Source organism: Triticum urartu, chromosome 2 (genome assembly GCF_003073215.2).
Source record: "Triticum urartu cultivar G1812 chromosome 2, Tu2.1, whole genome shotgun sequence".
NCBI lineage: Eukaryota > Viridiplantae > Streptophyta > Magnoliopsida > Poales > Poaceae > Triticum > Triticum urartu.
In genome coordinates this window covers 453,727,225-453,799,313 of record NC_053023.1, presented here as the reverse complement: position 1 = coordinate 453,799,313, position 72,089 = coordinate 453,727,225, and positions in this window count along the sequence as shown.

The following is a 72,089-nucleotide window of genomic DNA, read 5'->3' as shown; positions in this document are numbered from 1 at the left end:
TGCGAATCATGTCAATATCTTCATCTAGGGTAGGATGCAAAGGATCAATATGAGGTGCACAAGGGCTAGCAATATACTTGTTCAAATGATATTGATTGAAAATTACAAGCATCTCATTTTTCCACTCATGAAAATACTCTCCATCAAGAATAGGCACTCTATGTCTAAGACTCCCTAAGGTAGACACATCCATCTTCCTCCAATAGTGATTAAACCAAGGCAATGGAGACCAAAGCTCTGATACCACTTGTAGGATCTAGAAGTAGATGTGTCTAGAGGGGGGGTGATTAGACACTTAGTGCTAAAGTTGCAATTTTTAGGCCTTTTTGGTTTGAGTGGAGTTTTAGGCACAATTTCAACATACACAATACATATCAAGCAAGCATGCAAAGAGTATATGAGCAGCGGAATGTAAAGCATGCAACTTGCAAGAATGTAAGGGGAAGGGTTTGGAGAATTCAAACGCAATTGGAGACACGGATGTTTTTTCCTGTGGTTTAGATAGGTGGTGCTATCCTACATCCACGTTGATGGAGACTTCAACCCACGAAGGGTAACGGTTGCGCGAGTCCACGGAGGGCTCCACCCACGAAGGGTAATGGTTGCGCGAGTCCACGGAGGGCTCCACCCACGAAGGGTCCACGAAGAAGCAACCACCCACGAAGGGTCCACGAAGAAGCAACCTTGTCTATCCCACCATGGCCATCGCCCACGAAGGACTTGCCTCACTAGCGGTAGATCTTCACGAAGTAGGCGATCTCCTTGCCCTTACAAACTCCTTGGTTCAACTCCACAATCTTGTCAGAGGCTCCCAAGTAACACCTAGCCAATCTAGGAGACACCACTCTCCAAGAAGTAACAAATGGTGTGTTGATGATGAACTCCTTGCTCTTGTGCTTCAAATGATAGTCTCCCCAACACTCAACTCTCTCTCATAGGATTTGGATTTTGTGGAAAGAAGATTTGAGTGGAAAGCAACTTGGGGAAGGCTAGAGATCAAGATTCATATGGTAGGAATGGAATATCTTGGTCTCAACACATGAGTAGGTGGTTCTCTCTCAGAACATATGAGTTGGAATTGTGTATGTGTTCTGATGGCTCTCTCCACGAATGAAGAGGAGGTGGAAGGGTATATATAGCCTCCACACAAAATCCAACCGTTACACACAGTTTTCCAATCTCGGTGGGACCGATTCGCTCTTTCGGTGAGACCGAAAAGTTACGAAAGGGAAACAGAGAGTTTATAATCCCATCTCGGTGAGACCGAGATCCCTATCGGTAGAACCGAATTGCTAGGGTTTGGCAGTGGCTTATGACAAGTGAAACTCGGTGGCGCCGGATAGAAAGAATCGGTAGGACCGAGTTTGGCTTAGGGTTTAGGTCATATGTGGATATGGGAAAGTAGTTGAGGGTTTTGGAGCATATCACTAAGCACATGAAGCAAGAGGCTCATTAAGCAACACCTCATCCCTCCTTGATAGTATTGGCTTTTCCTATGGACTCAATGTGATCTTGGATCACTAAAATGTAAAATGAAGAGTCTTGAGCTTGAAGCTTTAGCCAATCCTTTGTCCTTAGCATCTTGAAGGAGTTCCCACAACCTTTAGTCCATGCCACTCCATTGTTGAACTTATCTGAAACATGCTAGATAGAAATGTTAGTACAACAAGAGATATGTTGTCATCAATTATCAAAACCACCTAGGGAGCACTTGTGCTTTCAGCTTGCGTCGCCATTTTGACTGCTTTTCGAGGGAACAAGCTTTTGGTGCGTCCTTCCGCTCCTCGTCGTCGTCTTTTGGTGCGTCCACCATGTATACGTCATATGACGAGGTGGCATTCCAGGGCCCAATAGGCGCTGGTTCTTCGTCGTCTCCTTCATCGGCGTCCATACCGTCGATGTCTTCGGAGTCGAAGTCGAGCATGTCGGTTAAATCGTCGATAGTGGCTACAAAGTGGGTGGTGGGTGGGGTTTGAATTTCTTCATCGTCCGTATCCCAATCTTGCTGACCGTAGTCCGGCCAGGGCTCTCCTGATAAAGAGAGACTTTAGTGATTTCATAATATCGCCGAAGGGCGAGTGCTGAAAGATGTCCGCGGCAGTAAACTCCATGATCGGCGCCCAATCGGATTTGATCGGTAGAGACGCGAATGGTTCGGAGTCCGGAGTGGAGTCCGGCTCCTTGGAGTCACGAGTCTCGCAGAGTGCGGGGCTGGTGTTCGGCTCGATCGTCGTTGGGATCGCAGCCCCCGAGGCGGCATCCAATCGTCCATCCTCGACTAGCGCAGTTGGCTCCGAATTAAGGGTCGAAGCCGATGCGGGTGCGGCCTCTAGGGCACTGTTCGGCGGCAGAGCTAGATCATGCTCGTCGGGACAGTGCGGCGCGCTCGGCAGTGGCTCGAATCCGTCGAAGATCAAATCCCCGCGGATGCCAGCCGTGTAGTTTAAACTTCCAAATCTGACCTGACGGCCAGGGGCATAGCTTTCGATCTGCTCCAGATGGCCAAGTGAATTGGCCCGCAGTGCGAAGCCGCCGAAGACGAAGATCTGTCCGGGGAGGAAGGTCTCACCCTGGACTGCATCGTTATTGGTGATCTAGGAGCCATCAAGCCTGACGGCGACGACACATAGGAACTCTCAATGAAAGCACCAATGTCGGTGTCAAAATCGGCGGATCTTGGGTAGGGGGTCCCGAACTGTGCGTTTAGGCCGGATGGTAACAGGAGGCAAGGGACACGAAGTTTTACCCAGGTTCGGGCCCTCTCGATGGAGGTAAAACCCTACGTCCTGCTTGATTAATATTGATGATATGGGTAGTACAAGAGTAGATCTACCACGAGATCGGAGAGGCTAAACCCTAGAAGCTAGCCTATGGTATGATTGTTGTCGTGTATGTTGTCCTACGGACTAAAATCCTCCGGTTTATATAGACACCGGAGAGGGTTAGGGTTACACAAAGTCGGTTACAATGGTAGGAGATCTACATATCCGTATCGCCAAGCTTGCCTTCCACGCCAAGGAAAGTCCCTTCCGGACATGGGACGAAGTCTTCAATCTCGTATCTTCATAGTCCAGGAGTCCGACTGAAGATATAGTACGGCTATCCGAACACCCCCTAATCCAAGACTCCCTCAACCATCTTAAGGCATACTTTGCTACCCAAGTCTGGAGATCACAAGATGATTAGAGGACATTCCATCAACTTGCTGCAAATATTTGATGTGCCTCAAAAATTCAAGGTCATGAGTCTGATTATAGAGACAATCAAGAGGACCGTTGCTGATCAGAAGAGATCATGTGGGTATGCTCCACATATTTAGGTGCTCATCAACTCCAAGATGGGCACATGCACTTACTTGTTGGACAAGAGCATCTACCTCTATACCCTGAATTTGAAGACAACACAGTTGTGATGAATGAGGATGAACCTTCATCAGCACAAGCATAAGAATAGAGAACTAAAGCAAAGGCAGAGAAAGCTGCAAGGATGCCAAGTGAGCATCTCAGGTGTTCCTGAAGAGCAAGCAAGATCAACTAGCATATCTGATTCAATCTACTTTGAGGATTTAGAAGGGCTTGGCCACCCTGACTCAGAATCAGGAGAGCTTGGAGAGGATTGTTGAGACAAAATTCTATGATCTTGACCTCAAGGTGACTGAGATACAAACTGCAGTTGAGAAGCTCCAGGAGGAATCTGAGGAGAGGAGAGGGAAGGAAACTACGGATGCTTTTCAGCGAGTGCCACGAGGTCAGAGGTCTGCTGCAGTGCTAGTACCAGATTCTAGAGCTACATCGTCAGCACCAACAGCTACAGCTTTAGTGTCACCTCCAGCACCCACTCCACCAGCTCCAACTACATCAACAGATGCCTTCGTCGTTGGAGTTCTCTCTACACCACCTCCCGAAGACCGAGCCCGAGAGACGCATAACACTATGCATTTTCAATCTTTTTGGTAACTTGTTGCGAAAGGGGGAGAAATTATAGATCATAGGCTTCGAGAGAGAGTGTTTTGCTTCTTTGTCTCTGGTTGAACTTTTTGTGTGCTTGGTTGATACTTTATGTTTGTGTGAGATACTTGTTTGATCATGTGTTTGATCATATGCTACTTTAATGCTTGCCTGGATGATATTATCTCTTATATCCCATATATGATCATTCACTTTGCTTGGTGATGAGTGCATGCTTTTAATTTCTATCATTTTGAGCACTCCACCAAGATGTATGTGACATGGAAGAGTAACCCATGATCCTAATTGATTGTGCATTTGCATTCAAAAGCAAATTCTAAATAATGCACAAATTTAGGGGGAGCTCTTGCTTATCACATACTTCTCAAAGCGACGATGTATTTCAATCTTATGATCATTTGTCGAAGCTTTGACCTATATGTTGTCATCAATTACCAAAAAGGGGGAGATTGAAAGTGCAACTATCCGTGGGTGGTTTTGGTAATTATTAACAACATATAGCTCATTGAGCTAATGCTCTTTCAAGATAAATATTTCAGGAAAGCTCAATGGCATGGCATGGATTAGAAATGTGGACCCTCAAAATGCTAAGGACAAAAGTTTGGCTCAAGGTCTAAAGCTCAAGACTCTACATTTTACTTTTAGTGATCCAAGATCACATTGAGTCCATAGGAAAAGCCAATACTATTAAAAGGGGATGAGGTGTTGCTTGCTCAAAATGCTTAGTGATATGCTCCAAAAAACCCTCAACCACTTTCTCATATCCACATATGTCCCAAACCGAAAGTCAAACTCGGCCCCACCAAAACTTTCTATCCGGTGCCACCGAGTTCATTTGACATAGCCACTGCACAAACCCTAGTCACTTCGGTCTCACCGAGATGGGATTGCAAACTCTCTATTTCCCTTCGTAACGTTTTGGTCCAACCGAGACGAGCGATCGGTCCCACCAATTTCGCAACGCAAACTCTCTGTTTCCCCTTCGTAACGTTTCGGTCTCACCGAGATGAGCGAATCGGTCCAACCGAGTTTGCCTGACCAACTCTTTGGTTAGTTTATTACCAAAATCGGTCCCACCGAGTTTGTGTAATCGGTCTCAGCAAGATTACGTTATGCCCTAACCCTAATGAAATTGATCACACCGAGTTGACATATCGGTCCCACTGAAAATCCTAACGTTCACATTTTGAACTAAATCGGTCTGACCGAGTTTCATTATTCGGTCCCACCGAGTTTGGTGATTTGTGTGTAACGGTTAGATTTTGTGTGGAGGCTATATATACCCCTCAATCCACTCTTCATTTGGAGAGAGAGCCATCATAACATGCCTACACTTCCAACATTCATTTTTTGAGAGAGAACCACCTACTCATGTGTTGAGACGAAGATATTCCATTCCAACCATATGAATCTTGATCTATAGCCTTCTCTAAGTTGCTTTCCACTCAAATCTACTTTCCACCAAATCAAAATCAGTGAGAGAGAGTTGAGTGTTGGGGAGACTATCATTTGAAGCACAAGAGCAAGGAGTTCATCATCAACACACCGTCTATTACCTTTTGGAGAGTGGTGTCTCCTAGATTGGTTAGTTGTCACTTGGGAGCCTCCGACAAGATTGTGGAGTTGAACCAAGGAGTTTGTAAGGTCAAGGAGATCGCCTATTTCGTGAAGATCTACCCTAGTGAGGCAAGTCCTTCGTGGGCGATGGCCATGGTGGGATAGACAAGGTTGCTTCTTCGTGGACCCTTCGTGGGTTGAAGTCTCCACCAACATGGATGTACGATAGCACCACCTACCGAAACCATGCCAAATATCTCCGTGTCTACATTGCGTTTGCTCCCTCCAAACTTCTCCCTTTACCTTCATGTGCAATGTTTTACATTCCGCTGCTATACTCTTAGACTTGCATGTGTAGGTTGATTGCTTGACTTGTGCTAAGTTGTTAAAATCTGCCAAGACTTAAAATTGGGTAAAGGCTAGATTTTTATTTGGCCAAGTAGTCTAATCACCCCCCTCTAGACATACTTTTGATCCTACACTTCGCCCAAGCACTACGACAATATGACCGCGGTGGAAATCTGTGGAGGGGTGGCTGTAGCGACCTGACCTCAGACGGTCAAGTCTCTGTGCTTAAGTGTCATCCCTGGATCGGTATGCTGACACACACAGTACTCGAGGATTTATAACAGAGGTAAATCGCATGTATAAAGTAACGTAAATACTATTACCTCAATCCAAACATAGCGGAAGTAATGACAAGGTGTGGATTCCCATCAACACCAACGGCAAAGTTGAGTGTACTCGTCGTAAGAGTCCTGCATCAGGAGACATTGTAGCCACAAAGGGTCATTGAATGTACTCGCAAATTCACACCATAGGACAAGGATGAAATAGCTATCACTACATGCATATTTGGCTGGTGGAAGATCTATGGTTATAATGTTTTTGCAAAAAGCCATTTTTTCCCTACAATAAAGGAATATATTTTATTTAACTACAAAGTTAGTTGAAAATTATTGAGAAGGTTCCTCCAACTCAATCCCAAAGTAATAATTATAACCCAACAAATTAATTAAGTAAAGTGATGAGATCAACATGATAATCCAAGAACTAGATACTCAAGATGTCCATAACCGGGGACACGGCTAATCATGATTAGTTTGTACACTCTGCAGAGGTTTGCGCACTTTTCCCCACAAGACTCGATCTCCTCCGTTGGATTTCTCGCACTACAGGGTGTTTGAGAAATGGATGACCGAGACACAATCTTTTAGAAGCATTTACTCTCTACTTCGGGCAGACTGGTACACCTACAACCCCCCTACATCTGCTAGTCCACCTCTTCAAGAGATCACGCAACTTACTCAACTATGCCAGAGCCCATAATGGCTTGTGGCTGCACACGGAAGTTTCTAGCATGAATAATCTTATGATCCCTTTGATCCTGGGTGGCATTCCATAGGGTGATCACACGGGTCCTCCGGGATCCCATTGAGCAAGCACTGGGTTCTCCACGTGCCCAGGCAAACCACTGGGTGCTCCAGGGTGCCCCTACCATTCCACCCAGATGTGTTTTAAAGTAGCCACCTTAAGTTAACCATTAATAATAACTCTCACATCTGTCATGAATCACTCAAACCAAACCATGTCTACGAGCATATCATAGCAGTATAAGCATAACGTAGTAACTCCCAGGGGTTGAATGCAAGACAATAGGTTCCTACCTCATCAACTACTTCCCAATACCCACATTATATCAAGTCCTAACCATGCAGTATTTGAGGGTTGAAACTAATGCATAAAAACTGGGTATGAAAGTGATATGATCAAAGTGTGAACTTGCCTTGTACTATTGATGAAGATGATTCACACTCATAATTCCTGATAGTTTTACTCGTCACACTCCGTTTCAATCTATCGTGAGCAAGCAATAGCAATCACACATAAGCAATCATGCAAATGAATCGGAGAAAAGATCTCGGAAAACTCCAAAAACAAGCAATTAACTCTTGCAACAGAAAACAATTTCTAACAGTACCAAAATTGGGTGGATTTGGTCTTATCAGAAAGTTAGGTCAAGAGCTTCGATTTGCAAAAAGAATCAACTAAATCGGAGTTACGAAACTCAAGTTATGATCAGAAGAAGTTTGAATATGAATCTGAACAAATTTTGAAATTTGAAAATTTCAAAAAGTTGATGTGACAGGTTCACTGGATAGGTGAAAACAAGACAAAATTATAAGCGTTGGTTTCATCGAATTTGGATGAACGAGTAAAAAGTTATGGCTATCTGAAAAATCAGGGCCAAGCTGTTTTACGAAACAAAAATAGCTACGGCTAAAAAAAATCTAGGTCTAATGTATAAATACGTAGACTAATTGATAATCTAATTATTCTATCATACTAGTCGTATAAAAAAATATAAAGAAATATACCTTTATAAGATAGAGAAAAAACGACTTCAGAGAGAGGAGACAATTTCTAGAAGTCCCGCAGGAGGGAAGAAAAAAAAAATATTTTTTTAATAAATCTAGTCAAACCAAAATATTGATTTAACCCGAATTAGATGATTTTTGGAGACTCTATGGGTCTATATTTATAAGTGTAAAAGGAGGCTTAGGGGTTAAAGGCTAGGCAATATGAGACTAAACTAGACGAAATAGAAAAGAAACAGAGGAGACGCGTCGCATGGGCCTAAACACGTAAGGCGGTTCGGCCAGCCGCGTAGCTGCAATTTTTTTAACAAAATTCAGCCTAAGAAAAAAAAGAAAAGGCTGGCTGGGCCTGGCCCATATAGGAAAAAAAGATGGGGCGCCCGCTGGTACTATGATGTGCACCTGGGCGGTAGTTAGTGATGGGCCACATGTACAATTTTTTTTAAAAAAATAGAAACAGAAGGAAAACTGAATAAAGAAAATAAAATAAAATTTTATATAGGCATATTATATATCAAAATTTTCATAAAAAGTTTTTCTACAACTTGAACATTTTTCTAGAATCAAGTAAAATCTATAAAAAAATTCAAATAAAGCAAAGAGTGCTACAACTCTAATAAAGTCCAGTAAAAATCATTTTAAAAACACCAAAATGATTTCAAATTTATTTCTCTCCAATTTTTATTTTAAGGAATCATGTTACCCTATTTTCCATATATTTTATTTTTGGAGAAAAATAACTTGAATAAAACCCAAATAACTCCAAATTGAAAATAATTTCAAAGGGGCTTAGAATTTAATTCTTTTAAAACTCCCAACTCATATTTCATATGCTTTGAAGAAGTCATTTTATCTTCTCTCGTGAAAATCACTCAGTTGCTTAAAGTTTCTGAATTTGAAAATATTCCAAATAAAATTCAAATCTTTTCAAAACCCTTTTCATTTATTTAAATGGAAGAAGTCATGTCATCTTCTCTCTAGGATTTTATATTTGAAAAGAATTTGAATCCACGGGGATCATAAATGAAAATGAAAGTTTGGGAAAGTCCTTTTATTCCCTCTCATTTAACTTTTAAAAAGTTTCAAATTTCACTCATTTCCAGTCAATCAATCACACAACAATCAAACAAACAATAAAATCTATCTATTTAATATAACATTCCAAAATTTAGAATTTTGGGATGTTACAGGGGCACCGCACACGGCTAAGAAATCAACTTGTGTGTCTATGGGATGCCCCCTCCCCACTATATAAAGGAGGGGAGGACGAGGAGGACCGGACACAAGGGGCGCGCCCAAGGGAGGATTCCTACACCTAGTAGGAGTAGGTTTCCCCCTTTCCTAGTCCATGTAGGAGAAGAAGGAAGGAGAGGAGAGGGAGAAGGAAAGAGGGGGCCCCTGCCCCCTCCCTAGTCCAATTCGGACCAACTCAAGGGGGGCCTGCAGCCTCCCCTGGTGGCCCTTATCTCCTTTCCACTAAGGCCTATAAAGGCCCAATACTTCCCTCGGCGAATTCCCGTAACTCTCTGGTACTCCGAAAAATACCCGAACCACTCAGAACCTTTACGATGTCCGAATATAGCCTTCCAATATATCGATCTTTACGTCTCGACCATTTCGACCCTCCTCGTCATGCCCTTGATCTCATCCGGGACTCCAAACAAACTTCGGTCACCAAATCACATAAACTCATAATACAAATCGTCATCGAACGTTAAGCGTGCGGACCCTACGGGTTCGAGAACTATGTAGACATGACCGAGACACATCTCCGGTCAATAACCAATAGCGAAACCTGGATGCTCATATTGGCTCCTACATATTCTACAAAGATCTTTATCGGTCAAACCGCATAACAACATACGTTGTTCCCTTTGTCATCGGTATGTTACTTGCCCGAGATTCGATCGTTGGTATCATCATACCTAGTTCAATCTCGTTACCGGCAAGTCTCTTTACTCGTTCCATAATGCATCATCCCGCAACTAACTCATTAGTCACATTGCTTGCAAGGCTTATAGTGATGAGCATTACCGAGAGGGCCCAGAGATACCTCTTTGACAATCGGAGTGACAAATCCTAATCTCGATCTATGCCAACTCAACAAACACCATCGAAGACACCTGTAGAGCATCTTTATAATCATCCTGTTACATTGTTATGTTTGATAGCACACTAAGTGTTCCTCCGGTATTCGGGAGTTGCATAATCTCATAGTCATAGGAACATGTATAAGTCATGAAGAAAGTAATAGCAACAAACTAAACAATCATAGTGCTAAGCTAACGGATGGGTCTTGTCCATCACATCATTCTCTAATGATGTGACCCCGTTCATCAAATGACAACACATGTCTATGGCCTGGAAACTTAACCATCTTTGATTAACGAGCTAGTCAAGTAGAGGCATACTAGGGACACTCTGTTTGTCTATGCATTCACACATGTATCAAGTTTCTGGTTAATACAATTCTAGCATGAATAATAAACATTTATCATGATATAAGGAAATATAAATAACAACTTTATTATTGCCTCTAGGGCATATTTCCTTCAGTCTCCCACTTGCACTAGAGTCAATAATCTAGTTCACATCGGCATGTCATTAAACACCAATAGTTCACATCTTTATGTGATTAGTTCACAGCTCCATGTGACTAATACCCAAAGGGTTTACTAGAGTCAATAATATAGTTCACATCGCTATGTGATTAACACCCAAAGAGTGATCAAGTTTTGCTTGTGAGAGAAATTTAGTCAATGGGTCTGCCACATTCAGAGTCGTATGTATTTTGCAAATTTTTCTATGTCTATAATGCTCTGCACGGAGCTACTCTAGCTAATTTATCCCACTTTAAATATGTATCCAGGTTGAGACTCAGAGTCATCTAGATCGGTGTCAAAACTTGCATCAACGTAACTCTTTACGACGAACTTTTTGTCACCTCCATAACCGAGAAACATATCCTTATTCCAATAAGGATAATTTTGACTTATGTCCAATGATCCACTCCTGGATCACTGTTGTACCATCTTGCCAAACTCTTGGTGACGTACACAATAGGTCTGGTACACAGCGTAGCATTCTTTATAGAACCTGTGGCTGAGGCATAGGGAATGACTTTTCATTCTCTTTCTATTTTCTGCCGTGGTTGGGTTTTGAGTCTTTACTCAACTTCACACCTTGCAACACAGGCAAGAACTCCTTCTTTGACTGCTCCATTTTGAACTATTTCGAAATCTTGTCAAGGTATGTACTCATGGAAAAATATATCAAGCGTCTTGATCTATCTCTATAGATCTTGATGCTCAATATGTAAGTAGCTTCACTGAGGTCTTTCTTTTGAAAAACTCCTTTCAAATACTCCTTTATGCTTTCCAGAAAATTCTACATCATTTCTGATCAACAATATGTCATTCACATATACTTATCAGAAAGGATGTAGTGCTCCCACTCACTTTCTTGTAAATACAGGCTTCACCGCAAGTCTGTATAAAACTATATGCTTTGATCAACTTAGCAAAGCGTATATTCCAACTCCGAGATGTTTGCTCTAGTCCATAGATGGATCGCTGGAGTTTGCACACTTTGTTAGCACCTTTAGGATTGACAAAAAACCTCTTGGTTGTATCATATACAACTCTTCTTTAAAGAATCCTTTAAGGAATGCAGTTTTGTCATCCATTTTCCAGATTTCATAAAATGCGGCAATTGCTAACATGATTCGGATAGACTTAAGCATCGCTACGAGTGAGAAAATCTCATCGTAGTCAACACCTTGAACTTGTTGAAAACCTTTTTGCGACAATTCGAGCTTTGTAGATAGTAACACTACCATCAGCATTTGTCTTCCTCTTGAAGATGCATTTATTCTCATTGGCTTGCCGATCAATGGGCAAGTCCACCAAAGCCCATACTTTGTTCTCATACATGGATCCCATCTCAGATTTCATGGCCTTAAGCCATTTTGTGGAATCTGGGCTCATCATCGCTTCCTCATAGTTCGTAGGTTTATCATGGTCTAGTAACATGACTTCCAGAACAGGATTACCGTACCACTTTGGTGCGGACGGTATTCTGGTTGACCTATGAGGTTCGGTAGTAACTTGATCTGAAGTTTCATGATCATTATCATTAGCTTCCTCACTAATTGGTGTAGGAATCACTGGAACTGATTTCTGTGATGAACTACTTTCCAATTCGAGACAAGGTACAATTACTTCATCAAGTTCTACTTTCCTCCCACTCACTTCTTTCGAGAGAAACTCCTTCTCTAGAAAGGATCCACTCTTAGCAACAAAGATCTTGCCTTCGGATCTGTGATAGAAGGTGTACCCAACAGTTTGTTTTGGGTATCCTATGAAGACACACTTCTCCGATTTGGGTTTGAGCTTATCAGGCTGAAACTATTCACATAAGCATTGCAACCTCAAACTTTAAGAAACGATAGCTTAGGTTTCCTGCTAAACCACATTTCATACGGTGTCGTCTCAACGGATTTTAGACGGTGCCCTATTTAATGTGAATGCAACTGTCTCTAATGCATAACCCCAAAACGATAGTGGTAAATCGGTAAGAGACATCATAGATCGCACCATATCTAATAAAGTACGGTTACGACGTTGGGATACACCATTACTCCGTGGTGTTCCAGGTGGCATGAGTTGTGAAACTTATTCCACATTGTTCTTAAATGAAGGCCAAACTCGTAACTCAAATACGATGATTCTTAACTTCACTCTGAATTTCTTTGAACTTTTCAAATGTTTCATACTTGTGTTTCATTAGGTAGATATACCCATAACTGCTTAAATCATCTGTGAAGGTCAAAAAATAATGATACCCGCCACGATCATCAACACTCATCGGACCGCATACATCAATATGTATTATTTCCAACAAGTCTATTACTTGCTCCATTGTTCCTGGAGAACGAAGTCTTAGTCATCTTGCCGGTGAGACATGGTTCACAAGCATCAAGTGATTCATAATCAAGTGATTCCAAAAGCCCATCAACATGGAGTTTCTTCATGCGCTTTACACCAATATGACCTAAACGGCAGTGCCACAAATAAGTTGCACTATCATTATTAAACTTATATCTTTTGGCATCAATATTATGAATATGTGTATTACTACGATCGAGATTCAATAAACCATTCACCTTGGGTGTATGACCACAAAAGGTTTTATTCATGTAAATAGAATAACAATTATTATTTGATTTAAATGAATATCCGTATTGCAATAAGCATGATCCAATCATATTATGCTCAACGCAAACACCAAATAACATTTATTTTAGGTTCGACACTAATCCCGAAGGTAAAGAGAGTGTGCGATGATGATCTTATCAACCTTGGAATTACTTCCAACACACATCGTCACCTCGCCCTCAACTAGTCTCTATTCATTTTGTAACTCATGTTTTAAGTTACTAATCATAGCAACTGAACCAGTATCAAATACCCAGGGGCTACTATGAACACTAGTAAAGTACACATCAATAACATGTATATCATATATACTTTTGTTCACTTTGCCATCCTTCTTATCCGCCAGGTATTTGGGGCAGTTCCGCTTCCAATGACCATTTCCTTTGCAGTAGAAGCACTCAGTTTCAGCCTTTGGTCTAGCTTTGGGCTTCTTCATGGGAGTGGAAACTTGCTTGCCATTCTTCTTGAAGTTCCCTTTCTTTCCCTTGCCCTTTTACTTGAAACTAGTGGTCTTGTCAACCATCAACACTTGATGTTTTTCTTGATTTCTACCTTCGCCGATTTCTGCATCGCGAAGAGCTCGGGAATCGTTTTACATCATTCCTTGTGAGGGAGTCCTGGATTAGGGGGTGTTCGGGTAGCCGGACTATACCTTCAGCCGGACTCCAGGACTATGAAGATACAAGATTGAAGACTTCGTCCCGTGTCCGGATGGTACTTTCCTTGGCGTGGAAGGCAAGCTTGGCGATGCAGATATTCAAGATCTCCTACCATTGTAACCGACTTTGTGTAACCCTAACCCTCTCTGGTGTCTATATAAACCGGAGGGTTTTAGTCCGTAGGACAACTTCATCATACAACAATCATACCATAGGCTAGCTTCTAGGGTTTAGCCTCCTTGATCTCGTGGTAGATCTACTCTTGTACTACCCATATCATCAATATTAATCAAGCAGGACGTAGGGTTTTACCTCCATCAAGAGGGCCCGAACCTGGGTAAAACACCGTGTTCCTTGCCTCCTGTTACCATCCGGCCTAGACGCACAGTTCGGGACCCCCTTCCCGAGATCCGCCGGTTTTGACACCGACATTGGTGCTTTCATTGAGAGTTCCTCTGTGTCGTCACTTTTAGGCCCGATGGCTCCTTCGATCATCAACAACGATGCAGTCCAGGGTGAGACTTTTCTCCCCGGACAAATCTTCGTCTTCGGCGGCTTCGCACTGCGGGCCAAGTCGCTTGGCCACCTTGAGTAGATCGAAAGCTACGCCCATGGCCATCAGGTCAGGTTTGGAAGCCTAAACTACACGGCTGACATCCGTGGGGACTTGATCTTCGACGGATTCGAGCCACAACCAAGCACGCCGCACTGTCTCTATGGGCATGATATAGCTCTGCCGCCGAACAGCGCCTTGGAGGCCGCACACGCATCGGTTCCGACCATTGATTCGGAGCCTACCGCACCGATCGAGGATCAGCGGTTGGACGCTGCCTCAGGGGCTGTGATCTCAGAGGCGATCGAGCCGAACTCCAGCCCCGCACTCCGCATGGCCCGTGACTCCGAGGAGCCGGATTCCTTTCCGAACTCTGAGCCCCCCGCGCCCCTGCCGATCGAATCCGATTGGGCGCCGATAATGGAGTTCACCACCATAGACATCTTTCAGCACTCGCCCTTCGGCGACATCCTGAATTTGCTAAAGTCTCTCTCTTTATCAGGAGAGCCCTGGCCGGACTACGGTCAGCAAGGATGGGATTCGGATGACGAAGAAATTCAAAACCCACCCACCACCCACTTCGTAGCCACTGTCGACGACTTAACCGACATGCTCGACTTCGACTCCGAAGACATCGACGGTATGGACAACGATGCAGGAGACAACCAAGAACCAATGCCTATAGGGCATTGGACAGCCACCTCATCTCACGATGTGTACATGGTGGATACCCCTAAAGGAAGCAACAACGAGGAAAATGGGGATGGAAAGAGGGATCGATCTCTCGAAAAACAACCAAAGCATCGGCGTAAACGCCGACCCAAGCCCCGCCTCGATAAAGACCCAGCCATAGAGCAGGATGAGCCAGTAGATGACGAGCATGCCTTAGAGCAACGGTCCCAACAGGACAACCCGGATAGAGAAACCGAACATCCCTCCCCCGGTGAAAATGGCATTCCGGACGACCCTACGCCGGACAAGCCCACGAAGCAGAAGAACCTCCACAAACGGCTCGTTGCAACCGCACGCAGCCTGAAAAAGCAGAAGCGGAAGCTAAAAACTGCGGAAGATGCACTCAGGATCAGATGGAGTAAAGTAATCAATACCATAGACAAATACGGCGACAGTCGCTGCACTAAAAGCTATCCGGAGAGAAAGCTACTGCCTGAATTCGACGAGGAGGCCTTAGAGCCCTCGCATTCCAAAAGTGAGAAAGCCACACGGTCGGATAGACGACCCCATGGCCAGCATAAAGCGGCAAGCAGCGCCGCACTTAAGCCGGCATGCGACCCACTTAGGGATTCGCATCATGGCCCAACCAGGTCCATTTACGGGCCAAGAAAGCAAGCTCTCGTAAGCAATGCAATAAAGCCATTATCAAAATCTTGCACACCCAAATACAGGGGTGCCGCACATCCCCTATGTTTCACCGATGAGGTCCTGGATTATGAATTTCCAGCGGGATTCAAACCCGTAAACATAGAGGCATATGATGGAACAACAGACCCTGGAGTCTGGATCGAGGATTATATCCTCCACATACATATGGCTAGAGGAGATGACCTCCACGCCATAAAATACTTACCCCTCAAGCTTAAAGGGCCAGCCCGGCATTGGCTCAAAAAGCCTTCCTGAAAACACAATCGGAAGTTGGGAAGAGCTCGAGGACGCTTTCCGAGCAAATTTTCAAGGGACCTATGTCCGCCCTCCGGATGCAGACGATCTTAGTCACATAACTCAACAGCCCGGAGAGTCAGCTCGGCAATTCTGGAATAGATTTCTTACTAAAAAGAATCAGATAGTCGACTGTCCGGACGCTGAAGCCTTAGCAGCTTTCAGGCATAATGTCCGAGACAAATGGCTCGCCAGACACCTCGGCCAAGAAAAGCCAAGAACAATGGCCGCACTAACAAGCCTCATGACCCGCTTTTGCGTAGGAGAGGACAGCTGGTTGGCAAGATGCAGCACCAGTGACCCAAGTGCATCCGAAACTAGGGATGGAAACGGAAAACCGCGACGCAATAAGGACCGTCGCCGGACTAAGGAAAAAAGTCCGGAGAGCACGGCAGTCAACGCTGGATTCAAAAGCTCACGATAGAATCAGAAAAAGCCGCCCCTCCAAGATAACAGGGACGACCTATCCAACCTAAACAAAATCTTGGATAGGATATGTCAAATACACAGCACTTTCGGAAAACCTGCTAACCATACCCACAGAGATTGTTGGGTTTTCAAACAATCCGGTAGACTCAACGCCGAACACAAGGGGCTCGACACACCAAGCGAAGACGAGGACGAACCCCAAAAGCAGAGCACCAGGAAACAAAAGAATTTCCCACAAGAAGTAAAAACAGTAAACTTACTCCACATAACAAAACGTGCGGCGCCCATAAAGGTACGCGCCCCATGGGCTATCCCAAAGGAATCCCGCCACTGGTTGTCAAAACCAATCATCTTCGATCATCAGGATTATTCTAGAAGTGTCAGGAACCCAGGCTGGACTGCACTGGTACTCGATCCAATAATTGGCGGACTCCAGTTTTCAAATGTCCTTATGGACGGTGGCAGCGGACTCAACCTGATATATCAGGACTCAATTCGCCACATGGGGATCGACCCAAAAAGAATTCGCCACAGCAAAACCTCCTTTCAAGGAGTAACGCCAGGTCCGGACACCCATTGCATGGGTTTTCTCTGGCTTGAGGTTATTTTCGGCTCTGCCGATAACTTCCGTCGTGAAAAGCTGACTTTCCACATCGTCCCATTCTCAAGTCGCTATCAAGCACTACTGGGACGCGAAGCTTTCGCCCGCTTTAACGCAATACCGCATTATGCATCTCTTACGCTTAAGATGCCCGGTCCACGCGGCATCATCTCCTTATAGGGGAAACAGTGAGAACACCTCCCCCAAGCGGAGGATTGTGCGGCCGCTTTAACAACCCAACAATACAATGGCTTCACCAGCCAGAACATCGGAACAGGTCATTAAGACCACGGACACGGATAGACGAGTCCGGCACAAAAGTATCATTGATAAAGGCTTAGTGGCCATATACCCCTGCACTAGGGGCTTCACACGTATAAAATAAGAGACAATAAAGCTCCATTTTTCATATTTTACTTTACACTTTGTTTATTTCATATAACTTTTGTTCGGCACACCCCTTTTTCAACTTAGTTTCTCTCTTTTTACAGATGAACGTCGTGCTACGCCCGTCCAGGATACGGCACAACGGAGACACAGGCGCAGACGTGCAGTAGGGACCCGTTCCAAGGATTCTTTTCAGATTAAGACCCCGCGTAAACCTTTTTTACTGTCTCTTGTTGATACACATCCCCTGGTTCTATGACCAAGGAGGAGGCTGGCGTCTTGGCATGTGGCCACGTCAGAATTCTTGCGCGTACCTGGACACTAGGGGCTTATACCTCAGAGCGTTACCTCGCCCGCTCTCATAAAGACCGAATACCTTAGGGAGTGTTCGGCATCGCGAGTTTGGCCTTATATGCATCAGCTCCAAGTCATGATTTTGGTCAAATGTTGGGTTGCCCGACTCCTGTGTTCGGCCGCCTTACGTTCCGCTCTATCGGCTAAGGCGGCACCAGGAGAACTACTGCGATTGTGCCCTGGTTCGGCCAGGCGAGCACCTCAGTAGAGAAAGCCGAAAACTGACTGTCATGATATGGCATGAGACTGGTCAACCACTCGATGACTCTCCGGAATCTGTAGGATTCCTCCGCATTAACGAAGGGCCGTTTCCCGACCAGGCACATACGCGCCCCGAATTCGGGCAAGCGCAGTCACCACCAGGGGCTAACTAAATAGTCCCATTGTCAAGCTCCTATGGCTAAGTGAAAGTGTTAAAGCATTATAGTCCGGTTGCCTAGCTCGCTGCGCTATCAACTCCTTTGTAGGACCAAGACGTTGGATTAAGTGTGAAAATGCGCCTTCTGTGAGCACCCCCGCACTATGTGCGTGGGGGCTGAAGCCAACGACTGCAATCTTTCAGATTTTGTATATATATATCTTAAAACGGCCGCACAGGAGGTGTTCCAAATACTTGAAGGCAGAAGTATAAAAGGCTACTACAATTCATCAAAATATTGCTTTATAATTACATATGCTATCAGAACATAGCATCCTTCGAGCACTGCGTCTCTATTACACGAGCGCCTTCAAGGACTTCCTGAAAATAGTGCTCGGAGGGTACTCGGCTTTTGTCCGAATCTCGGGACGCAACAACGGTGGTCTCCATCTCTGCCCAGCATGTCTTGACACGGGCAAGAGCCATCCATGCGCCCTCTATGCATGCTGACCTCTTCATCGCATTGATACGTGGCACCGCGTCAAGGAATTGTTGCACCAAGCTGAAATAACTCTTCGGCTCCAATCTCCCCGGCCACAGATGACCCATGATGTACTTCATGGCGAGTCCGGACAATCTATTCAGTTCGGCCCATTGAGCCAGACGATCGTCCACTGCCAGTGGACGCTCTGGATTCTGGAACTGCGACTAGAAAAGCCTTTCCACTTCGCGATCTTCTTGATCTCGAAAGTATTCAGTCGCATCAGCAGCACTCGCTGCCAAATCCAGATAGGTGTCCTCCGCACTCCACATCCGGTCCAACGGAGCAAACTTCAGATCGCAAAACTTCCTCTGCAGCATAAAGGGCTTTCCAGCCGCAATCTGTCCGGCCTGACGCAGCTCCTCCTTCGTAGCTCTAATCGCAGAGCGAGCGTCCTTGGCATCAGCAACGGCCTTCTCTAAGTCCGTCTGTCTCGCCCGGTCTTCCTTCTCAAGAAACTTGCAACGGTCAGCAGCACTTTTTAACTTCACGGCCATCACGGCCATCTCCTTCTTGCTTCGGCAGTGAGCAGCCTGTTCGGCCCTCAGCTCTTCAAGGGCCTTCTCGGCAGCCGCATCACTTTTCCTGGCTTGTTCCTTAGCTCGGGCAAGTTCCGCCCGAAGACTCTCCATGGCGGCCGCACCATCTGCGTCAAGCACACACATTGTAAGATACTGGCATAAAGCTCCTCTTACAAGATGCCGCCCGAGGAATTGCATACCTTGAGCCTCATCAAGCCGCTTGTTGACGAGCGCGATGTCGGCATCTGCCACGTCAAGTTGCCGCTTTAATTCGGCAAAATCATCAGTTCGGCTCGATTCCGGACACTTCGCCACCTGTATACAAAGGCGACATTTTAGACCTGGGATTATGATCCTCTGCGCGCCGTCAATTTTGACAACGCACAGAGTCTCAGGGGCTACCATCTACACAGGGCGCATCTTGTTTATGCGCAACTGACAAAGAAGTACATTATCAAACATACCTCAAAACCCGTTAGTAAACTTCTGACGGCCTCATGCAATCCGCTTTCCGCGGACAAAATCCTTCCAATCACCGTACCCATCAATGCACGGTGCTCCTCTGAGATAGAAGCTCGCCCCATCAGAATCATCAGCTCCTCCGACCGCGCATCGGACGGTGCCGGACTCGTCCTATGACCTCCATCGAAGGCCGGACGCGGAGGACCTTGCGGGGACATATGGCCACCTTCCACCGCTGCCGGATTCGGAGAAATCCTCCACAACGACACCTCAGGGTCGCCCGCCTTGCTAGGCGGTACGGTAGGGGGAGGCGTTCCACTCTCCATCATCTCCGGAAGAAGATCCCCCGAAGACGAGCTCTGCTGAGAAGGGCTGAGGTCCGAGCTACAAAGTAAAATTTCGGTTAATCTTCTCAGATAAAAAGCAAGGATTTCTCTCATCCCTCTAAAGGAAAATCTTTCTCTACTTACGGCTCGCTGGAGGGCTGATCCCTTTGAGGGCGTAGTTCGGCCAAGGATCTCCCCGGCGTCGGACCCTCTGACGAGGACTTTTCCCCCCTCTTTGAGGCCATGGTCTCCGGGTCGTCAGAGGCGGCCCTCTTCTTCCCCTTAGGAGAGGAATTGTCGGTTCTTCCCTTCGGAGCAGCCTCCTTCAAGGAGGCCATAGTTTCCTTGTCCTCCCCCTCACTTCCCTCCAAAGGCACGATCTTCGACATCCTGACTAGCACGGGATCCGGCCTGGTCTCAGGAAGGGGAGCCGGACACCTGATCAGCTTTGCCTTCGCTATCCACTCCTGTTTAAAAGGACAACTCTTTTAGGGGCGAATTTATGACAATTTTATGGATAGCGAGTCCGGGCACAAGGTTACTTACTTGAGTATCCGGGCGATTGCAGCTTAAACCTGCGTCCTCGGACAAATCCGGACACATTGCTTGTGATCCGAAGAACATTTTATACATCTCCACGGGCGTTGCGCCCATAAAATGCCGGAGAGCTCGTGGTCCCTCCGGATTAAACTCCCACAGACGAAGGTAGCGACGTTTGCCGGGCAGTGTTCGGTGAATCAGCATGACCTGTGTCACCTTGACCAGGTTGAGGTCTCTTTCTAAGAGGTCCCTAATGCGGCCCTGCAACAAGGGCACGTCTTTGGATAACCCCCAATCTAATCCTTTGTTGACCCATGACGCTAGCCGTGGTGGGGGACCCGAGCGAAAGGCAGGAGGCGCCACCCACTTGGCGCTCCTGGGAGCGGTGATATATAACCACTCTCGTTGCCACAAGCCGAGCTCCTCTTGAAAGGAGCCCTCGGGCCATGGAGCATCAGCATTCTTACTTATGACAGCGCCTCCGCACTCTGCGTGCCGTCCCTCGATCATCTTCGGCTCCACTCCAAAAGTCTTGAGCCATAATCCGAAGTGAGGAGTAACACGGAGGAACACTTCACACACAACGATGAATGAGGAAATGTGGAGGATGGACTCCGGAGCTAAGTCATGAAATTCCAGCCCATAATAGAACATCAGCCCCCTCACGAAGGGATCCATCAGGAAGCCTAACCCCCGAAGGAAGTGAGACATGAACACTATGCTCTCACCAGGTTGGGGACTGGGAATAGCCTGCCTTTGAGCAGGCAACCTATGCAAAATTTCGGCGGTCAAGAACTTAGCCTCTCTCAACTTTAGCACGTCCTCCTCCGTGACAGAGGAGGGCATCCATCGGCCTTGAAGGTCGGAACCGGACATTGTCGAAGGTCCGAAGCGCCTGGAATCTGGAGCCTAGGGTGTTGGAACTCGAGGCGACAGGCGAACTTGTTTTGAGATTGGAGAAAAGGAGTAAGGCCTTGGTCTCTTTATAAGAGGTTGAATACCAGGAGCCCTCCCTGTAACCGTTTGGGACTCTCCTTTAATCGAGAAGACATGCTAACGGGCACGATTGGGTTACCCACGTCCGTATTGATGAGAATCCCGTAAATAAAGGGGACACGATCTCTGCTTTGACAAGACGTGCCAAGGAAACTGCCTCGCAAAACACGCTAAGGTGGAAAAGTGAAAACGATTCGAATAAAGGCTTGTCCGTAGTGTGATGTCACGCTGCGGAATACGTCAGCAGATTAGATTTGTGTTAATATTATTCTCTCTGTGGCAATACATGGAAACTTATTTTGCAGAGCCGGACACTACTCTTGGTGTTTACAAACTTTTATGAAGAATTTGGAGGAGGAACCCGCCTTGCAATGCCGAAGACAATCTACGCGCCGAACTCGTCGTCATTGAAGCCTGGTTCAGGGGCTACTGAGGGAGTCCTGGATTAGGGGGTGTTCGGGTAGCCGGACTATACCTTCAGCCGGACTCCAGGACTATGAAGATACAAGATTGAAGACTTCGTCCCGTGTCCGGATGGGACTTTCCTTGGCGTGGAAGGCAAGCTTGGCGATGCGGATATTCAAGATCTCCTACCATTGTAACCGACTTTGTGTAACCCTAACCCTCTCCGGTGTCTATATAAACCGGAGGGTTTTAGTCCGTAGGACAACTTCATCATACAACAATCATACCATAGGCTAGCTTCTAGGGTTTAGCCTCCTTGATCTCGTGGTAGATCTACTCTTGTACTACCCATATCATCAATATTAATCAAGCAGGACGTAGGGTTTTACCTCCATCAAGAGGGCCCGAACCTGGGTAAAACATCGTGTTCCTTGCCTCCTGTTACCATCCGGCCTAGACGCACAGTTCGGGACCCCCTACCCGAGATCCACCGGTTTTGACACCGACACCTTGCATATTATAGTTCATCACTAAGTTCCAGTAACTTGGTGATAGTGACTAGAGAACTCTGTCAATCACTATTTTATCTGGAAGATTAACTCCCACTTGATTCAAGTGATTGCAGTACCCAGACATTCTGAGAACATGCTCACTAGCCGAGCTATTCTCCTCCATCTTGTAGGCAAAGTACTTTGTCAGAGGTCTTATACCTCTTGACACGGGCATGAGTCTGAAATACCAATTTCAGCTCTTGGAACATCTCATATCCTCCGTGGCATTTAAAAACGTTTTTGAAATCCCGGTTCTAAGCCGTAAAGCATGGTGCACTAAACTATCAAGCAGTCATCATACCGAGCTTGTCAAACGTTCATAACGTCTGCATCTACTCCTGCAATAGGTTCGTCACCTAGCGGTGCATCAAGGACATAATTCTTCTGTGCAGCAATGAGGATAATCCTCAGATCACGGAGCTAGTCCGCATTATTGCTACTAACATCTTTCAACATAGTTTTCTCTAGGAACATATCATAAATAAAACGAGGAAGCTATACGCGAGCAATTGATCTACAACATAGATATGCAAATACTATAAGGACTAAGTTCATGATAAATTTAAGTTCAATTAATCATATTACTTAAGAACTCCCACTTAGACAGACATCCCTCTAATCATCTAAGTGATCACGTGATCCATATCAACTAAACCATGTTCGATCATCATGTGAGATGGAGTAGCTTTCAATGGTGAACATCACTATGTTGATCATATCTACTATATGATTCACGTTCGACCTTTCGGTCTCAGTGTTCCAAGGCCATATCTGCATATGCTAGGCTTATCAAGTTTAACCCGAGTATTCTGTGCATGCAAAACTGGCTTGCACCCGTTGTATGTGAATGTAGAGCTTATCACACCCGATCATCACATGGTGTCTCAGCACGAAGAACTATCGCAACAGTGCATACTCAGGGAGAACACTTATACCTTGAAATTTTAGTAAGGGATCATCTCATAATGCTACCATCGCACTAAGATAAATAAGATGCATAAAAGATAAACATCACATACAATCAAAATATGTGACATGATATGGCCATCATCATCTTGTGCCTTTGATCTCCATCTCCAAAGTACCGTCATGATCTCCATCATCACATGAATGACACCATGATCTCCATCATCTTGATATTTATCAACGTGTCATTACATGGTCATCTCGCCAACTATTGCTTTTGCAACTATTGCTATCGCATAGCGATAAAGTAAAGCAATTATATGGCGCTTGCATCTTATGCAATAAAGAGACAACCATAAGGCTTCTGCCAGATGCCGATAACTTTAACAAAAATGATCATCTCATACAACAATTTATATCTCATCACGTCTTGACCATATCACATCACAACATGCCATGCAAAAACAAGTTAGACGTCCTCTACTTTGTTGTTGCAAGTTTTACGTGGCTGCTACGGGCTTAGCAAGAACTGTTCTTACCTACGCATCAAAAACCACAACGATTTTTTGTCAAGTGTGCTGTTTTAACCTTCAACAAGGACCCGGCGTAGTCAAACTCAATTCAACTAAAGTTGGAGAAACAAACACCCGCTAGCCAACTATGTGCGAAGCACGTCAGTAGAACCAGTCTCATGAACGTGGTCATGTAATGTCGGTCTGGGCCGCTTCATCCAACATATACCGCCGAATCAAAGTAAGACCTGGCTCAGATGCCACTGTTGGGGAATGAAGTATTTCAAAAATTTCCTACGATCACGCAAGATCTATCTAGGAGATGCATAGCAACGAGAGAGGAGAGTGTGTCTACGTACCCTCATAGACAAAAAGCGAAAGCGTTGAGTAACGCGGTTGATGTACTCGAATGTCTTCGCGATCCAACCGATCAAGTACCGAATGCACGACACCTCCGCGATCTGCACGCGTTCATCTCGGTGATGTCCCTCGAACTCTAGATCCAGCTGAGGCCGAGGGAGAGTTTCGTCAGCACAACGGCGTGTTGACGGTGATGATGAAGTTACCAACGCACAGATTCGCCTAAGCACTACGACAATATGACCAAGGTGGAAATCTGTGGAGGGGGCACCGCACATAGCTAAGAAATCAACTTGTGTGTCTATGGGGTGCCCCCCCTCATATATAAAGGAGGGGAGGAGGAGGGCGCGCCCAAGGGGGGGATTCCTACTCCTAGAAGGAGTAGGTTTCCCCCTTTCCTAGTCCATGTAGGAGAAGTAGGAAGGAGAGGCGAGGGAGAAGGAAACAAGGGGGCGCCACCCCCTCCCTAGTCCAATTCGGACCAGCCCATGGGGGGGGGGGCAGCCTCCCCTTGTGGCCCTTCTGTCCTTTCCACTAAGGCCCATGAAGGCCCAATACTTCCCCCGGTGAATTCCCGTAACTCTCTGGTACTCCGAAAAATACCCGAACCACTCAGAACCTTTCCGATGTCCGAATATAGCCTTTCAATATATCAATATTTACCTCTCGACCAATTTGAGAGTGCTTGTCATGTCCGTGATCTCATCCGGGACTCTGAACAAACTTCGGTCATCAAATCACATAAACTCATAATACAAATCGTCATCGAACGTTAAGCGTGCAGACCCTACGGGTTCGAGAACTATGTAGACATGACCAAGACACATCTCCAGTCAATAACCAATAGCGAAACCTGGATGCTCATATTGGCTCCTACATTTCTACGAAGATCTTTATCGGTCAAACCGCATAACAACATACGTTGTTCCCTTTGTCATCGGTATGTTACTTGCTCGAGATTCGATCGTTGGTATCATCATACCTAGTTCAATCTCATTACCGGCAAGTCTCTTTACTCATTCCGTAATGCATCATCCTGCAACTAACTCATTAGTCACATTGCTTGCAAGGCTTATAGTGATGAGCATTACTGAGAGGGCCCAGATATACCTCTACGACAATCGGAGTGACAAATCCTAATCTCGATCTATGCCAACTCAACAAACACCATCGGGGACACCTGTAGAGCATCTTTATAATCACCCAGTTACGTTGTGATGTTTGATAGCACACTAAGTGTTCCTCCGGTATTCGGGAGTTGCATAATCTCATAGTCATAGGAAAATGTATAAGTCATGAAGACAACAATAATAACAAACTAAACGATCATAGTGCTAAGCTAATGGATGGGTCTTGTCCATCACATCATTCTCCAATTATGTGATCCCATTCATCAAATGACAACCCATGTCTATGGCTAGGGAACTTAACCATCTTTTATTAACGAGCTAGTCAAGTAGAGGCATACTAGGGACACTCTGTTTGTCTATGTATTCACACATGTATCAAGTTTCCGGTTAATACAATTCTAGCATGAATAATAAACATTTATCATGATATAAGGAAATATAATTAACAACTTTATTATTGCCTCTAGGGCATATTTCCTTCAAGCAGTAGTATTCATAGGCATTGGATCGATGACTTGTTGGATGATATTCATCATGAGACAGTTATAACCTAGGGCGATACGACACCAGCTCCAGTTCATCTATATAATGTAGGCATGTATTCCGTAAATAGTCATACATGCTTTATTAAAAGAACTTGCATGACATCTTTTGTCCTACCCTCCCATGGCAGCGGGGTCCATATTGGAAACTAATGGATATTAAGACCTCCTTTAAATAGAGAACCGGAACAAAGCATTGACACATAATGAATACATGAACTCCTCAAACTACGATCATCACCGGGAGTGGGCCCGGTTGTTGTCACTCCGGGGTTGCCGCATCATAACACGTAGTAGGTGACTATAGCTTGCAAGATCAGATCTAGAACATGGATATAATGATGAATTCATAAACGGTTCAGATCTGAAATCATGGCACCCATGCCCAAAGTGACAAGCATTAAGCATGGCAAAGTCATAGCAACATCAATCTAAGAACATAGTGGATACTAGGGATCAAGCCCTAACAAAACTAACTCGATTAGATGATGAATCTCATCCAAGTCCTCACCGACCAGCGTGCCTACGAAGGAATTACTCACTCCTGGTGGGGAGCATCCTGGAATTGGCGATGGAGAAGGGTTGGTGATGACGAAGAACGAAGATCCCCCTCTCTGGAGCCCCAAACGAACTCCAGATCTGCCGTCCCGAGGAAGAACAGTACTTGGCGGCGGCTCCGTCTCGTGGATCATGATAATTCTTTCTCCCTATTTTTTTCTGGAAATATGTGAATTTATAGTATCAGGGGGGTCGTCAGCGGGGCCACCAGGTGGGTACAACCTACCTGGGCGCGCCAAGAGAGGGGGGCGCGCCCTGGTGGGTTGTGCCCACCCAGGGGCCCGTCTCTGGTGGGTCTTGGCTCCAGAAATTCTTGTTATTGATATAAAAAATCCTCGCAACGTTTCGTTCCATTCCGAGAACTTTTATTTCTGCACAAAAACAACACCATGGTAGTTCTGCTGAAAACAGCGTCAGTCCAGGGTTAGTTTCATTCAAATCATGCAAATTAGAGTCTAAAACAAGAGGAAAAGCATGAGAAAAAGTAGATACGTTGGAGACGTATCAGAGGCATTCTTGGGAGTGATGCCGTCCATGGCGCTCTTCCGAACTTTCTATAACCTGCGGGTCTTCTCCTCGGGGAACCACCGCTCCGGGGGCGCCTCCTTCTGTGTTGACAAACGAGATGCGCAAGATCTTCATCGACATGAAGATCTCGAAGAAGGTGGAGAACTTCAGGTCGCGCTGGGTTTGTGTCGACACCCTATGGAGCAGCCCCCTCCTGGCGGTCCCGACCAAGCTGGACGAGAAGATCCCCTGTTGGGAACAGAAGAAATTCGGCGGTGCTGCCCTGAGGCCGATCTTGACGAGGCTGGCGGAGTTGTGTGAGGTCGAGCTTACAGTGGGCATGGTCGCCCAGGAGTTCCTCAGCCACCGCATCGCGCCCCTGTAGAAATGCTCACACCCGTTATGGGAGATCACGGGAGCCAAAGATCAAACCCGACTAGCACAGGAGCACCTATCGGCCAAAGTAGTGGCCAGAGGTTGGGAAGTTTTATTTTCAACGGAGGCGGAGGAGGTGCCCTATGGTGTGCGTCCGGTGCATCGCCTGTCCAACATGGTTGAGCTCGTCGCGGCGATGCCCAGTTCGATCAGTGGGGCTAATCCGGATGGATCACAAGGGGCCCGAGGAGCTCCTCGTGGATTCTTCAGAGACGGAGTCTGCCTCCGGCGACCACGAGGCCTCCCGCTACGAGGAGGAGAGCAGCGAGGAATCATCCCCGCCTCCCCCTCCGTCCGTGCCGGTCCGTCGCCGGCTCCGGCTGGGCGAGGACGATGGCGATGATGGGAGTGCATTCTGTGTCGTGCCGGCCAAGCCCATGTTGACGAAGGGCGGATGAGACGACGCCGCGAAGCCGAGGAACCACTCGAGGCGTGGACGGTAGAGGACACCACACCCATTGGCACTTATGAGGCCCGCGGTGTGCCCTCTGGCAGCAGCTCTAGTGCGTTTCACGAAGGAGGCTGTAGCAACAGTGGTGTCGTCAGGGAACGGAAGAGGAGCTGTTGGAACCCCAAGGACGAGTAAGTTCCTCCGCCCCTCCTGTCGACCCCTGCTCCTCGGCTGCTATGGCCCTAATGAGTTTTTTGCCTGCGTAGGTGCCCCGAGCTGGCCGCCGAGGAGAAGGAGAAGGCCAAGAATAAGAAGGCTAAGGTCAAGGGGCCCTCCCCTCCTCTAAAGCCTGTCGTGCCCGTTGCGCCGGCGGACCTAGCGGCGAAACCAGCAGGGGGTAGCGAGGAGGTCGAGCCGCGACTTGAGCGTGAGGGTGAAGCCGCCGAAGGTTGGGAGACGCTCCCCCAGGGGCGCGTGGAGGTGAGCCCTCGGAGCAAGGCGATGCCTCCCGGGCCTGCTGCGGTGGCACCTCATGAGACTGCCCCCGCCGTGGGAGTCAAGATGGCAGAAAAGAGAGGCGAAACGCCTACCCCCTCCCTGTTGGGGAACGTAGCATGCAATTTCAAAAAATTTCCTATGACCACGCAAGATCTATCTAGGAGATGCATAGCAACGAGAGGGTGTGAGAGTGTGTCCACGTACCCTCGTAGACCGAAAGCGGAAGCATTAGGTTAACGCGATTGATGTAGTCGAACGTCTTCACGATCCAACCGATCCAAGTACCGAACGTACGACACCTCTGCGTTTAGCACACATTCAGCTCAATGACGTCCCTCGAACTCTTGATCCAGTAGAGGGTCGAGCGAGAGTTCCGTCCAACGGAGGCGCGCCAAGGGGGGGGGGGTCCTACTTCCTTCCAGGGGGGGGGGGGAAAGGGGAAAGAGGGGAGAGGGAGAAGGAAAGGGGGGCGCGCCCCTGATACGTCTCCAATGTATCTATAATTTTTTTATTGTTCCATGCTATTATATTATCAACCTTGGATGTTTTATATGCATTTATATGCTATTTTATATGATTTTTGGGACTAACCTATTAACCTAGAGCCCAGTGCCAGGTTATGTTTTTCCTTGTTTTTGAGTATCGCAGAAAAGGAAAACCAAACGGAGTGCAATTGACCTGAAATTTCACGGAGATCATTTTTGGACCAGAAGAAGCCCACGGAGTACCGGAGATGGGCCAGAAGAGTCCCGAGGCCACCACGAGGGTGGGGGGCGCGCCCTACCCCCTGGGCGCGCCCCCTACCTCATGGCCGCCTTGGGGACCCCCCTGACTTGTTCCCGACTCCAACACCTCTTATATAACCCCAAACTTCTAGAAAGAAACCTAGATCGGGAGTTCTGCCGCCGCAAGCCTCTGTAGCCATCGAAAACCAATCTAGACCTGTTTCAGCACCCTGCCGGAGGGGGGAATCCCTCTCTGGTGGCCATCTTCATCATCCCGGCGCTCTCCATGACGAGGAGGGAGTAGTTCACCCTCGGGGCTGAGGGTATGTACCAGTAGCTATGTGTTTGATCTCTCTCTCTCTCTCTCGTGTTCTTGATTCGACACGATCTTGATGTATCGCGAGCTTTGCTATTATAGTTGGATCTTATGATGTTTCTCCCCCTCTACTATCTTGTGATGAATTGAGTTTTCCCTTTGAAGTTATCTTATCGGATTGAGTCTTTAAGGATTTGAGAACACTTGATGTATGTCTTGCATGTGCTTATCTGTGGTGACAATGGGATATCACGTGATCTACTTGATGTATGTTTTGTGATCAACTTGCGAGTTCCATGACCTCGTGAACTTATGCATAGGGGTTGGCACATGTTTTCGTCTTGACTCTCCGATAGAAACTTTGGGGCACTCTTTGAAGTTCTTTGTGTTGGTTGAATAGATGAATCTAAGATTGTGTGATGCATATCGTATAATCATACCCACAGATACTTGAGGTGACATTGGAGTATCTAGGTGACATTAGGGTTTTGGTTGATTTGTGTCTTAAGGTCTTATTCTAGTATGAACTCTTGAATAGATCGATCAGAAAGAATAACTTTGAGGTGGTTTCGTACCCTACCATAATCTCTTCGTTTGTTCTCCTCTATTAGTGACTTTGGAGTGACTCTTTGTTACATGTTGAGGGATAGTTATATGATCCAATTATGTTATTATTGTTGAGAGAACTTGCACTGGTGAAAGTATGAACCCTAGGCCTTGTTTCAACGCATTGTAATACCGTTTTCGCTCACTTTTATCATTAGTTACCTTGCCGTTTTTATATATTCAGATTACAAAAACCTATATCTACCATCCATATTGCACTTGTATCACCATCTCTTCGCCGAACTAGTGCACCTATACAATTTACCATTGTATTGGGTGTGTTGGGGACACAAGAGACTCTTTGCTATTTGGTTGCAGGGTTGTTTGAGAGAGACCATCTTCATCCTACGCCTCCCATGGATTAATAAACTATAGGTCATCCACTTGAGGGAAATTTGCTACTGTCCTACAAACCTCTGCACTTGGAGGCCCAACAACGTCTACAAGAAGAAGGTTGTGTAGTAGACATCAAGCTCTTTTCTAGCGCCATTCCCGGGGAGGTTAGCGCTTGAAGGTATATCTTTAGATCTTGCAATCGAATCTTTTAGTTTCTTGTTTTATCACTAGTTTAGTTTATAAAAGAAAATTATAAAAAAATTGGAATTGAGGATACCTCATATGCTTCATCTTTTTAATGTCTTTCATGAAAATAAGGATTCCGATAATTGTGCCAAAGTGTTAGAAGAGAATGCGTTAAAATGTTTGGCACTAAATCTTTGGATGATGAGCATGATTGCAATGGTGTTAGTATGAATTCGTTGAATACCCATGATGCTAATGATATGCAAAGCCACAATCTTGGGGAAGCTATGTTTGATGAAGATGATATTTTTTGTCTCCCAAGTTTTGATGAGAAAATTTATTATGATGATAGCATGCCTCCTATTTATGATGATTATACTGATGAAAGTGGGTTTGGAAGAGTGTCAACTTTAGGAAGTGATGATCCCACTACTTTGGAGGATATTGAATCTTATTGTGATAATTATAAAAGTGGATTTGGAGAGGTCATGACTTTATTTAGTAATGATTCCACTATTTCGGAAGAGGTTCCAATTGATTATGGGAACAAAGTTGCTATCTATGATGATTATTGTGATGACTTGTATGCTATTAATATTAATAATAACCATGAAACTTGTCATCATGATTTTAGTTTTCAGTTGGATTATGCCTCACATGATAGTTATTTTGTTGAGTTTACTCCCACTATTCTGAATGAGATTTTTTTTGCTTATGTGGAGAGTAATAAAAATCCTATGCTTGTGGCTCATGAAAAGAAGGCTTTATGTGATAGCTATATTGTTGAATTCATTCATGATGCTACTGAAAATTATTATGAGGGATGAATATATGCTTGTAGGAATTGGAATAATACCAAGTTTCCTCTCTATGTGTTGAAAATCTTGAAGTTATCCTTGTTTTACTTTGCTATGCAAGTTGATTCTTGTTCCCACAAGTTGTTTGCTCACAAAATACCTATGCATAGGAAGTTGGTTAGGCTTAAATGTGCTATTTATATTCTTCATTATGCTCTCTTTATGTTTCAATTCTGATCTTTTATGTGAGCATCATTGAAATCATCATGCCTAGCTAGGGGCGTTAAACGTAAGCGCTTGTTGGAAGACAACCCAATTTTATTTTTGTTCTTTGATTTTTGCTCCTGTTTAGTAATAAATAATTCATCTAGACTCTGTTTAGATGTGGTTTTATGTTTTAATTAGTGTTTGTGCCAAGTAGAACCTTTGGGAAGACTTGGGTGAAGTCTTTGCGATCTTGCTGTAAAAAACAGAAACTTTTGCGCTCACGAGATTAGCTGCCATTTTTTACTGGAGAGTGTGTTTAGGTTGATTATTTTTTAAGATGATTAATAGACAAATTCCTCAGGTCCACCAATTTATTTCAGAATTTTTGGAGTGACAGAACTATCCGAAACCTCCAGATTTCTACAGACTGTTCTGTTTTTGACTGATTCTGTTTTCATTGTGTTGTTTGCTTATTTTGATGAATCTATGAGTAGTATCGGAGGGTATGAACCATAGAGAAGTTGGAATAAAGTACATATTACACCAATATGAATTTATAATGAGTTCACAACAGTACCTAAGTGGTGATTTATTTTCTTATACTAACGGAGATCATGAGATTTTCTGTTGAGTTTTGTGTTGTGAAGTTTTCAAGTTTTGGGTAAAGATTTGATAGATTTTGGAATAAGGAGTGGCAAGAGCCTAAGCTTGGGGATTCCCATGGCACCCCAAGGTAAAATTCAAGGACAACCAAAATCCTAAGCTTGGGGATGCCCCGGAAGGCATCCCCTCTTTCGTCTTCATTCATCGGTAACTTTACTTGGAGCTATATTTTTAGTCACCACATGATATGTGTTTTGCTTGGAGCTTCATTTTATTTTATTTTATTTTTCTTGCTGTTTGAATAAAATAACAAGATCTGAAATTCTTAAATGTTAGAGAGTCTTCACATAGTTGCATAATTATTCGACTACTCATCGATCTTCACTTATATCTTTCGGAGTAGTTTGTCATTTGCTCTGGTGCTTCACTTATATCTTTTTAGAGCATGGCGATGGTTTTATTTTGAAGAAATAGATGAACTCTCGTGCTTCACTTATATTATTTTGAGAGTCTCTAGAATAGCATGGTAATTTGTTTGGGTTATAAAATTAGTCCTAATATGATAGGCATCCAAGATGGGTATAATAAAAACTTTCATATAAGTGCATTGAATACTATGAGAAGTTTGATACTTGAAAATTGTTTTGAGATATGAAGATGGTAATATTAGAGTCATGCTAGTTGAGTAATTGTGAATTTGATAAATACTTGTGTTGAGGTTTGCAAGTCCCGTAGCATGCACGTATGGTAATCGTTGTGTGACAAATTTGAAGCATGAGGTGTTCTTTGATTGCCTTCGTTATGAGTGGCGGTCGGGGATGAGCGGTGGTCTTTTCCTACCAATCTATCCCCTAGGAGCATGCGCGTAATGCTTGGTTTTTGATGACTTATAGATTTTTGCAATAAGTATGTGAGTTCTTTATGAATAATGTTGAGTCCATGGATTATACACACTCTCACCCTTCCATCATTGCTGGCCTCTTCGGTACCGTGCATTGCCCTTTCTCACCTTGAGAGTCGGTGCAAACTTCGCTGGTGCATCCAAACCCCGTGATATGATACGCTCTATCACACATAAGCCTCCTTATATCTTCCTCACAACAGCCACCGTACCTACCTATTATGGAATTTCCATAGCCATTCCGAGATATATTGCCATGCAACTTTCCACCGTTCCGTTTATTATGACACGCTCCATCATTGTCATATTGCCTTGCATGATCATATAGTTGACATTGTATTTGTGGCAAAGCCACCGCTCATCATTTTTGTACATGTCACTCTTGAATCATTGCACGTCCCGGTACACCGCCGGAGGCATTCATATAGAGTCATATTTTGTTCTAAGTAATTCTTGAGTTGTAAGTAAATAAAAGTGTGATGATCATAATTATTAGAGCATTATCCCGTGTGAGGAAAAAAAGAGAAAAAATAAGAAAAAAGAGAAAGGCCAAAAAAAGAGAAGGCCCCAAAAAACAAAACAAAAAAGAGAGAAAAAGAGAGAAGGGGCAATGCTACTATCCTTTTACCACACTCACTTTTGCTTCAAAGTAGCACCATGGTTCTCATGATATAGAGTCTCTTATTCTGTCACTTTCATATACCAGTGGGAATTTTCATTATAGAACTTGGCTTGTATATTCCAACAATGGGCTTCCTCAAATGCCCTAGGTCTTCGTGAGCAAGCAAGTTGGATGCACACCCACTTAGTTTCTTTTGTTGAGCTTTCATACATTTATAGCTCTAGTGCATCCGTTGCATGGAAATCCCTACTCCTCACATTGACATCAATTGATGGGCATCTCCATAGCCCGTTGATTAGCCACGCCGATGTGAGACTTTCTCCTTTTTTGTCTTTTCCACACAACCTCCATCATCATATTCTATTCCACCCATACTGCCATGTCCATGGCTCACGCTCATGTATTGTGTGAAGATTGAAAAAGTTTGAGAACATCAAAAGTATGAAACAATTGCTTGGCTTGTCATCGGGGTTGTGCATGATTTAAATATTTTGTGTGATGAAGATAGAGCATAGCCAGACTATATGATTTTGTAGGGATAGCTTTCTTTGGCCATGTTATTTTGAGAAGACATGATTACTTTGTTAGTATGCTTGAAGTATTACTATTTTTATGTCAATATTAAACTTTTGTCTTGAATCTTATGGATCTGAATATTCATGCCCCAATAAAGAGAATTACATTGAAAAATATGTTAGGTAGCATTCCACATCAAAAATTCTATTTTTATCATTTACCTACTCGAGGAGGAGTAGGAATTAAGCATGGGGATGCTTGATACGTCTCCAACATATCTATAATTTTTGATTGCACCATGCTATTATATTATCAACCTTGGATGTTTTATATGAATTTATATGCTATTTTATATGATTTTTGGGACTAACCTATTAACCTAGAGCCCAGTGCCAGTTTCTGTTTTTCCTTGTTTTTGAGTATCACAGAAAAGGAAAACCAAACGGAGTCCAATTGACCTGAAATTTCACGAAGATCATTTTTGGACCAGAAGAAACCCACGGAGTACCGGAGATGGGCCAGAAGAGTCCCGAGGCCACCACGAGGGTGGGGGGCGCGCCCTACCCCTTGGGCGCGCCCCCTACCTCGTGGCCGTCTCGGGGACCCCCTGACTTGTTCCCGACTCCAACACCTCTTATATTACCCCAAACTTTCGGAAAGAAACCTAGATCGGGAGTTCCGCCGCCGTAAGCCTCTGCAGCCACCGAAAACCAATCTAGACCCGTTCCCGCACCCTGCCGGAGGGGGGAATCCCTCTCCGGTGGCCATCTTCATCATCCCGGCGCTCTCCATGACGAGGAGGGAGTAGTTCACCCTCGGGGCTGAGGGTATGTACCAGTAGCTATGTGTTTGATCTCTCTCTCTCTCTCTCGTGTTCTTGATTCGGCATGATCTTGATGTATCGCGAGCTTTGCTATTATAGTTGGATGTTATGATGTTTCTACCCCTCTACTCTCTTGTGATGAATTGAGTTTTCCCTTGAAGTTATCTTATCGGATTGAGTCTTTAAGGATTTGAGAACACTTGATGTATGTTTTACATGTGCTTATCTATGGTGACAATGGGATATCACGTGATCTACTTGATGTATGTTTTGGTGATCAACTTGCGAGTTCCGTGACCTCATGAACTTATGCATAGGGGTTGGCACACATTTTTTCTTGACTCTCCGGTAGAAACTTTGGGGCACTCTTTGAAGTTCTTTGTGTTGGTTGAATAGATGAATCTGAGATTGTGTGATGCATATCGTATAATCATACCCACGGATACTTGAGGTGACATTGGAGTATCTAGGTGACATTAGGGTTTTGGTTGATTTGTGTCTTAAGGTGTTATTCTAGTATGAACTCTTGAATAGATCGATCAGAAAGAATAACTTTGAGGTGGTTTCGTACCCTAACATAATCTCTTCGCTTGTTCTCCACTTTAGTGACTTTGGAGTGACTCTTTGTTGCATGTTGAGGGATAGTTATATGATCCAATTATGTTATTATTGTTGAGAGAACTTGCACTAGTGAAAGTATGAACCCTAGGCCTTGTTTCAACGCATTGCAATACCGTTTTCGCTCACTTTTATCATTAGTTACCTTGCTGTTTTTATATTTTCAGATTACAAAAACCTATATCTACCATCCATATTGCACTTGTATCACCATCTCTTCGCCGAACTAGTGCACCTATACAATTTACCATTGTATTGGGTGTGTTGGGGACACAAGAGACTCTTTGCTATTTGGTTGCAAGGTTGTTTGAGAGAGACCATCTTCATCCTACGCCTCCGACGGATTGATAAACCATAGGTCATCCACTTGAGGGAAATTTGCTACTGTCCTACAAACCTCTGCACTTGGAGGCCCAACAACGTCTACAAGAAGAAGGTTGTGTAGTAGACATCACCCCCACCCCTTGTCCAATTAGGATTGGGCAGGGGGAGGTGCGCGCCACCTCTTGTGTCCTGCCTCCCTCTCTCCACTATGGCCCATGAGGCCCATTAACTTTCCCGGGGGGTTCCGGTAACCTCCCGGTACTCCGAAAAATCCCCGAACCTCTTTAGAACCATTCCGGTGTCCGTATATAACCTTCCAATATACCAATCTTTACCTCTCGACCATTTCGAGACTCCTCGTCATGTCCGTGATCTCATCCGAGACTCCGAACAAACTTCAGTCACCAAAACACACAACTCATAACAAAAATCATCATCGAACGTTAAGCGTGCGGACCCTATGGGTTCGAGAACTATGTAGACATGACCGAGACACATCTCCGGTCAATAACCAATAGCAGAACCTAGATGCTCATATTGGTTCCTACATATTCTACGAAGATCTTTATCAGTCAAACCGCATAACAACTGCCGGGGTTTCTGATCCGCGGACACCTATGGGACCGGCGGACCGGGTCCCTTTTGGTTCGGCGGGGGGCGGAGGTCGCGCAAAGAGCAGATCGAGGCGAAACACGCGGGCGGTTGGTCGTGCGAAGGGCAAATCGAGGCGAAGCACGCGAGCCATTTACCCAGGTTCGGGCCGCACGGATGCGTAAAACCCTACTCCTGCTTTGTGGTTTGGTATTGATTTCTAGCTCGGGAGCGCGGAGTGCTACAGTACACTCCAGCAGCTGGCGAGACCGAGCGTGAGTGTTTGAAGTGGCTCTCCAAAATGGCGGACCCTCCCTACGTTGCACACGGGCCTCCTTTTATATGCTCAAGGGGTTACCGACATAGGGCAACGGAGGGCAAAGGTGGGAGAATGGTGGTAGGCACAGCTAGGTGCTATAGTAGGCACACCTAGCTGCTACAGTGTTATCATACCTAACCCTGACGGCAGGGGACAAGAGCATTAAATGCCCGTCTGTGTCGCCTAAACAGTGCCGAAAGGGGCTTGCTAGAGAAGCCACCGTTAGCCACGGTGGTTGTCTTGCCAGCGCCTGCTTGCCACCTCGCACCTCAGCTGCGCAGCCTTCCGCCACGTGTGCTTGGGAGGGCCCCAGAGCGACGCGTGGGTGGATGTGCTGGAGCGCGGGCACGAAGTGGGGGCTTCCCGCGGCAAGCTCTTTGCCGCGGTCGTCGTCTTACCGTGTAGGTCCGGGAGCTTGTCGCTCACCAGGCCTTGCCGGGGCGCGTGGGGTGCCGTGGCAAGTTTCCTTGGTACGCCTTGGTTGGCCTTCCCGGCAAGCGCCTCTTGCCGGGGCCTTGGGACGCTTCTGATAGCCTTCCCGGCAAGCTCTTCTTGCCGGGGTCTTGTCTTGAGTACTTTGTTCTTGAATGGTCTTCAAGGGGACCACGGAGGATCTTGGCGGCCGCCTGGCAAGCCTTGCCGCGGGATGCTGCGACTGCCCGTGCACAAGTTCGGGGTACTAAGGGTACCCCTACTTTAGTACACCGACAGGAGCCCCCGGGCCAGGGCCATACACGGTGCCGAGCGCTGTTGGGCCAGGCCCAAAACAGTGCACGGGCACGCGCGGCCTGGGTCACGTCGTATATCTCTCCGCTTCCCCCGCGCACGCCTCGAATGGCATGCGTCAAACGCGGAGCCGTGGGTGACGCGGGCGGCGTGCGCGGGGTTAAGCCCCGCGAGCATGCGTCAGGCCATGATGAAGGGGACGGCCCACGCCCTCCTCTCTAAACGGAGGTAGGCGTGGGGGCGTGGTGCATTTACTGGACGGGGCGGGTGCGCGGTTTCTGAGGCGCCCACTCCCCGGGATCACGGGGTAGGGCGAGGCCGCCTCATTCGTCGCCTTGGTTCTGCACCTTCGCCACGCGGCTCCCATGCGCTTGGGGTCGCGGACGGTGGAGGTGGGAATCTGGGCCGTTGCGAGCAGAGGTAGCGGGTCGGCCCGCCTCCCTGCTCTTCCCGTGCCTTGATTCGCTGAGCTGGGCGGCCGGGCTCCCACTTCGCTCCTTTATAAGGAGCGGGAAGGGAGCACCGAAGCCTGCACCTTCTCATCTCCTCCTTTCTTCAGCTTTGGCTTCCTTTTCTCTCATTCGCCATGGAGAAAGGGAACCCTGGGCCTTCATCGGTGGCGGCGAGGGTCGCCGCCAGACAGCGCACCCTTCCCTCTTCCGCGCTCGTGGTGGCAGAGCCAGCCATAAGGGGAAGAGGGAGGGGGCGAGGTCGTGGATGAGGTCGAGGACGAGGTCGAGGCGCTCGGGGAGGAGGCGGACGGGGCGGCGCGCCAGCTTCGCCTCCGCCGGCGACTCCTCCCCCCGCGGCGGTCCATATAGGGGACAACCCTTGCGAGTTCTTCGTCAAGCTGCGCCGGGCGCCTCATCGCCACCTTCGGCTTCCAGCTCCGTTCGCGAGCGCGATGGAGTTGGACCCGCCCGAGACGCTGAGACTGCACATGAGGGGCTGTGGGATCAGCGGCACGCGAGTCCGCGTTGTGTTCCCAGCCCCTGGTGTGATGTATCTTGACCGAGGGTGGAAGACGTTCGCCCGCATCCACAGCCTGATGGAGGGGTTCACCCTCCATTTTAAGCTGGTAGAGGTCGATCTCCTCTCCGTCAAGGTCTTCGGGTGCTTCGGCACCCGGGCGAAGTGCTGCGTGGACAGCTCCTCCGATAGCGAAGGCTCCTCCTCGAGCGAGAGTGACGAGGAGGAGAGCGGCAGTGATGGTGAGGGTGGCGGGCGGCAGGATGGCGGCTCCGACTAGGTGTCGGGCGCCGTCTCGTGCGGCACCGGCGACCCTATCATCCGCGCCGCCGGCTTCTTGAACTCCCCGGGGGCGTCTCCTTGGGCGGCTGGCGTAGGGAGGCCGCGGAAGGGGAAGAGGGCTGGCGACAAGGCCGTCAGGTCGGAGTACGAGGGCGTGGTGCCCTCGATAGCGTGCTGACATCCTGCCGCCCCTCCTTCGCACCCTTCTCCCGGCGTCGCCATCACCGTCCGGTCCCCGGGATGTTCTCTTGGTGTCTTCTGGCACCTGTAGCTTGCCTTGGCGCCCCTTTCCCTTTTTCGTCTCCTTGACCTACCTCCTGAAGAGAGGGACGGGAAAGGGATTACGGGCACCTTATCTTTTTAATTGTAAGCCTTCGGGCCTTAGCTGTATCTAAAACTTGTAATCCTCTCTTTCATGTTTTTCATCCTCTATGGACTGTACCTGTATGGGATGTTTTTTAATGAAAAGGGGATGCTTGCCGGGGTATTTGTCTCGCGGGTTGAAACCACGCCAAGGAGCAAATCCTTGGTGTCTCTCGGACAGACATTCCATTTCCCGGCAACAGGCCCTGCCGCCTTCCCACGTCGCTCGACCTTTCTCACGCCTTTGACGGAGACGGGAACGAGGTGGGTGCGGCCCTCCCGTTTCATCCCTTTGCTGCCGCGACTACGCCCGAACTTGGCCCCGGGAACGCGCTCCAGGGCCTAGAGTTGAGGGAGCATGGCAGTTTTCGGGAAGAAACGCGGTTTCGCATTCCCCAGTCCATTAGAGGATACATGAAGAGGGACGAAAGACTTATCTGATATCGCAGCCCCCGGCAATTCTGGCTTGCCGGGGATGAAACTTGGCACCTGCAGCCCCCAGCGACACTGGCTCGCCGGGGCCTAGGTGCTGGCGCGCCCTTCTTCTCCTTTCCGTCCTTCAAGCAGTCTGGCCAGGATATGCGAGCCCTGCGAACGAAAGAAGAGCAGAAGGACAGACACTCGACCCCTAAGTTAGGGGTTAGCCGCTGTTAGGGACTATCAACCCTAACCAAGGACGAGACTCAACCTAGCATGCATGCTATAACCCCGGGGTATGCCAGCGCTTCAATCTCTGGTGCTCAGGGTCTGCGCCTGGCTCTGTACAAAGGATTACATGCAACAGCGGCAAGACTTGTACAGAAAGGTGGTTGCCGGGCAGGACCCGACAACCGCGCCTTACGGGTAAAACTTACGAAGATGCTCGATGTTCCAGGAGTTGCTCACCGGAATGCCATCTTCGGTCTCAAGGCGGACAGCGCCAGGCCTAGTGACTCGTTTCACCCGGTAAGGGCCTTCCCACTTCGGCGTCAACTTGTTGTGATTCTTGGCCGACTGAACGCGCCGAAGAACAAGGTCGCCTTCCTCGAGACTTCTGGCATTAACTTTGCGGCTATGGTAGCGACGCAAAGCTTGCTGGTAGCGAGCAGCTCGCACAACAGCCTGAAGACGGTCTTCCTCAAGGAGCAGTGCGTCATCTTGCCGCAGCAGCTCTTGCTCAAGCTCATCATAAGCGAGCACTCGAGGTGACCCGTATACGAGTTCCGTGGGGGTAACTGCCTCTGCTCCATAGACTAGAGCAAAGGGTGTCTGTCCGGTGGCTCGATTCGGTGTCGTTCTGATCGACCAAAGAACCACCGGTAGCTCCTCGATCCAGTTTCTTCCGCACTTGTGCAACAGAAGCGAAGCAGACTTTGGCGCCAAGATCTTGGACGTACTGCATGAAGGCGTGGCTCGTAAATTGTGTACCGTTGTCGGTGATTATCCGGTTGGGGATCCCGAAGCGGCAAACAATCGACCTGAAGAACTTGACTGCTGACTGTGCGGTCACCTTCCTCACTGGTTCCACTTCCGGCCACTTTGTGAACTTGTCGATTGCAACGTACAAGTACTCAAAGCCCCCGACAGCTCGGGGAAAGGGGCCGAGGATGTCGAGCCCCCAGACCGAAAATGGCCAGGATAAAGGGATCGTCTGGAGAGCTTGAGCTGGCTGGTGTATCTGCTTGGAATGGAACTGGCACGCTTCACACTTGGTTACTTGTGCAGTTGCATCCTGGAAGGCGGTTGGCCAGAACAACCCTTGCCGGAAGGCTTTGCCGACAAGTGCTCTTGCGCCAATGTGGTGACCACATATGCCTCCATGTATCTCTGCCAACAGCTTTTGTCCATCTTCCCGGGGAATACACCTCAATTTCACACCGTTGAGTCTTCTTCTGTACAGTGTCTTGTCGACGAACTGGTACATACTTGACTGCCGGGCTACTCTTTCGGCTTCTTCTTGCTCTTCGGGAAGCTCTCCTGTCTGAAGGAAGTGGACAATCTGCTGCGCCCATGCTGGAGCTTGTGGCTCGACAACAAGGACTAAAGGCAAATCTGCCGCTGCGGGAACATCCGCTTCTACGGCAAGAAACTGCGGTTCTGCCGGAGCTTGACGTTCCCCGACAAGCTTGCCGGAGCAAAATTTGTCAGGAGCTTCTACCTCAATGGAACAAACCCTGGGGCTTGCCGGAGCATCTTGCTCCTCAGCGTTCTTGGCGTTGATCTTGGGGACTGCTGCGGGAACATCCGCTTCTACGGCGAGAAGTTGCGTCTCTGCCGGAGCTTGACGTTCCCCGACAAGTTTGCCGGAGCTAAACCCGTCGGGAGCCTCTGCTTCAACGGAACAAGCCCTAGGGCTTGCCGGAGCATCTGGCTCCTCAGCATTCTTGGCGTTGATCTTGGGGACCTTCTTGGCGGCGGCTTCGGGAAGCTCTGCCGGCAAATAGTCACCAGGAATCAACTTCCTCTTCTTGCTCTGTCCAGTTGATGGTGTTACGGACGGTTGAGTCAGCTTGAGCACAAAGGTCCCTGGTTCCACAGGTAGCTTAAGTGCGGCGCACTTCGACAGGCCATCCGCAATGGCGTTCAGAGCTCTCGGAACGTGCTCCATTTGCAGGCCGTCAAAGCGCTCTTCTAGCTTTCTCACTTCATCAACGTAAGCTTCCATCAACGGACTCTGATAATTCTTGTTTACTTGGCGGACGACAAGCTGTGAGTCACCCCTGACAATGAGCTTCTTGATCCCAAGGTCTGCCGCGATCCGGAGACCGGCAAGCAAGCCTTCATACTCTGCAGTATTATTTGTTGCTTGCTCCTTGGGAAAGTGCATCTGGACTATGTACTTGAGGTGCTCACCGGTGGGTGCGACAAGCAGCACACCAGCGCCGGCGCCTTGTAGCGAAAAGGCACCATCAAAGTACATCAGCCACTCTTTGCTTGCTTCTTTGTCGGGGAGGCTCGTTTCTGGAATTTCTTCATCTGGTGTTGGCGTCCACTCTGCTATGAACTCTGCCAATGCTCTGCTCTGGATAGTTGAAGTGCTTTCAAACTTGAGGCCAAAGCTTGACAGTTCCAGTGCCCACTCAGCAATCCTGCCTATCGCTTCGGGATTATGCAGTATCCTCTTCAGCGGAAAGCGAGTGACAACTGTGATCTCATGTGCTTGGAAGTAATGGCGCAGCTTTCTTGAGGCCATGAGAAGGCCGAAAAGCAGTTTCTGCACACCAGAGTACCTTGACCTAGCCCCCTGCAGGAGGGAACTGACAAAGTAAACTGGGCGCTGCACCATTTTCTTCCGTATCTCCTCGTGTATCAGCGTAGGTTCACTTTGTCAGGACCAGAGCTTGCCGGGGAAGCCTCCTGCTTGTCGCTGGATGCGCTTGTCGCGATTGCTGGCTCATCATCCGCCTCCCTCTCTGCCACTAACGCAGCACTAACCACCTGATTGGTTGCCGCTATGTACAGCAGCAACTTCTCTTGCGGTTTAGGTGCGACAAGTATTGGAGGGGAGGACAGGTATCTCTTCAGGTCTTGCAGCGCAGCCTCCGCTTCCGGAGTCCATTTCATTGGACCTGCCTTTTTCAATGATTTGAAAAACGGCAGGGCGCGCTCAGCAGACCGAGAGATGAACCTACTGAGAGCAGCCACGCAACCGGCAAGTTTCTGTACATCCTTGACGCGCTTTGGTGCTTCAATCTGCTCAATGGCCTTGATCTTGTCGGTATTGGCTTCAATCCCCCGCTGAGACACGAAGAACCCGAGAAGCTTGCCGGAGGGGACCCCAAACGCACACTTCTCTGGGTTGAGCTTGAGGCTGACCTTGCGCAGATTTGCAAAGGTCTCGTCTAAGTCTTGGATCAGGGTCGCTCTGTCCTTGCTCTTGACCACTATATCATCCATGTAGGCTTCCACATTTCTGTGGATTTGTGGCTCAAGAGCAATATGGACTACTCTTGCGAATGTCGAACCAGCATTTTTTAATCCGAAAGGCATCCGTACAAACAGTACGTGCCACATGGAGTAATAAATGCGGCCTTCTCTTCATCCTCCTCTGCCATGAAGATCTGATGATATCCGGAGTAGGCATCAAGAAATGAAAGCAAATCACATCCAGCTGTGGAGTCAACAATCTGGTCAATGCGCGGCAAAGGAAATGGGTCTTTGGGACAAGCTTTGTTAACATCGGTAAAATTGATGCAAAGCCTCCATTTCCCGTTTGCCTTGCGCACGACTACAGGATTGGCCAATCACGTAGGATGGAGCACTCCTCTGACGAGGCCTGCTGCTTCCAATTTCTTGATTTCCTCCGCAATGAATTCTTGGCGCTCCACCGCCTGCTTCCGAACTTTCTGCTTGACGGGCCGCGCATGAGGGCAGACGGCAAGGTGGTGCTCAATCACTTTCCTGGGAACACCGGGGATGTCAGACGGTTGCCATGCAAACACGTCGACATTCGCCCGCAGGAAAGCAATGAGCGCGCTTTCCTATTTAGGATCAAGCGTGGCACTGATGGTGAAGGTACCACCAGTGCCGTCTTCCTTGGCGGACACCTTCTTTGTCTCTGGCGGAGCTGCCATCGTCTTCTTGTGCTTGCCGGTGGAGCTCGATGGTGCGTCCTCGACGGCAACGCAGCACTCCGAAGAGGCACGCTTGCCGGAGTGGGCATCAGAGCCTTTGCCAGACTTGGTCTTCTTGCCGGTGAAGCTCGATGGTGCGTCCTCGACGGCAGCGCAGCACTCCGAAGAGGTGTGCTTGCCGGAGTGGGCATCAGAGCCTTTGCCGGACTTGGTCTTCTTGTCGGTGGAGCTCAATGGTGCGTCCTCGACGGCAGGGCAGCACTCCGAAGAGGTGCGCTTGCCGGAGTGGGCATCAGAGCCTTTGCCGGACTTGGTCTTCTTGCCGGTGAAGCTCGATGGTGCGTCCTCGACGGCAGCGCAGCACTCTGAAGAGGTGCGCTTGCCGGAGTGGGCATTAGAGCCTTTGCCGGACTTGGTCTTCTTTCCCCCGGGAGCTTCAGCGGCAAGTGGATTGCGTTCTGCCGTGGCTGCTGCTTCCCGGTAGATCTTGTCGGCACAGATAAGCGCATCCTTCCTGTCGCCAGGGACAGAGATGACGCTTATCGGGCCTGGCATCTTCAGTATGTTGTATGCATAATGAGAGGCCACCATGAACTTGGCGAGTGCTGGACGGCCAAGTATCCCGTTGTAAGGCAACGGGATATCGGCAACGTCGAACGTGACCCTCTCAGTCCTGAAGTTTAGCTCGCTGCCAAATGTTATCGGCAGCGTGACTTTCCCCTTCGGCTTGCTCCTTCCCGGATTGATTCCTTGGAACGTACCGGTCTCTTCGAGCTCGCTGTCGGGGATCTGGAGTTTTTGGAGTACAGCTGAGGAGATCAGATTTAAGCCGGCCCCGCCGTCAACTAGCATCTTGGTGACTTTGAGGTTGCGGATAGTTGGTGATACCAACATCGGCAAACACCCAACCGCAGTTGTGCGATCAGGGTGATCCTCAATGTCAAAGATGATAGGCGTGCTGGACCACTTCAGAAGCTTGCGTGATTCGATAGGTGGTTCTGCTGCATTAACCTCCCGCACCCACTATTTGAGTCGGCGGTGCGAGGTATGCAGAGAAGCACCACCGTCAACACACAAGACCTCTGTGGCTTTCTGAAACTCCTGCTCACTGGTCTCAACATCATCCAGGTCTTCGTCGCTGTCGCCGTCGTCTTTATCCTTGTCGCGACCGCGGGGAGGTCTGTCTCCTTGCCGCTGCTTGGCCTTGCCGCGGCGTTCTCCCTGGACGGTGCGCTTCTGGCCGAGTTTCTCGGCATGCCCTTGGGCTCTCTCCTTGTCGCGCCGCTCGTACTCAGCCCTCTGTTGCTGGACAAGCTGCTCGACTTTCTTACAGTTCTGGAGGTCATGGCGCTTGGTGCGGTGAATCTTGCAGTAGTGCTTGTCGGAGCCGTCCTGCTTGTCGGTGGCTGCCACGGCCTGGCAGTTGGTGCACGCGGCAATTTCCTTGCCGGAGAAACCAACTGTAGCCTTCTTGGCGCCACCTTCATCGCCGGACTACTCAACGACTAGCACCTCTTTGTTCTGCTTCTTCCTGTTGTTGCGCCGCCGGTTTTTCTTTGCCGGGGCAGCATCTTCGCTGTCAGATCCTTCTGCTCCGGTCTTCTCTCCGGGGAGTCTCCTCCCTTCCTCAGCACGTGCACATTTGTCGGCCAGGGCGTACAGCTCCCTGACGTCCCTAATCCGGCACATCGCCATCTCCTCCCGCATCCTGCGGTTACGCACGTTCTGATGGAACGCGCTGATGACCGCGGCGGGGTGGACGTCTGGGATGTTGTACTGTACACGGCTGAACCTCTGGATGTACTTGCGCAGGGGCTCCCCTTCCTTCTGGACGAGCAGATGGAGATCACTCTCTTGGCCATGAGGTTTGTGGCCGCCTGTAAAGGCGCCGACAAACTGATGGCACAGCTCAGCCCAGGAGGATATGGAGTTGTCCGGCAAGTGCATGAGCCAGGACCTGACGTTGGGCCTGAGCACCAATGGGAAGTAGTTGGCAAGGATCTTGTCGTCCCGCCCCCCAGCAGCCTGCACCGCAATGGTGTAGATGCTGAGGAACTCCGACGGATGCGACTTGCCGTCGTACTTCTCTGGCACATCTGGCTTGAAGTTCTTCGTACTCGGCCACTGGACTTGCCGCAGCTCACGAGTGAACGCAGGGCAACCTACCGTGTACGGCAAGTCGCCTGGTTCCCCCGGCGCGTGCATGTCAACAGAGGGCCCAGCGCGCTGGTCTGATTGACGTCGCGCTTCTCTTCGCTGCTCGATGCGAGTACGAGCGTCCTCTTGCCGTCGTTCTTGAATAACTTGGCGCTGATCGCGACGAACTCGCGGATCTGACGACGCGGTGGAGTCGCTGTCGACGCGGATCCGGCGGGTCGGCGATCTCGGCCTTCGGGGCGGGGAGTGCACAGAGGTTGCACCCCCACCGGTCTTGTCACCACCGGTTCGCGCCTGGCTGACTCGCTGCGGCTGCGACATGGTCGGCTGCCGAGGAGCGTCGCCGTTGGCGAAGCCGATGAGACTCTGGATTGTGGCCCTCCAGTCGTCGACCTTGTCTGCCGCTGGAGGGTAGTCCAGGAGCAGCTGAGCTCGCGCTAGAGCTTCTGCTGCGGTGGCGGGCGGCGGTGGCGAACGGTGCGAGGAGCGGGATAAGCTCGGACTTCTAACTATGTTAGAAGGAGCAGTATCTCGTCCAGGCGACCGTGTCTCGCTCGCGCTAGCAGGTTGGCGTGCATGGTGGTCCTGAGCACTCCGGGATCCACCAGCTCGATCTTGATCCAGCGAGCGCATGGTACCGTGAGTACCATGACGCTGCCGGTCCCGCGCCTCCTGGGATGGGCGCGGCGCATGCACGGACGCCGAGGTCTTGGAGTGCGCCCGGTCGTTGTGGGAGCCGGCCACGCCGCCGATGGGCAGCGCAGCCTTGCCCTGGGACCTGGCAGCACCTTGAGTTCCCTCGTCGATGCGTGCTCTTCTGCCGGCGCCTACCCCACCATCCGTTTGCTCCGGCGGTGGGTGGCTCGGCGCGGACGGAGCAGCTGCCTCCGAAACTTTCTTCTTCGGCGGCATGTTGATGAAGATGGCGAAGATCTATGAAGAAGATGAAGATCTAGCCCGCAAGAACGCCGGATCTGGTTCACACAACTTCGACGCCCCCTACCTGGCGCGCCAGAGATGCCGGGGTTTCTGATCCGCGGACACCTATGGGACCGGTGGACCGGGTCCCTTTTGGTTCGGCGGGGGGCGGAGGTCGCGCAAAGAGCAGATCAAGGCGAAACACGCGGGCGGTTGGTCGTGCGAAGGGCAAATCGAGGCGAAGCACGCGAGCCATTTACCCAGGTTCGGGCTGCACGGATGCGTAAAACCCTACTCCTGCTTTGTGGTTTGGTATTGATTTCTAGCTCAGGAGCGCGGAGTGCTACAGTACACTCCAGCAGCTGGCGAGACCGAGCGTGAGTGTTTGAAGTGGCTCTCCAAAATGGCGGACCCTCCCTACGTTGCACACGGGCCTCCTTTTATATGCTCAAGGGGTTACCGACATAGGGCAACGGAGGGCAAAGGTGGGAGAGTGGTGGTAGGCATAGCTAGGTGCTGTAGTAGGCACAGCTAGCTGCTACAGTGTTATCATACCTAACCCTGACGGCAAGGGACAAGAGCATTAAATGCCCGTCTGTGTCGCCTAAACAGTGCCGAAAGGGGCTTGCTAGAGAAGCCATCGTTAGCCACGGTGGTTGTCTTGCCAGCGCCTGCTTGCCACCTCGCACCTCAGCTGCGCAGCCTTCCGCCACGTGTGCTTGGGAGGGCCCCAGAGAGATGCGTGGGTGGATGTGCTGGAGCGCGGGCACGAAGTGGGGGCTTCCCGCGGCAAGCTCTTTGCCGCGGTCGTCGTCTTGCCGTGTAGGTCCGGGAGCTTGTCGCTCACCGGGCCTTGCCGGGGCGCGTGGGGTGCCACGGCAAGTTTCCTTGGTACGCCTTGGTTGGCCTTCCCGGCAAGCGCCTCTTGCCGGGGCCTTGGGACGCTTCTGATAGCCTTCCCGGCAAGCTCTTGTTGCCGGGGTCTTGTCTTGAGTACTTTGTTCTTGAATGGTCTTCAAGGGGACCACGGAGGATCTTGGCGGCCGCCCGGCAAGCCTTGCCGCGGGATGCTGCGGCTGCCTGTGCACAAGTTCGGGGTACTAAGGGTACCCCTACTTTAGTACACCGACAACAACATACGTCATTCCCTTTGTCATCGGTATGTTACTTGCCCAAGATTCGATCGTCGGTATCATCATACCTAGTTCAATCTCATTATTGACAAGTCTCTTTACTCATTCCATAATACATCATCCCACAACTAACTCATTAGTCCCATTGCTTGCAAGGCTTATAGTGATGTGCATTACTAAGAGGGTCTAGAGATACCCCTCCGATACTCGGAGTGACAAATCCTAATCTTGATCTATGCCAACCCAACAAACACCTGCGGAGACACCTATAGAGCATCTTTATAATCACCCAGTTACGTTGTGACGTTTGATAGCACACAAGGTGTTCCTCCAGTATTCGGGAGTTGCATAATCTTATAGTCAGAGGAATATGTATAAGTCATGAAGAAAGCAATAACAATAAAGCTAAACGATCATTATGCTAACTTGCTAAGCTAACAGTTGGGTCTTGTCCATCACATCATTCTCTAATGATGTGATCCCGTTCATCAAATGACAACACATGTCTGTGGTCAGGAAACTTAACCATCTTTGATTAACGAGCTAGTCAAGTAGAGGCATGATATGTCTTCAATGTATCTATAATTTTTGATTGTTCCATGCTATTATATTATCTGTTTTGGACGTTTAATGGGCTTTAATATACCTTTTTATCTTATTTTTGGGACTAACCTATTAACCAAAGGCCCAGTGGAAATTGCTGTTTTTTGCCTATTTTAGTGTTTCGCAGAAAAGGAATATCAAACGGAATGAAACCTTCGGGAGAGTTATTTTTGGAACAAACGCGACCCAGGATACTTGGAGTGGCCATCAAGAAAGAAGCGAGGAGGCCACGAGGCAGGGGGGCGCGCCCAGGGGGGGCAGGCGCGCCCCCACCCTCGTGGGCCCCTCACAGCTCCACCGACATACTTCTTCCTCCTATATATACCCATATACCCCGAAAACATCCAGGAGCACCACGAAACCCTATTTCCACCGCCGCAACCTTCTGTACCCGTGAGATCCCATCTTGGGGCCTTTTCCGGTGCTCCGCCAGAGGGGGAATCAATCACAGAGGGCTTCTACATCAACACCACAACCTCTCCGAAGATGTGTGAGTAGTTTACCACAGACCTTCGGGTCCATAGTTATTAGCTAGATGGCTTCTTCTCTCTCTTTGGATCTCAATACAAAGTTCTCCTCGATTCTCTTGGAGATCTATTCGATGTAATTCTTTTTGCCGTGTGTTTGTCGAGATCTGATGAATTGTGGGTTTATGATCAAGATTATCTATGAAAAATATTTGATTCTTCTCTGGAATCTCTTATGCATGATTTAAATATCTTTGCAAGTCTCTTCAAATTATCAGTTTGGTTTGGCCTACTAGATTGATCTTTCTTGCAATGGGAGAAGTGCTTAGCTTTGGGTTCAATCTTGTGGTGTCCTTTCCCAGTGACAGCAGGGGCAGCAAGGTACGTATTGTATTGTTGCCATCGAGGATAAAAAGATGGGGTTTATGTCATATTGCTTGAGTTTATCCCTCAACATCATGTCATCTTGCCTAATACGTTACTTTGTTCTTATGAACTTAATACTCTAGATGCATGCTGGATAGCGGTCGATGTGTGGAGTAATAGTAGTAGATGCAGAATCCTTTCGGTCTACTTGTCGCGGACGTGATGCCTATATACATGATCATGCCTAGATATTCTCATAACTATGCGCTTTTCTATCAATTGCTCGACAGTAATTTGTTCACCCATCGTAGAATTTGCTATCTTGAGAGAAGCCACTAGTGAAACCTATGGCCCCGGGTCTATCTTTCATCATATTATTTTCCTATCAATTTGCTATTTCTGTTTTGCAATCTTTATTTTCCAATCTATACAACAAAAATACCAAAAATATTTATCTTATTATCTCTATCAGATCTCACTTTCGTAAGTGACTGTGAACGGATTGACAACCCCTTTATCGCGTTGGTTGCGAGGTTCTTGTTTGTTTGTGTAGGTACTAGGGGACTTGTGTGTTACCTCCTACTGGATTGATACCTTGGTTCTCAAAACTGAGGGAAATACTTACGCTACTGTGCTGCATCACCATTTCCTCTTCAAGGGAAAACCAACGCAAGCTCAAGAGGCAGCAAGAAGGATTTCTGGTGCCGTTGCTGGGGAGGTTTACACCAAGTCAAGTCAAGCTTTGATCTCCCACCAACGTGTGGATTTTTGGCACCGATACCAAGTACCCATCACAAACTCTTATCCCTCACATTACATTATTTGTCATTTGCCTCTCATTTTCCTCCCCCCCACTTCACCCTTGTCGTTTTATTCGCCCTCTTTTTCGTTCGCTCTTCTTCTTGCTTTTTGTGTGCCCGTTCTTTGTGCAATTTGCTGCTATCATGTCTGAAATTTGGGAGGTTATCGTTGGTAAGGATAGTGGTAATAACATGGAAAACGTTGATGCATTTGATTATCCTCGTGAAGAACCTACTATTTTGCACACTAAAAAGTTTCGGATTGGTAGTGGTAATATTATTGGAAAAGGAGTTATTCAAGATTTCTTTACTTGTGCCGGTGCTTTACCCACTATGGGAGGGTCTATTCTTCATAGAACTAGTAGCTTTGCGGATACTATATCTTCGCTCATAGTTGAACTTGAAAGACAATTTATTCATATGCACCCTTGCATCCAAAGGATTTTTCTAGGATTTTCTAATATTGAGCATTCTTTTGTTAAGCGAGCAGCTACCATCTTTTTAGCTATTGAGTTCAGATCTATAATAAAAGAAGCCAATGAAATTTTTGCACATTATAGGGTAGATGCCGGCCTTCCTCCCATAGAAGCAATCCTTTTTTTATCAAGAAGACATAATGCGCTTACGATCCTTGGACCATGTTGCTTTTAATGAAAACCTTAGAAAAAAGGTTCCTACCGACGTTCTAGTTGACATGATTTCTGAATTTAACAACAATTTTGCTACCCAGAACAATGGGTTAGGTTTTTCTCTTGAACAAAAGCTCATGACTTTTTCCCAAAATAATTCTTATAATGATGAATTGGTTGTGCAATATGAGGTGCCAAAGGAGGAATCAATACCTCCCGAGCTTGATCTTGGGGACTTTTGTCCCATTAAATTTATCCCTTTTGATTAATTTTTCTTGCCACAAAGAAAACTTGCCTCTGAACGTAGGGAGTATGAGATGAGTTTTCACGATTTGCCTTATCATTATCATGGCAATACCTAGATCTATTCTTGTTTTTATGCATAGCTAGGGGCGTTAAACGATAACGCTTGTTGGGAGGCAACCCAATTTTATTTTTATTTTTGTTTTTTGTTCCTGTTTAGTAATAAATAATCCATCTATATTCTGTTTAAATGTGGTTTTATGTTTTTAATTAGTGTTTGTGCCAAGTAGAACCTTTGGGAAGACTTGGGGGAAGTCTTTGCGATCTTGCTGTAAAAAACAGAAACTTTAGCGCTCACGAGATTTGCTTCCATTTTTTTACTGGAGAGTGCGATTAGGTTGATTCTTTTTGCAGATGATTAATAGACAAATTCCTCACGTCCACCAATTTATTTCAGAATTTTTGGGGTTACATAAGTATTCAAAACCTACAGATTACTACAGACTGTTCTGTTTTTGACAGATTCTACTTTTCGTGTGTTGTTTCCTTATTTTGATGAATCTATGGCTAGTATCGGGGGGTATGAACCATAGATAAGTTGGAATACAGCAGGTTTAACACCAATATAAATAAATAATTAGTTCATTACAGTACCTTGAAGTGGTGGTTTGTTTTCTTATACTAACGGAGCTCATGAGAATTTCTGCTGAGTTTTGTGTTGTGAAGTTTTCAAGTTTTGGGTAAAGATTTGATGGATTTTGGAATAAGGAGTGGCAAAGCCTAAGCTTGGGGATGCACAAGGCATCCGAAGGTAAAATTCAAGGACAACCAAAAGCCTAAGCTTGGGGATGCCCCAGAAGGCATCCCCTCTTTTGTCTTCGTCCATCGGTAACTTTACTTGAGGCTATATTTTTATTCACCACATGATATGTGTTTTGCTTGGAGCGTCTTGTATGATTTGAGTCTTTGATTTTTAGTTTACCACAATCATCCTTGATTTACACACCTTTTGGAAAGACACACATGAATCGTAATTTATTAGAATACTCTATGTGCTTCACTTATATCTTTTGAGCTAGATAATTTTGCTCTAGTGCTTCACTTATATCTTTAAGAGCACGGTGGTGGTTTTATTTTATAGGAATTGTTGATCTCTCATGCTTCAATTATATCATTTTTAGAGTCTTTTAGAATAGCATGGTAATTTGCTTTGGCTATAAAATTAGTCCTAATATGATAGGCATCCAAGATGGGTATAATAAAAACTATCATAAAAGTGCATTGAATACTATGAGAAGTTTGATACTTGATGATTGTTTTGAGATATGAAGATGGTGATATTAGAGTCATGCTAGTTGAGTAGTTTTGAATTTGAGAGATACTTGTGTTAAATTTTGTGATTCCCGTAGCATGCACGTATCGTGAACCGTTATGTGATGAAGTCGGATCATGATTTATTTATTGATTGTCTTCCTTATGAGTGGCGGTTGGGGACGAGCGATGGTCTCTTCCTACCAATCTATCCCCCTAGGAGCATGCGCATAGTACTTTGTTTCGGTAACTAATATATTTTTGCAATAAGTATGTGAGTTCTTTATGACTAATTTTGAGTCCATGGATTATACACACTCTCACCCTTCCACCATTGCTAGCCTCTATAGTACCGCGCAACTTTCGCCGGTATCATAAACCCACCATATACCTTCCTCAAAACACCACCATACCTACCTATCATGGCATTTCCATAGCCATTCCAAGATATATTGCCATGCAACTTACCACTGTTCCATTTGTTATGACACGCTTCATCATTGTCATATTGCTTTGCATGATCATGTAGTTGACATCGTATTCATGGCAAAGGCACCGTTCACAATTCTTTCATACATGTCACTCTTGAGTCATTGCACATCCCGGTACACCGCCGGAGGCATTCACATGGAGTCATATTTTGTTCTAAGTATCGATTTGTAATTCTTGAGTTGTAAGTAAATAAAAGTGTGATGACCATCATTATTAGAGCATTGTCCCATGTGAGGAAAGGATGATGGAGACTATGATTCGCCCACAAGTCGGGATGAGACTCCGGACGAAAAAAAGAAAAAAAGGAGGCCATAAAAAGGATAAAAATGCCCAAATAAAAAAAGAGAGAAAAAGAGAGAAGGGACAATGTTACTAGCCTTTTACCACACTTGTGCTTCAAAGTAGCACCATGATCTTCATGATAGAGAGTCTCCTATGTTGTCACTATCATATACTAGTGGGAATTTTACATTATAGAACTTGGCTTGTATATTCCAATGATGGGCTTCCTCAAAATGCCCTAGGTCTTCGTGAGCAAGCGAGTTGGATGCACATCTATCTAGTTCTTTTGTTGAGCTTTCATACACTTATAGCTCTAGTGCATCCGTTGCATGGCAATCCCTACTCACTCACATTGATATCTATTGATGGGCATCTCCATAGCCCGTTGATACGCCTAGTTGATGTGAGAGTATCTTCTCCTTTTTTTGAAGGAAATATGCCCTAGAGGCAATAATAAAGTTATTATTTATTTCCTTATTTCATGATAAATGTTTATTATTCATGCTAGAATTGTATTAACCGAAAACATAATACATGTGTGAATACATAGACAAACATAGTGTCACTAGTATGCCTCTACTTGACTAGCTCATTGATCAAAGATGGTTAAGTTTCCTAGCCATAGACATGAGTTGTTATTTGATCAACGGGATCACATCATTAGGAGAATGATGTGATTGACTTGACCCATTTCGTTAGCTTAGCACTTGATCGTTTAAGTTTACTGCTATTGCTTTCTTCATGACTTATAAATGTTCCTATGACTATGAGATTATGCAACTCCCGAATATCGGAGGAACACTTTGTGTGCTACCAATAGTCACAACGTAACTGGGTGATTATAAAGGTGCTCTACATGTGTCTCCGATGGTGTTCATGGAGTTGGCATAGATCAAGAAAGGATTTGTCACTCTGATTGTCGGAGAGGTATCTCTGGGCCCTCTCGGTAATGCACATCACTATAATCCTTGCAAGAAATGTGGCTAATGAGTTAGCTGCGGGATGTTGCATTACGGAACGAATAAAGAGACTTGCCGGTAACGAGATTGAACTAGGTATTGAGATATCGACGATCGAATCTTGGGCAAGTAACATACCGATGACAAAGGGAACAACGTATGTTGTTATGCGGTTTGACCAATAAAGATCTTCGTAGAATATGTAGGAACCAATATGAGCATCCAGGTTCTGCTATTGGTTATTTACCGGAGACGTGTCTCGTTCATGTCTACATAGTTCTCGAACCCGTAGGGTCTGCACGCTTAAAGTTCTGTGACGATCGGTATTATGAGTTTTTGTGTTTTGATGTACTGAAGGTAGTTCGAAGTCCCGGATATGATCACAGACATGACGAGGAGTCTCGAAATGGTTGATACATAAAGATCGATATATTGGATGACTATGTTCGGATACCGGAAAGGTTTTGGGAGGTTTCAGACATTTACCGGAGTACCGGGGGGTTACCGGAACCTCCTGGGAGTATATTGGGCCTAATGGGCCTTAGTGGGAGAAGAGGAGGGGCGGCCAAGGGCAGCCGTGCGCCCCTCCCCCTCTAGTCCGAATTGGACAAGGAGGGGGGGGGCGCCCCCCTTTCCTTCTCTCTTCTCTCCCTTCCTTCTCCTCTCCTACTCCAACTAGGAAAAGAGGGAGTCCTAGTACCGGTGGGAGTAGGACTCCCCCCTTGGCGCACCCTCCTCCTTGGCCGGCCGCCTCCCCTAGCCCCTTTATATACGGGGGCAGGTGGGCACCCCATAGACACGCAATTGATCTGTTGATCTCTTAGCCGTGTGCGGTGCCCCCCTCCACCAAAATCCACCTCGGTTATATCGTAGCGGTGCTTAGGCGAAGCCGTCCGACGGTAGCTTCATCAACATCGTCACCACGCTGTCGTGCTGACGAAACTCTTCCCCGAGCTCTACTGGATTGTGAGTTCGCGGGAGGTCACCAAGCTGAACGTGTGCTGAACGCGGAGGTGCCATACGTTCGGTACTGAGGATCGGTCGATTGTGAAGACGTACGGCTACATCAACCGCATTGTCATAATGCTTCCTCTTAATGGTCTACGAGGGTACATGGATGACACTCTCCCCTCTCGTTGCTATGCATCACCATGATCTTGCGTGTGCGTAGGAATGTTTTTGAAATTACTATGTTCCCCAACAGTGGCATCCGAGCCAGGTTATTGCGTAGATGTTATATGCACGAGTAAAACACAAGTGAGTTGTGGGCGATACAAGTCATACTGCTTACCAACATGCCATACTTTGGTTCGACGGTATTATTGGATGAAGTGGCCCAGACCGACATTACGCGTACGCTTACGCGAGACTGGTTCTACCGACGTGCTTTGCACACCGGTGGCTGGCGGGTGTCAGTTTCTCCAACTTTAGTTGAACCAAGTGTGGCTACGCCTGGTCCTTGAGAAGGTTAAAACAACACTAACTTGACAAACTATCGTTGTGGTTTTGATGCGTAGGTAAGAACGGTTCTTGCTCAGCCCGTAGCAGCCATGTAAAACTTGCAACAACAAAGTAGAGGACGTCTAACTTGTTTTTGCAGGCCATGTTGTGATGTGATATGGTCAAGACATGATGCTATATTTATTGTATGAGATGAACATGTTTTGTAACAAAGTTGATATGGTTGTCGCTTTATTGTATGCAATGCAATCGCCCTATAATTGCTTTACTTTATCACTAAGCGGTAGCGATAGTCATAGAAGCAATAGTTGGCGAGATGACAATGATGCTACGATGGAGATCAAGGTGTCGCTCCGGTGACGATGGTGATCCTGACGGTGCCATGGAGATGGAGATCAAAGGCACATGATGATGATGGCCATATCATATCACTTATATTGCTTGCATGTGATGTTTATCCTTTATGCATCTTATTCTGCTTTGTTTGACGGTAGCATTATAAGATGATCTCTCACTAAATTTCAAGGTAAAAGTGTTCTCCCTGAGTATGCACCGTTGCCAAAGTTCATCGTGCCGAGACACCACGTGATGATCAGGTGTGATAAGCTCAACATTCATCTACAACAGGTGTAAGATAGTTTTACACACGCAGAATACTCGGGTTAAACTTGACGAGCCTATCATATGCAGATATGGCCTCAGAACACTGAGACCGAAAGGTAGAGCGTGAATCATATAGTAGATACGATCAACATAGTGATGTTCACCATTGAAAACTACTCCATTTCACGTGATGATCGGTTATGGTTTAGTTGATATGGATCACGTGATCACTTAGATGATTAGAGGGATGTCTATCTAAGTGAGAGTTCTTAAGTAATATGATTAATTGAACTTAAATTTATCATGAACTTAGTACCTGATAGTATTTTGATTGTCTATGTTATTGTAGATAGATGGCCCGTGCTGTTGTTCCGTTGAATTTTAATGTGTTCCTTGAGAAAGCAAAGTTGAAACATGATGGTAGCAATTACACGGACTGCGTACGTAACTTGAGGATTATCCTCATTGCTGCACAGAAGAATTACGTCCTGGAAGCACCGCTGGGTGCCAAACCCGCTGCAGGAGCAACGCCAGATGTTATGAACGTCTGGCAGAGCAAAGCTGATGACTACTCAATAGTTCAGTGTGCCATGCTTTACGGCGTAGAACCGGGACTTCAACGTCGTTTTGAACGTCATGGAGCATATGAGATGTTCCAGGAGTTGAAGTTAATATTTCAAGAAAATGCCCGGATTGAGAGATATGAAGTCTCCAATAAGTTCTATAGCTGCAAGATGGAGGATAATAGTTCTGTCAGTGAACATATACTCATAATTTCTGGGTACCATAATCACTTGACTCAGCTGGGAGTTAATCTTCCGGTTGATAGTGTCATTGACAGAGTTCTTCAATCACTGCCACCAAGCTACAAGAGCTTCGTGATGAAATATAATATGCAAGGGATGGATAAGCCGATTCCAGAGCTCTTCGCAATGCTAAAGGCTGCGGAGGTAGAAATCAAGAAGGAGCATCAAGTGTTGATGGTTAACAAGACCACCAGTTTCAAGAAAAAGGGTAAAGGGAAGAAGAAAGGGAACTTCAAGAAGAATGGCAAACAAGTTGCTGCTCAAGAGAAGAAACCCAAGTCTGGACCTAAGCCTGAGACTGAGTGCTTCTACTACAAAGGGACTGGTCACTGGAAGCGGAACTACCCCAAGTATTTGGCGGATAAGAAGGATGGCAAGGTGAACAAAGGGATATGTGATATACATGTTATTGATGTGTACCTTACTAGAGCTCGCAGTAGCACCTGGGTATTTGATACTGGTTATGTTGCTAATATTTGCAACTCAAAACAGGGACTACGGATTAAGCGAAGACTCGCTAAGGACAAGGTGACGATGCGCGTGGGAAATGGTTCCAAAGTCGATGTGATCGCCGTCGGCACGCTACCTCTACATCTACCTTCGGGATTAGTTTTAGACCTGAATAATTGTTATTTGGTCCCAGCGTTAAGCATGAACATTATATCTGGATCTTGTTTGATGCGAGACGATTATTCATTTAAATATGAGAATAATGGTTGTTCTATTTATATGAGTAATATCTTTTATGGTCATGCACCCTTGAAGAGTGGTCTATTTGTGTTGAATCTCGATAGTAGTGATACACATATTCATAATGTTGAAGCCAAAAGATGTAGAGTTGATAATGATAGTGCAACTTATTTGTGGCACTGCCGTTTGGGTCATATTGGTGTAAAGCGCATGAAGAAACTCCATACTGATGGACTTCTGGAATCACTTGGTACTTTCGAACCATTCCTCATGGGCAAGATGACTAAAACCCCGTTCTCCGGAACAATGGAGCGAGAAACAGATTTGTTGGAAATCATACATACTGATGTATGTGGTCCGATGAATGTTGAGGCTCGCGGCGGGTATCGTTATTTTCTCACCTTCATAGATGATTTGAGCAGATATGGGTATATCTACTTAATGAAACATAAGTATAAAACATTTGAGAAGTTCAAAGAATTTCAGAGTGAAGTGGAAAATCATCGTAACAAGAAAATACAGTTTCTACGATCTGATCGTGGAGGAGAATATTTGAGTTACGAGTTTGGTCTACATTTGAAACAATGTGGAATAGTTTCGCAACTCACGCCACCCGGAACACCACAGCGTAATGGTGTGTCCGAACGTCGTAATCGTACTTTACTAGATATGGTGCGATCTATGATGTCTCTTACTGATTTACCGCTATCATTTTGGTGTTATGCTTTAGAGACAACTTCATTCACATTAAATAGGGCACCATCGAAATCCGTTGAGACGACGCCTTATGAACTGTGGTTTGGCAAGAAACCAAAGTTATCATTTCTTAAAGTTTGGGTCTGTGATGCTTATGTGAAAAACTTCAACCTGATAAGCTCGAACCCAAATCGGAGAAATGTGTCTTCATAGGATACCCAAAGGAAACTGTTGGGTACACCTTCTATCACAGATCCGAAGGCAAGACATTTGTTGCTAAGAATGGATCCTTTCTAGAGAAGGAGTTTCTCTCGAAAGAAGTGAGTGGGAGGAAATTAGAACTCGATGAGGTAACTGTACCTGCTCCCTTATTGGAAAGTAGTTCATCACAGAAACCGGTTCCTGTGACACCTACACCAATTAGTGAGGAAGCTAATGATGATGATCATGAAACTTCAGATCAAGTTACTACCGAACCTCATAGGTCAACTAGAGCAAGATCTGCACCAGAGTGGTACGGTAATCCTGTTCTGGAGGTCATGTTGCTTGACCATGACGAACCAACGAACTATGAGGAAGCGATGATGAGCCCAGATTCCACAAAATGGCTCGAGGCCATGAAATCTGAGATGGGATCCATGTATGAGAACAAAGTGTGGACTTTGGTTGACTTGCCTGATGATCCGCAAGCCATCGAGAATAAATGGATCTTCAAGAAGAAGACTGACGCTGACGGTAACATTACTGTCTACAAAGCTCAACTTGTTGCAAAAGGTTTTCGACAAGTTCAAGGAGTTGACTACGATGAGACCTTCTCACCCGTAGCGATGCTTAAGTCCGTCCGAATCATGTTAGAAATTGCCGCATTTTATGATTATGAAATTTGGCAAATGGATGTAAAGACTGCATTCCTGAATGGTTTTCTGGAAGAAGAGTTGTATATGATGCAACCTGAAGGTTTTATCGATCCAGAGGGTACTAACAAAGTGTGCAAGCTCCAGCGATCCATTTATGGACTGGTGCAAGCCTCTCAGAGTTTGAATAAATGTTTTGATAGTGTGATCAAAGCATATAGTTTTATATAGACTTTTGGAGAAGCATGTATTTACAAGAAAGTGAGTGGGAGCTCTGTAGCATTTCTAATATTATATGTGGATGACATATTATTGATTGGAAATGATATAGAATTTTTGCATAGCATAAAAGGATACTTGAATAAGAGTTTTTCAATGGAAGACCTCGGTGAAGCTGCTTATATATTGGGCATCAAGATCTATAGAGATAGATCAAGATGCTTAATTGGACTTTCACAAAGAACATACCTTGATAAAGTTTTGAAGAAGTTCAAAATGGATCAAGCTAAGAAAGGGTTCTTGCCTGTGTTACAAGGTGTGAAATTGAGTAAGACTCAATCCCCGACCACTGCAGAAGATAGAGAGAAAATGAAAAGTGCTCCCTATGCTTCAGCCATAGGCTCTATCATGTATGCAATGCTGTGTACCAGACCTGATGTGTGCCTTGCTATTAGTTTAGCAGGGAGGTACGAAAGTAATCCAAGAGTGGATCACTGGACATCGGTCAAGAACATCCTGAAATACCTGAAAAGGACTAAGGATATGTTTCTCGTTTATGGAGGTGACAAAGAGCTCATCGTAAATAGTTACGTTAATGCAAGCTTTGACACTGATCCAGACGATTCTAAATTGCAAACCGGATACATGTTTATATTGAATGGTGGAGCTGTCAGTTGGAGCAGTTCTAAACAAAGCATCGTGGTGGGATCTACGTGTGAAGCGGAGTACATAGCTGCTTCGGAAGCAGCAAATGAAGGAGTCTGGATGAAGGAGTTCATATCCGGTCTAGGTGTCATACCTAGTGCATCGGGTTCAATGAAAATCTTTTGTGACAATACTGGTGGAATTGCCTTGGCAAAGGAATCCAGATTTCACAAGAGAACCAAGCACATCAAGAGATGCTTCAATTCCATCCGGGATCAAGTCCAGGTGGGAGACATACAGATATGCAAGATACATACGGATCTGAATGTTGCAGACCCGCTGACTAAGCATCTTCCACGAGCAAGACATGATCAGCAAGACTCCATGGGTGTTATCATCATTACTGTGTAATCTAGATTATTGACTCTAGTGCAAGTGGGAGACTGAAGGAAATATGCCCTAGAGGCAATAATAAAGTTATTATTTATTTCCTTATTTCATGACAAATATTTATTATTCATGCTAGAGTTGTATTAACCGGAAACATAATACATGTGTGAATACATAGACAAACATAGTGTCACTAGTATGCCTCTACTTGACTAGCTCATTGATCAAAGATGGTTAAGTTTCTTAGCCATAGATATGAGTTGTTATTTGATCAACGGGATCACATCATTAGGAGAATGATGTGATTGACTTGATCCATTTCGTTAGCTTAGCACTTGATCATTTAAGTTTACTTCTATTGCTTTCTTCATGACTTAGACATGTTCCTATGACTATGAGATTATGCAACTCCTGAATACCGGAGGAACACTTTGTGTGCTACCAAACGTCACAACGTAACTGGGTGATTATAAAGGTGCTCTACATGTGTCTCCGATGGTGTTCATGGAGTTGGCATAGATCAAGAATATGATTTGTCACTTCGATTGTGGGAGGGGTATCTCTGGGCCCTCTCGATAATGCACATCACTATAAGCCTTGCAAGCAATGTGGCTAATGAGTTAGTTCCGGGATGTTGCACTACGGAGCGAGTAAAGAGACTTGCCGGTAACAATATTGAACTAGGTATTGAGATACCACGATTGAATCTCGGGCAAGTAACATACCGATGACAAAGGGAACAACATATGTTGTTATGTGGGTTGATCGATAAAGATCTTCATAGAATATGTAGGAACCAATATGAGCATCCAGGTTCCGCTATTGGTTATTGACCGGAGACGTGTCTCGATCATGTCTACATAGTTCTCGAACCCATAGGGTCCGCACGCTTAAAGTTCTGTGACGATGGATATTATGAGTTTTTGTGTTTTGATGAACCGAAGGTAGTTCGGAGTCCCGGATATGATCACAAACATGACGAGGAGCCTCGAAATGGTCGAGACGTAAAGATCAATATATTAGATGACTATGTTTGGATACCGGAAAGGTTTCGGGAGGTTTCGGACATTTACCGGAGTACCAAGGGGTTACCGGAACCCCCCGGGGAGTATATTGGGCCTAATGGGCCTTAGTGGGAGAAGAGGAGGGGCGGCCAAGGGCAGCCGCGCGCCCCCTCCCCCTCTAGTCCGAGTTGGACAAGGAGGGGGGCCTTTCCTTCTCTCTTCTCTCCCTTCCTTCTCCTCTCCTACTTCAACTAGGAAAAGAGGGTGGGAGTAGGACTCTCCCCTTGGCGCGCCCTCCTCCTTGGCCGGCCGCCTCCCCCTAGCTCCTTTATATACAGGGGTAGGGGGCACCCCATAGAGACACAATTGATCTGTTGATCTCTTAGCCGTGTGCGGTGCCCCCCTCCACCATAATCCACCTCGGTTATATCGTAGCAGTGCTTAGGCGAAGCCCTGTGACGGTAGCTTCATCAACATCGTCACCACGCCGTTGTGCTGACGAAACTCTTCCCCGAGATCTACTGGACCGTGAGTTCGCAGGACGTCACTGAGCTGAACGTGTGCTGAACGCGGAGGTGTCGTACGTTCGGTACTGAGGATCGGTCGATCATGAAGACGTACGACTACATCAACCACGTTGTCATAATGCTTCCTCTTAACGGTCTACGAGGGTATGTGGACGCCACTCTCCCCTCTCATTGCTATGCATCACCATGATCTTGCGTGTGCGTAGGATTTTTTTTCAAATTACTACGTCCCCCAACATTTTTGTCTTCTCCACAACCACCATTCTATTCCACCTATAGTGCTATATCCATGGCTCACGCTCATGTATTGCATGAAGATTGAAAAAGTTTGAGAACATCAAAAGTATGAAACAATTGCTTGGCTTGTCATCGAAGTTGTGCATGTTTTAAATATTTTGTGTGGTGAAGATAGAGCATAGCCAGACTATATGATTTTGTAGGGATAACTTTCTTTGGCCATGTTATTTTGGGAAGGAATGATTGCTTTGTTAGTATGCTTGAAGTATCATTATTTTTATGTCAATATTAAAATTTTGTCTAGAATCTTTCGGATCTAAACATTCATGCCACAATAAAGAAAATTACATTGAGAATTATGCTAGGTAGCATTCCACATCAAAAATTCTTTTTTTATCATTTACCTACTCGAGGACGAGTAGGAATTAAGCTTGGGGATGCTTGATACGTCTCCAATGTATCTATAGTTTTTGATTGTTCCATGCTATTATATTATCTGTTTTGGATGTTTAATGGGATTTAATATACCTTTTTATATTATTTTTGGGATTAACCTGTTAACCAAAGGCCTAGTGCAAATTGCTGTTTTTTGCCTATTTTAGTGTTTCACAGAAAAGGAATATCAAACGGAATGAAACCTTCGGGAGAGTTATTTTTGGAATAAATGCGACCCAGGAGACTTGGAGTGGCCGTCAAGAAAGAAGCGAGGAGGCCATGCGGCAGGGGGCGCACCCAAGGGGGCAGGCACGCCCCCACCCTCGTGGGCCCCTCGCAGCTCCACTGGTGTACTTCTTCCTCCTATATACACCCATATACCCCAAAAATATCCAGGAGCACCACGAAACCCTATTTCCACCGCCGCAACCTTCTGTACCCGTGAGATCCCATCTCGGGCCTTTTCTGGTGCTCCACCGGAGGGGGAATCAATCACGGAGGGCTTCTACATCAACACAATAGCCTCTCTGATGATGTGTGAGTAGTTTACCGCAGACCTTTGGGTCCATGGTTATTAGCTAGATGGATTATTCTCTCTCTTTGGATCTCAATACAAAGTTCTCCTTGATTCTCTTGGAGATCTATTCGATGTAATTCTTTTTGCAGTGTGTTTGTCGAGATCCGATGAATTGTGGTTATGATCAAGATTATCTATGTACAATATTTGATTCTTCTTTGAAATCTCTTATGCATGATTTAAATATATTTGCAAGTCTCTTCGAATTATCAGTTTGGTTTGGCCTACTAGATTGGTCTTTCTTGCAATGGGAGAAGTGCTTAGCTTTGGGTTCAATCTTGCGGTGTCCTTTCCCAGTGACAGCAGGGGCATCAAGGCACGCATTGTATTGTTGCCATCGAGGATAAAAAGATGGGGTTTATGTCATATTGCTTGAGTTTATCCCTCTACATCATGTCATCTTGCCTAATGCATTACTCTGTTCTTATGAACTTAATACTCTAGATGCATGCTGGATAGCGGTCGATGTGTGGAGTAATAGTAGTAGATGCAGAATCATTTCGGTCTACTTGCCACGGACGTGATGCCTATATACATGATCATGCCTAGATATTCTCATAACTATGCGCTTTTCTATCAATTGCTCGACAGTAATTTGTTCACCCACCGTGGAATTTGCTGTCTTGAGTGAAGCCACTAGTGAAACCTATGGCCCCGAGTCTATCTTTCATCATATTATTTTCCTATCAATTTGCTATTTCTATTTTGCAATCTTTATTTTCCAATCCATACAACAAAAATACCAAAAATATTTATCTTATTATCTCTATCAGATCTCACTTTCGTAAGTGACCGTGAAGGGATTGACTACCCCTTTATCGCGTTGGTTGCGAGGTTCTTGTTTGTTTGTGCAGGTACTAGGGGACTTGTGTGTTACCTCCTACTAGATTGATACCTTGGTTCTCAAAACTGAGGGAAATACTTATGCTACTGTGCCGCATCACCCTTTCCTATTCAAGGGAAAACCAACACAAGCTCAAGAGGTAGCAAGGCATACTAGGGACACTCTGTTTTGTCTATGTATTCACACATGCACTAAGTTTCCGGTTAATGCAATTCTAGCATGAATAATAAACATTTATCATGATATAAGGAAATATAAAATAAAAACTTTATTATTGCCTCTAGGGCATATTTCCTTCACTCCCAGCACACCGTGCCCGCCGTGGAGGAGGTCCATGCAGTCCTCGTGGGCACCGTCTCTGGGCCCGGGCGCCCAGACCCCGAGGCGTTTCCCAAGCGCGGGGTGAAAGGATCGAGATGGACCTAGAGGGGGGTGAATAGGTACAATTACAAATTTTAATTGTTACTTAGCAATTTTAGGCAATAATGCAGAATATGAAGGTAAGCCTAACAATTGCAAATATGATACAATGAGCTTAAGCAAGGGGACTAAGTAATACAAGAATATGACTAGGCCAGCACAATATGGAACAAGTAAAGATAAAGAGACAAGTAACCACAAGTAGGGAGCTAGGGTTAGGAATAACCGCAACTCTGAGAGACAAGGATGTATGCCGATGTTCACTTCCTTGGAGGGAAGCTACGTCACCGTTTGGAGAGGTGGATATTACCACGAAGGCACACCAACGCCATGAAGGCTCACCCTATTCTCTCTTTGAGGTATCACCACGAAGGTGATTCTCAACCACTAGTGGTAGACCTTGGGGTGCTCTTCAAACCCTCACAAACTTTCCAGGGGTAATCACAATGGTTTGATTCCTCACCGCAGGACTCCTACCACCTAGGAGTATCCAAACTCCAAGAGTAACAAGATCAAGGGAACTGCTGAAAACTTGCTCAGGTTGAGAGAAGGAGAGAGGGACGATCATCTTTTGATTGGAACAACATTCAAGAATCCTCACAAATGCTCTTGGGATCTAGGATTTTGTAACGCCCTCGATGCGGCTATATCTCCTACGTGTCGAAGCACGACTTAGAGGCATAACCGCATTGAAAGCAATGTTGCAAATAAGGTAATCTTCAGAACAACCCATGTAAATAGATAAAAGGGAGAAGGTACATAGTTGGCTTACACTCGCCACATCACACAAATACATGAATAATATTACAATCATCCAATACACTCATGGTCCGACTACGGTACCAAAATAAAGATCAACCCCCACATGCGTCACGGTCCCCGATCGCCCCAACTGGGCTCCACTACTGATCATCTGGGAAAGACACATAGTAACGGCGAGAGTCTTCGTCGAACTCCCACTTGAGCTCAAGTGCATCGTCTGGAACGGTATCATCAGTCCCTGCATCTGGTTTGGAAGTAAACTGTGAGTCACGGGGACTCGGCAATCTCGCACCCTCGCGATCAAGACTATTTAAGCTTATAGGTAAGGCAAAGTAATATGTGGAGCTGCAACAAGCGACTAGCATATATGGTGGCTAACCTGTTCGCAAAAGAGAGCGAGAAGAGAAGGCAAAAGCACGGTCGAACAACTATGATAAAGAAGTGATCCTAGAACAACCTATGTCAAGCATTACTCCAACACCATGTTCATTTCCCTGACTCCGCCGAGAAGAGACCATCACGGTTACACACGCGGTTGATTCATTTTAATTAAGTTAAGTTTCATGTTATCAACAACCGGACATTAACAAATTCCCATCTGCCCATAACCGTGGGCACGACTTTTGAAAGTTCAAATCCCTGCAGGGGAGTCCTAACTTAGCCCATCACAAGCTCTCACGGTCAACGAAGGATATTCCTTCTAGCAGGAAGACCCGATCAGACTCGGCATCCCGGTTACAAGACATCCTCGACAATGGTAAAACAAGTCCAGCAACACCGCCCGAATGTGCCGACAAATCCCGATAGGAGCTGCACATATCTCGTTCTCAGGGCACACTCGGATAAGCAATCCGTACAACTAAAACCAGCCCTCGAGTTTCCCCGAGGTGGCGCTGCAAGGGGCTCTAGTTTGGACCAACACTCAGAGGAGCACTGACCCGGGGGGGGGGGGGGGGGGGGGGGGGTTTAAATAAAGATGACCCTTGGGCTCCGGAAACCCAAGGGAAAAAGAGGCTAGGTGGCAAATGTTGGGGAACGTAGTAATTTCAAAATTTTCCTACGCACACGCAAAATCATGGTGATGCATAGCAACGAGAGGGGAGAGTGTGCTCTACATACCCTCGTAGACCGACAGCGGAAGCGTTATGACAACGCGGTTGATGTAGTCGTACGTCTTCACGGCCCGACCGATCAAGCACCGAAACTACGGCACCTCCGAGTTCTAGCACACGTTCAGCTCGATGACGATCCCCGGACTCCGATCCAGCAAAGTGTCGGGGAAGAGTTCCGTCAGCACGACGGCGTGGTGACGATCTTGATGTTCTACTGTCGCAGGGCTTCGACTAAGCACCACTACAATATTATCGAGGACTATGGTGGAAGGGGGCACCGCACACGGCTAAGAGAACGATCTTAGAGATCAACTTGTGTCTCTAGGGGTGCCCCCTGCCCCCGTATATAAAGGAGCCAAGGGGGGGGGGGTGCGGCCGGCCCTAGGAGGAGGCGCGCAGGAGGTGTCCTACTCCTACCGGGAGTAGGACTCCCCCCTTTCCCTAGTTGGATTAGGACTTGGGGAAGAAGGAAGAGAGGGAAGAAAGGAAAGGGGGGGCGCCGCCCCCTCCTTGTTCAATTCGGACTTGGGGGGGGGAGGGGCACGTGGCAGCCCCTAGGCCTCCTCTCCTCTTCTTCCACTAGGCCCATTAAGGCCCATTAGGTTACCGGGGGTTCCGGTAACCTCCCGGTACTACAGTAAAATGCCGATTTCACCCGGAACACTTTCGATGTCCAAACATAGGCTTCCAATATATCAATATTTATGTCTCGACCATTTCGAGACTCCTCGTCATGTCCGTGATCATATCCGGGACTCCGAACTAACTTCGGTACATCAAAATATATAAACTCATAATGAAACTATCATCGTAACGTTAAGCGTGCGGACCCTACGGGTTCGAGAACAATGTAGAAATGACCGAGACATGTCTCCGGTCAATAACCAATAGCGGAACCTGGATGCTCATATTGGCTCCCACATATTCTACGAAGATCTTTTATCGGTCAGACCACATAACAACATACTTTGTTCCCTTTGTCATCGGTATGTTACTTGCCCGAGATTCGATCATCGGTATCTCAATACCTAGTTCAATCTCGTTACCGGCAAGTCTCTTTACTCGTTTCGTAATACATCATCTCACAACTAACTTATTAGTTGCAATGCTTGCAAGGCTTATGTGATGTGCATTACCGAGAGGGCCCGGAGATACCTCTCCGACAATCGGAGTGACAAATCCTAATCTCGAAATACGCCAACCCAACATGTACCTTTGGAGACACTTGTAGAGCTCCTTTATAATCACCCAGTTACGTTGTGACGTTTGGTAGCACACAAAGTGTTCCACCGGCAAACAGGAGTTGCATAATCTCATAGTCATAGGAACATGTATAAGTCATGAAGAAAGCAATAGCAACATACTAAACGATCGGGTGCTAAGCTAATGGAATGGTTCATGTCAATCACATCATTCTCCTAATAATGTGATCCCGTTAATCAAATGACAACACATGTCTATGGTTAGGAAACATAACCATCTTTGATTAACGAGCTAGTCAAGTAGAGGCATACTAGTGACGTTTAGTTTGTCTATGTATTCACAGAAGTATTATGTTTCCGGATAATACAATTCTAGCATGAACAATAAACATTTATCATGATATAAGGAAATAAAATAATAACTTTATTATTGCCTCTAGGGCATATTTCCTTCAGTCTCCCACTTGCACTAGAGTCAATAATCTAGATTAACAGTAATGATTCTAACACCCATGGAGCATTGGTGCTGATCATGTTTTGTTCGTGGAAGAGGCTTAGTCAATGGGTCTGCTACATTTAGATCCGTATGTATCTTGCAAATCTCTATGTCTCCCACCTGGACTAGATCCCGGATGGAATTGAAGCGTCTCTTGATGTGCTTGGTTCTCTTGTGAAATCTGGATTCCTTTGCCAAGGCAATTGCACCAGTATTGTCACAAAATATTTTCATTGGACCCGATGCACTAGGTATGACACCTAGATCGGATATGAACTCCTTCATCCAGACTCCTTCATTTGCTGCTTCCGAAGCAGCTATGTACTCCGCTTCACATGTAGATCCCGCCACAACGCTTTGTTTAGAACTGCACCAACTGACAGCTCCACCGTTTAATGTAAACACGTATCCGGTTTGCGATTTAGAATCGTCTAGATCAGTGTCAAAGCTTGCATCAACATAACCATTTACGATGAGCTCTTTGTCACCTCCATATATGAGAAACATATCCTTAGTCCTTTTCAGGTATTTCAGGATGTTCTTGACCGCTGTCCAGTGATCCACTCCTGGATTACTTTGGTACCTCCCTGCTAGACTTATAGCAAGACACACATCAGGTCTGGTACACAGCATTGCATACATGATAGAGCCTATGGCTGAAGCATAGGGAACATCTTTCATTTTCTCTCTATCTTCTGCATTGGTCGGGCATTGAGTCTTACTCAATTTCACACCTTGTAACATAGGCAAGAATCCTTTCTTTGCTTGATCCATTTTGAACTTCTTCAAAACTTTGTCAAGGTATGTGCTTTGTGAAAGTCCAATTAAGATATGGTTGACTAGAGGGGGGGGGGTGAATAGGCAACTAACAATTTTTAGCTTTTCTTTAGCAATTTAAACTTTGCATCAAAGTAGGTTGTCTAGATATGCAACTAGATGAGCAACCTATATGATGCAACACGAATAGGAACACAAGCAAGCAAGATATATGAAACAAATAAGCTACACAAGTAAAGGCATGAGATAACCAAGAGTGGAGACGGTGGAGACGAGGATGTGTTGCCGAAGTTCCTTCCCTTTGAGAGGAAGTACGTCTCCGTTGGAGGTGTGGAGGCACAATGCTCCCCAAGAAGCCACTAGGGCCACCGTAATCTCCTCACGCCCTCACACAATGCGAGATGCCGTGATTCCACTATTGGTGCCCTTGGAGGCGGCGACCGAACCTTTACAAACGAGGTTGGGGCAATCTCAACAACTCAATTGGAGGCTCCCAACGACACCATAAAGCTTCACCACAATGGACTATGGCTTCACGGTGACCTCAACCGTCTAGGATGCTCAAACACCCAAGAGTAACAAGATCTGCAAGGGATTAGTAGGGGGGAATCAAATATCTCTTGGTGGAAGTGTAGATCGGGGCCTTCTCAACCACTCCCGAGCAAATCAACAAGTTTGGTTGGCTAGGGAGTGAGATCGGGTGAAAATGGAGCTTGGAGCAATAATGGAGCTTTAATGGTGGAAGAGGTAAGTCAACGGAGAAGAAGGAGACCCCTTATATAGTGTGTGGAAAAGATCCAACCGTTACCCACCAACCAGCCCGCGGCCAGCGGTACTACCGCGCCTGGCCAGCGGTACTACCGCAAGGCCGCGCGGTACTACTGCTTGCAACCAAGCGGTACTACCGCACGGCTGTGCGGTACTACCGTACCGACCCATGGTACTGCCGCGACCCCAGCACAGAAACAGACGCACAGAAGCTGGGGCGGTACTTCCGCACGCGCGGTACTACCGCGCCCCCCATGCGGTACTACCGCAAGGCAAAAGTCCCAGCCAGGGGGAAGGGAAACTTCCGTGCCTACTTCCGCAAAAAAACGGAAGTAGCAAAAACCCGACACAGTAGTACTGCTGAGGGGCGGTACTACTGCCTGACCGCATAGCGTGGTACTACCGCACGGCGAAAGCGGTACTACCGCGGCAGGTGCGGATGTAAAAAATTACATCCGCTCCTACTACCGCAAAGGGGCGGCACTAGCCTGGTGGGCAGCGGTAGTGCGGCTCCAGGGGAGCGGTACTACCGTGGGCACCAGCGGTACTACCGCGCCACCGCGCGGTACTACCGTGGATGCCTATGGTACTACCGTTGATCCAGGAGCAGTACTACCGCAACCACAACAGCAGCCAGTCACAGGAGGCAGGAAAACGGAGGAAGCTCCAAGGAAGAAGGAGGGGATAAAAGGAGACGTGTACGTGATGATTCCACCCAAACCTTTCCAACGCGGACCCCCTCTTAATAGTACGACTTTCCTACGACTCAAATCCACCAAAAAGAAACGTAGAAAAGACGTCGTCTTCGTCAGTCTTCGAGGGGCACCCAATCGTCTTGTGCCTAGCAAATAAGTGTCTGGAATACTCATGGCACACGATTAGTCCGCAAATGTGTTGTCATCAATCACCAAAACACTTAGGGATAAATATGTCCTTACAATCACCAAAACACTTTGGTGGATTGATGACAAAACGGTATTTGCACAAAGAAAATACTATTAAGTAAATGCAAACCCCTCCTCTCTATAATATAGACGGGCTCCCCCTAAATGTGTGCCACCTAGATGAGCACGAATACTAGGAACAGAGCTCTCGCTATATTATAGAGACAAGGCATATCTATCACTAGACAAGATAGTACAAACATAAGATAACTAAGAGAGATAGAGTGCATATGTCTTACACCATATGGAGGATGGGTCTCGAAGGCACAAACCAAACAAAAGCAAACGAGGCAAACGAGGTCCAAACGACAAAGCAAACAAACACACCAAGCACGACACAACGCAAATCCCTACACTCTCTCCCCTTTGGCATCGAGACGCCAAAAAGGCAGAGAGGACACCTACACACACGGGGTGGCTCAGGCAGAGAAGTCGTCCCACTGCTCCTCATGCTCCTCGTCAGACTCAGTGGCGGGGATAGTCTCCTCGAGGTCATCCTCTGAACTGGTCCACTTGTAGCCCTGCTTTGACATCCAGGCAGCCTCAGGTGTGATGACTTCCTCAGACCCACCAGACACATCCTCTCCAAAGAGCCTCATCACCTTCTTGTCACGGCGGCGACTCTCCTTGTCAGCCACGTGAGCCCTGTACTGTCCCTTCGCTTGCATGCAGAAGAGAGTCTTCATCTTGTCCTTCAGCTTCTTGGCCCATGACGGCTCAGAGGAAGAAGTGGTGGACCTAGCAGCACGGTCCTCAGCAACAGTCTCAGCAGCAGCAGCCTCCCCCTCACCAGCAGCCCTCCTAGCAGAAGATGCCTCAGCACGGGTAGTGGTGTTGGCCCAGTTGGGCTTGACGCGGAGGCTGATGGACTCATGGCGAATCCAGTCTGGAGCAAGGAACTCATCACCTGGATACGTCTTCTCCCAAGTGGTGGAGAGTAGCAGAAACAGGTACGGTCCATAGATAGGTACCTTGCGAGTGAACACCGCCAACCGAAGCTCACACCACATGATGTGTGAGACATCAAGTGGCTGAGTCTGAGAAGAACGTGCCTCTGCACACAAGAGCAACATGTCCACTAGATATGCATGTACCTTGTCCTTGTCGCCAATGCGTGGGAACAGAGTGTTGCGGAAGATGCGATGCATGATATCCCGAAAGGAGTTTAACACCCAAGATGACTTGCCATTGGGGAGTACCTTCTCAACAAGGAAGGGCTGAAGCTGGTTCTTGTTGGCAGACTCAGAGTTGGCATGGGGGCGAACGCCAACGGGGGTGTGAAGCCCGTCATCAGGAATGTGCAGCAGATCCATGAACTCTTTCCATGTAGCAGACAGCTGACGGCCATTGGTCATCCAGGTCATCCTCCGCTCCTCCCTGGGATGAAAGTACACCGAGACAAAGAACTGACAGATGAGCTCAGGGTCATAGTCAAGGTGAAAGGAGATCATCGGCTCAATAGCAAACTGCTCCACCAAGTCCAGAGCCTCTCCAAAATAGTCACGAAACTCGTCCTTCCGCAGGTGATGCATGTCTATCCACTTGACATCCACGAAGGTATT